At 39.8% G+C, this 59,601-nt stretch overlaps 2 protein-coding genes across 3 annotated transcripts; one reads left to right on the plus strand and one right to left on the minus strand.

Annotated features, from left to right (window-relative positions):
- Positions 1 to 2,637: 2,637 nt before the first annotated feature.
- On the minus strand, positions 2,638 to 43,005 carry LOC128146382 (septin-2). Of its 2 annotated transcripts, none has more exons than XM_052797680.1 (13): positions 42,916 to 43,005; positions 37,342 to 37,393; positions 36,127 to 36,226; positions 34,516 to 34,602; positions 33,770 to 33,893; positions 28,814 to 28,948; positions 28,235 to 28,352; positions 22,003 to 22,104; positions 21,032 to 21,177; positions 19,909 to 19,992; positions 18,850 to 18,907; positions 11,597 to 11,690; positions 2,638 to 3,436 (listed from the first exon to the last, which is right to left on the minus strand). In XM_052797680.1, exons 2-12 carry the CDS (start codon positions 37,366 to 37,368, stop codon positions 11,622 to 11,624), a joined length of 1,050 nt encoding a protein of 349 aa, XP_052653640.1. In that variant the 5' UTR covers positions 37,369 to 37,393; positions 42,916 to 43,005; the 3' UTR covers positions 2,638 to 3,436; positions 11,597 to 11,621. The 2 variants fall into 2 exon arrangements, with proteins under 2 accessions (XP_052653640.1, XP_052653639.1); XM_052797679.1 differs by having other exon boundaries at positions 2,638 to 3,439.
- A 9,924-nt stretch (positions 43,006 to 52,929) lies between these two features.
- Positions 52,930 to 56,826, plus strand: CLDN5 (claudin 5). The gene has a single exon (XM_052797452.1). It carries the CDS (start codon positions 53,038 to 53,040, stop codon positions 53,686 to 53,688), a length of 651 nt encoding a protein of 216 aa, XP_052653412.1. The 5' UTR covers positions 52,930 to 53,037; the 3' UTR covers positions 53,689 to 56,826.
- The last annotated feature ends 2,775 nt before the right edge of the window (positions 56,827 to 59,601 follow it).

Genomic DNA, 59,601 nt, shown 5'->3' on the forward strand with positions numbered 1-59,601 from the left:
GGGCACGCAAGGGCCCTGCAACCACCCAGCACCGCGCCTCTCTACAGCTCGCTCGGGGCTGGAAGGCTGGAGTAGGAAGCGATCCTTACTCTCGAACAGAAACACAACACCCAGAAGAAGGAATACGTCATATAAAAAAAACCAAAAAAACAAAAAAAAAAAAACCCAAGACAAAACCAAAAAAAACCCCACCACACAACACACACAAATGGAATAAATAGGAAATGTGGTTCCAGATTTAGCATCTCAAAATACAGTGGGAAGGGCTGAATCATACTGCAACCGTACTGTGCGAAGAAGGAATGTGTGCTCTGTTTCCATTAAAACGTTTGAAAGAGGTGATATGGGAAAGTCATTTTAGGTAAAAGCTGTCAGTATAACTTTTTCAGAAAAGGCAGGAAAGAACTCAAGTGAATTTTAAACGCTCCACAAGCAGCAGCAGCACGTGATTTAAGAACAGCTCATAGGAACCTCAACTCAACAGTAAAGGAGCAAGAAGAGTGGGATGTGAAGCCTCAGGACACCCAGATCCTTTCCACAACTTCCACATTTCAAGGACAGGTAAATAATCAGACTTGAAACTCTTCTGAATACAGGACAAGACAGGCTTGGCATGGTGATGTCTGCACAAGTGCAAGGACACTCCCCTCCCTCGGAACAAAACTGACACTGATGCCACAGTGTCACACTAACTTCTCAAACGCCTGTAGTCATCACAGTGTTTATCTTGCCATTTCTTCCACCTTCTCATACAAAGAAGGAGACACTTCCAAGACCAGAGACTGGCAATCCTAGGCACATACATTTTAAAACCCCATTAGCTCATGCCCAGTTCACTTTTAGCCATTGATTCAAAGCATCAGGAAAAAAAAAAAAAAGTCAGGTAATTGTCAGCATATTTGCTTGCTTTTAAATGCTAGAGAGCCACAGACCATTACAGACTCTACACCACAATTAAAGGCACCAACAAGCCAATCAGCCTTTCATGAGTTGTTTTATAGTCTGCCAGTGTTTTAAATCTAATGAAGACTGAAAGGACGGCAATCAGCCACTCCTGGAAAATGTCAGCCTGGAGAAGGCCAGGGTGGAATTCAGAGAAAGGGACTTGTCTTCCATGGCCCTGGCACTGCCGACACCGACAGGAGCGGAAACGCAAGGTCTGAAATTAGGCTCTAGCCAGGGTCCTCTATCCAGAGATCTTCACAGTAGCAAAGACTTGGCTTAAAAACTATACCTTCACTTGTTAAGCTGTGAAGTATTTTAACAAAACCAAGCTCAAATGTAACTGAAGATTAACATCAGACAACATCAAAGAAATGGTAAAAGGCATAAAAATTAAGCCTACATTGAAAGGAAAAGCACTCACGTATGGTATCAGCAGTACTGCAAGCCCTTCTTGGACAATTATTAAAATAGATCTCAGGTTTTGAGCCAAAATGCTCCAGCTGGAATTCACAAGCCCAAAGAAGGCAGAGACTATCAATCAATAATCAATATCCGCTAGTAAAAAATCCGTTCACTGAGGCTTCCCACACAAGAATTGTGACAGTAACTTTAGGTGCCTGGCTCTGAAAAGAGGGGAGAAAAAAAAGCTCTGTTTTTAATAAAATTAAAGACTAGGTGCTTCTGAAAGCCTACTTCCCCATTGTCCTAATTTGCTTTGAAAGATGAACCTTTCATGTTACCTTTGTTCAGAGAGCTAATCCAGTATGTAACTAATCTAACTAAAGTCTTGGTTTCTCAGGAGGGGCGTGGCTGTCCTGACTTTCACAAGCACAAATGGACAGCACATAATTTTAAGAAGGCTGCAAAATATGATGCAAAATTCTGGAAGAAAAAACAAGAAAGGTGTACAAAATGGCACACAATTAATGAGAAAGTGTTGGCCGTTAAGTCTCTCGCCTTGGCCCTCTTGACAGACATGCTTACAATTCAAATCTTCACAAAACCTGAAGAGACTTTGTATGAACACAAATCTGTCACTCCATTTCTTCTTTCAACTTCATTATAGCAGCCACTGAGATAACAATGTAATGTCCATTTTATGCAGTTCAACTCCAAACACAAACCAAATATGCATCCCTGTGATGCAAATCATTTGTTAATCCTATCCTGATTAAACACTCATTGCTAGACAGCAAAATTAGGGCTAATCATTACATGAAAGACACCCCACTGTAGTACAAAAGACAAAGTGTCTCAATCCCATACTTACAAAATAATTTATGCTTATGCATATACAATACATGCAAGACTAAAAAAGCATGCAGAAGAGAGCTATACACTCAGTAATGACATAAAGGAAACAGCAACATTTATGAATTTATAAACTAAGGTGTGCGATCAGATTTTCCAAGGTATTTACCAACCTAAAAGATGTCAGTAGGTGCCTAATGAACTTTGGAGAAAAAAAAAGTGGATGCAAAGTCTTGCTACCTAACTTCCAGTTAAAACATTTTTAAAGTTGTTTTGAAATGAAATCAAAGCAGTTGTAGACAAATTCTAGAAAACGCCTTCATTCCCCAGGGTAAACATCATGATTCCTTTGAATATGCACTGTGCATGACGCCATTACAATATTTCATAGATTAGCTTGAAAAAGCCAAAATCCAAAAAACAACAAAAACCACCCCAAAATTCAACATTTTCCACATTCATACAATTTATTACAAAACTTCAATGAAAATTAGTGTTATGGTATATAAAAAATTCCATACATGCCATCGCTCAGCTGACAGATAAAAATGCCTGTGACAGAAATTCTTGCAATCAATACTTGAGACCTGAAGACAAATCTTCAGAGGCATCCACAGAAGTTGTTGGCATGTGTAGTGTTTATGGTACGTTAAGGCACGATGATTTAGAAAAGTCAGCTTCTTTGCATCACTGGTGAGTCATCAGTGTTTTGTACCTTTTCTCATACATCACACAAACATAAATCACCAGAGAAGAAGCTTCAAAAGTAACCAAAGCACAGAGAGAGTTATGAAAAACTGATATGATACACAATGACTTAAAATGGCAAGTGAAAGCTATGATACTGTGCAAATACACATACATTTACCATAAACAGGTGACAAAGTCTTTTAGGATTAATCACAAAACTGTTCAGAATAACCTAGCAGATACACGATTAACTCCTTAAACCCATCACAATGACTAGTCCAAGCAGTGTACTCTATCAGTTTTTGTATAAAGAGGTATAGGAAGGATAATAAAACCACATTTATAAGTATGAAGACAGTGTTACCAAAAGAATAAAAAAAGATACAATATAACTTGATTAACATTGAATATATAAAACAAGCCGTTTCACAACATGATCTTCAGACTTTGTTTTAACAGGGGTCTTGATCTGCGGCATCCAGCTTTTGCATTTGAATGTTACCATTCGGTCAAAGAAAACAGAGCACCCATCCACTTAGAGAACTGTATGCTGCTGTGAACAAAAGTGGAAAACAAAGAGCATTAGAAAGGACAAACTTTCAGGGCGTTTGGAGCAGTCTGAGCCCCTCTGAGCAAAGCAGGGTAATTGAAAAAACAGGGCATTTCAGTTACTGCATCACACTGACCTGCATTAGGACTAGATCAGCTGAGTCAGATGCAGTTTGGCCGCAAATATTTATCACAAATGTCTAATAAGAGCACGTAAATGAGAATTTATTTTTAGTTACATACTTTCTTAAGCACCCACACGCCCCTCCATCTGCAAGAATACAAGAACTGTGTTACAGCTCATCTCAACAGTAACGCATACAATACGCCAACCTCCACCTGTTATGTGAAGCATTACTTCTGCTGAGGAAAAGGAAAACCACTTATCTAAAATGGTGCTAAAAGTAAGCAGCAAGTTTGATGTCATGCACACTTACAACACTGCTTAGGTAAAACAGGAAAGTAAATAGATTTTTCCAAGCATTCATACAGCAGTATTCATACAGCTGAAAGAAGGGATACCAGTCTGTAATTTCAAAAATAACTACCAGTTTTGGATGTCTATAGCTACTTGCCAATTGAAATGGCTGCTACAAAGAAAGCAGAATTCCAGCTTTCCCTGAAAATTGGGCCCTGCTTAAGAAGCTGTGTCAGATTTGGAACTCAGGAGACACCTCAAATTCTCCAGTTCCAAAAATACTCATACCCAACAAGAAAAAATAGCTTTATCTCAACATTCATCTGGATGGAAAAAAGAAATATCCTACAAAACATTGTTGTGTCAACTCACTTGTAAAGTACAGTGCAACACTCATCCAGACTACAGTTGCTGACTCCACTTAGGATAAGGAGCAAGGAAAGCTGACAACAGGGTCCTCTGCTCTTTGTCATTCTCACAGTGGGAATTCTGTTCAATGCGCAATTACTTAACATTTTAAGGAGGCCATCATTTCCCATAACAACCAGAACAAGCAAGCCAGCATTAAGGCTTTAAAGCCAGAGTCCATACGTTGCTAACCAAAGCCAATATTCAAATTCAAAATTACCCTGTTGTGCTACACGGCTACTTCAAGTATGAAAGAGGAACTAAATTTCTGCTGTTGCCTGCCTAACTCTAATCTGTTACAGAAGATACCTCAAGAGGAAACCATAACTGATGTTTCAGACTCACAAAAAGACTGGAATTTCCAATAAACATGAAGGCTCAGGTTATAAGCACAGCTGTGCAGTGATGTTACCAGCATTAGCAACACGATATCCACATTTTATACGCTCGTAGAACATACTTAGGCAAAGTATGTTTGTGCATTTTCAGTGTGGATTCATTTCACTGCTCCTTCTTCCTAATCTCCTTATGAGACAATATTTTATGATACTGTTCTTTACAAATTTGATCTCCAGTTTTATTAGACGAACCTTACAGTCCCCCATATTCCTTTCACCAATACAGAGCTTTAATAAATGCCTCCATTTGCAATGTGAATTCATACCATCATTTAAGAAAGACGATATATTTCTCCAGTATGCCATTAAAACAAAACTTCCTCAGTAAGTAGCATAACTAGCATTACATATGCCTGCACCCTGACACACATGGTCAGACAGCTCAGAATCCTGTATTTGTAAAGGTTTTGAATGCCTTGGGAAGGAATGGATTTGCCTCCCCCTCAGCTGCTTCCAAGAACACCGCTACAATGCAGGGCAACTTGACATCTCACCATGTACACTTCTGAATTCCCAGTGAGAGAAATTTGCTTTATAAGCAGTTACATTTTCTCACAGACCTAAATTCTTTTTCTTCAAATAGCATTCATTTTATGTTGTAGCTACAGCTCTTTGAGTGTCCAATCATTAGCAAGAACTTTGAAAAATGGTGTCTTTCCAAAAGGAGTATCGAATTACACCAATATCCCATTGTTAGCTAGTTTTGACTCATTTTGTCACTCACACCCCTAAAATTTGGGGCTTGTGATATTTCAGTCATCCTCTGTTGACTTTGCTGCTTCAAGTTTGTTCCCTTTCCTTTTGCTACTCTGTAGCAACACCTTATACTTCCCCATAGCAAACGTCATCAGCCAAGTATATACAAAGTTACAAACTGGCCTTTGAACTGCTTTCCAATGTTTATCAGTTAATTTAATATGCTAACACAGTTAATATCCACTGAGTCACATACACATACCAGGCTCCAAGCTCCAGAACTATAAAAAATGTTCCTCTGAAAACGTTTATTTAGCAAAAGGTGGCCTGAAGCATTTACAGGTCCCCTGTGATGCCGTGTCAGGCTTTGGCACGGACCTGGTAGGTCTACGTACTCCACTCCTCAGGCCCACTAATGCCCAAGAAATTCTGGCAGCAAGCACCTCCCCTCACCCCCTGCATCCCACGCATCCAACAGCTGTCACTGAGACACAGGAAGAGGTGGAATATGTCAATTGTAACATTCCCTGGTAATCAAGCCTCTCGAAGGCAGAATGCAAGGTGCCACTGCACATACAAGAATTGAGAATGCCACTGTAGCCACTGCACTGTGAACTCCATCTTTCCCAAGGCATCAACACATCAGTGAAAAGCAAATAAATGTATTTCCACTCACCCCTGACATTTCCCCACAAAACAGGACTTCTGCAGTGACCCATTAGGAATTTTATATTCTATTTTATATTCTCTGGGATCACTTGGCAAAAATTGAACCAATTTGCATTAATCCATTTATTGATAAAATTTATCGAGATGCAGTTTGGGCAATTATGGTGAAGGTATCAGAAAAACTTGCTATTGGGTGTTTCGATCTTCTTCATTTTATGTTTTGCAAACATTGTGTCATTCCTTCAAAAGCTTTTAAGTCTGCAAAGTAAAGAGTGTTTTGGTTTTGGGGGGGTGGGGGGGCCATTTTGCTCTCTCTTCTATAAGCACAGCAGTTCTGGAAACTGGTCTTAATGGGAATGGGCTTTTCAAAATGCATAAATCCTACAGTGTTACAATGATACACCACTATTTCTAGGGGAAAGTTTTCCTTATAGAAATAGGTCCTGACAGACTCCTGGAAGTTTTGCATACAGAAAACGCAGACGGAGAGAAATCTAAGCCAGATTCTTTAAGAGCCAGAAGACAGACAATATTTAGGTACAGGAGGTTTTACAGACCTGACTAATACTTCAGACTTACATATCATATTAATGATACATATTTTTTTCTGTACAATGCTTTGAAGACTACAATTTTAACAAAGTACTACCTTTTTCCTATTGGGAAGAGTTGCACAACTTTTTTTTTTTTGTCAAAGGCCACAGACAGAGATGCTGTGGAACAGCCAAGGTCACAATCCAAGTACAACATGGTCTTTTATTATGTTCTACGTGCAATCCAGGAACATGACTGTTTCACCAACTTAAAGCAGTATGGACTAACAGGGAAATGTAAGATATTATTTTTAGATGAACACACTCAAATGAAAGCGTTATTGTTCTATACATCAAGGATTAAAGCCATAACATGACTCAGACCTGAAGTCTGCCTAGCTCTTTACATGTTATACACAAGGGCAGATGGGCACCAGCTACAAGGTGGCTCTTGAGGACCCTGCTAAGGTCTTTCTATACAAGTCAACTTCAAGGTCCTATGGAGCCACACAAGTTCAGCACTTCAGTTGTACAGTAGCAGAGGAAAAATGACAATTTCTATCAGAAGTCTACTTTCTAGGGGAAACGAAAATTTGTGCTAGCCCATCAAGGCAGGGTTTGCTGAACAAGTCCACGGTTAGAAGAGCTGAAAAGAGTTGGAGAACGATGGCACTCTTCTAGTCTAGTTTCTAGCCAGAGAAACATCCACTAGCAGAGCCAGGCAGTTGTTCCAAACACTACAAATTTGCCCAAGCTTCACATTCTCTAGGCTCTCAATTTCAGCTGCCAAAAACTACAACATGATCTTTACTTCCTCAAATGACATTTCTCATCAGATCAATTCAGCATTCAGCAGCATCGTTTTAGAAGGCTGGTTGCTATGACAATGCTTTGTGTTGTTCTGTTAAATTATGTCAGTTCATTGGTAGAAAGAACTAGCTGTTTGGTGCCTTTAGTACTGTTCTTATCAAGAATCAGAACAGTGTTAGTGAGCTCAGGAGGTTTTAAAATACTTGTGGAAATCATGAGCTATACTAGAAGAATTTTCAACATCCTACAGATATTTTAAGTGCAAGATGCTTGGTTTTTTTTCTGAACACATTTCCCTAACCATAACTACATTTCCAGCTGGCTATATTTGTTTTCCACAGCCTGGCTTCTGTTACTGGTTTGTCCCAGTATGATCTTGAAGCTGAGTAGAAGACAAGACAATCCAGATTTGTAAGAATAAAAAGAGGAAAACAGATTGCAGAGAGATACACTTTCAGAAACAGAGAAGGAAAAGGGAAGAAACACCCTTCAATAACCATTTCATTTGAAAAAATCATTCCAGCTTTTCGTAATAATTGCTCATCTGAGATGGACAAGTTCAGAGACTAGTAAATATGCTGTTGGAATTACTGCAGGCTTATTTCAAAAGCATTTTGTATTGGAGTATCCAAATAAAACTAAATCTGTTTTAGTGTTTGGTAACTTATTCCACCCCGCCATCTCCTTCCTGTCCAATCCGTCATTTGAACTGTCAAATATAAGAAACAATAAGCTCCTACACTTTACAGCAGTGTCTTGCATTTTAGAAATCCGAAAAATCAAGCTTGTCTTGAAAGTCTTTACCATGCTTCACATGGACTTGTAAGATTAGTATAACGAAAGTTAGGGTAAAAAAAATTGTTCCTGCTTATTCCAAGAGTATTCTGCTGTCTAGCGGTGCCCTCACTGCCTGCTACAAACACCTCCACATGCACCATTTGTACACAGAAGCTATGAAATGTTTAGAGGAAATGGACAAAAGTGTAGGTCAACACACCTTTGTTAGGGATGCTCTGAAAAGCTCTTATCAGCACCATCCTGTAGAGTAAGTCTGTACTCGCAGGCTTTTGTCAAAAACTGCGGTTGGCACACTGGTCACTACTGTTTCCAAAATCATCCTCCTTTCCTACCTCTAATCCAGTCTCCACCAGCGCTGCTATTCATTCTCCTTCAGGCTTCTACTTCTCCACAGCAAGAAATCTGTCCATCCTCTTTGGAAACTTTGAGCATATTCCCTGCATATAATCTTTGCCTTTGTCACTCCCCTTATGCTTCTCTTACTCCAGTCTTGAAAGTAAAGGAAACTGCTTGAAGTAAATTCTCCCTTTGCTCTTTCCATAAAACCTTTAAAGATGACCCTATTCAAAAGGGATCAAGGAAACCAGACCTTCCAGTCATCCCATCTGTGTAGCACTTTATGATAATACAGACTCGTCAAGTCTTTTTGGCAAGGATTTGAGTTTAGCACTTCTTAATCATTTTGCAATGCCAGACTCTTTCCAGAAAACCGCACAGCATTCAGCAATCTTCTCCCCACCCCGAAATACATCTGAAACCAGAAGTGCGTATTTCACATATTTGGATATTACCACATTTCATTATCCTACTGTTTAGTCTCCAGCTCGTATCTATGAAGGTATTTACACCATACTTCTCTTTTCCCAAAATATCTGAAAACATCTTTATACCCGTGCTTTATGAAGGGAAAAATATTTTTAAGGGACTTTTGAAGAAAATTAATGAATACATATTTATCAAAAATACAGAGTGAAAACATTCATTTTTACATAAGTTATCTATAAAGTTACATATTTTTCTCAGCACAAGGATAAGTAAGGGTGCAAAAAAGCAATTGGAGGAGAGACTACTTTCAGTAGCAGAGCTGATAATTCAAAGTTCTTGTAAAAGTAGAACCTGAGAGATGTTCAAGATAAGCTGTGATAGAACAAGAAGATTGATCTCAAGTATATTTAAATTTGTTGACAGTTTGGTTTTGTTAACCACTGTGTTAATTACAAGTTTCCTGGTTTCTCTGGAAATAGTGAGTTCAGTAAAATACGGCAAATAAATCTGATGGGAATGATGCAGGTTAAAATCATCATTCCTCCTAAACTGCAAAATCAGTTAACAAGCATGAAAGAAACTTCCCTAAGGCTAAGTTCTAGGTGAGGATTCACTTCAACATGTTGACAGGATCACACAGCAACACTCTGGTTTAGCAGGACTGCAGTTGCAGTTCTGACTGTGCATATTAGCCAACAAATTATGGTAAAAGCCTATCAATCAATATCCCAAGGGTAACAAAAAAGAAGTTCAAAATTCTTTCCTGAAAGCAATCTGACAAACGACATGATTTCCACAGCAGCTGCAGAAACGTAGTTTAGCAGATTCCAGAGAAACAGCAGGACCTCCACATATGACGATCTCGTTCAAATCTTTCTCAAATTTGTTCACATTCAATATTTCAGACCAACTAACTTTCTTAAGATTTAGTTCAAACTAAATCACAACAAGATCATGTGGATGCTTAGTTAAGTCTGCAAAGCTCTCCTGCTTAACACATTTAGTAGTCCAAGATGTATTCCAAATTAGCAATATAAAGCATCTACAAGATAACATTTCACTTGGATGCACGTGAGCATGCTCAGAACTCTGTTTACTTATGTATCCATGGCTGCAAATTCAGCCTGGGACAAACCTTGCTCCAATTTGTTTTTATAAAGATCATATCCAGTATTGCCAGAAGCTGTGAAACACAGGGAATTCTGGTGCCATTACTGGCTAACCATTAGTGGGAATACTGCAATCTATTAGCCCTCAGATACTGATTTCACAGCAAATCCAGTGTCTAGGAACTGAAGAAAGAGCTCTGAATATATTTGTATCATTTGCCATCCTATGCTCTACAAGCAACAACTATGGACAAGCCTGTTAGATTTAGGGTGGGTTTTTTTCTTACCGACTATCAGTTTAAAGGATGCCATGTGATTAAATGTGATTTCTAAGCCGCAGAAAGAATTGAGCTCCTTTGCAAAAAATATAATAATAATTTACACTACAAAAGGTTTCCTGCATCAAACAGCCATTTTCACAAGCGGTCAGAGTTTGGCCATATGATAACAAAGTCACCATGAAAACTTGGGACCTTCAGTTCAGTCTAAAATATTTAACAAGCTGCATAATTACCAGCTACTGTCTGGGGAAGCAAGAGCTTTATCTCAGACACTGCTATCGCATACACTGCACGGTCAGCCACAAAATTATCCTCAGTGTTTAGATTTCCAACTCTGGGAAAATGTATCTTAGTATGGAAGTTGGAAGACATGATGTGAAGACTCCTCTATCTGCAAGACTTGGAATTGTGACAGTAAGAAACCTGAGTTTGAATTACTTTTTTCCCCTTAACTACTTCACTCAAAGATCACAGTGCGCATACCAGCAAAATCATCAACATCTGCTTAAATAGGAATCCAGTGAATAAATTTATTCCTTAGGAGATTTTTTTTTTTTTTTAATATAAACAGGAAGACTGAAGGTTCAAATAAAGGCAACAAAAAATCTCATTATTTTAGGCTTGGAATGTTGGCAGCTGCCACAAGGTCATAAGGGATAATACAATCCATTTTATTCAAGCTTTACATTCCAGAAGACCAGCAATCACAACTAGAGTATTAAACTGAAGTATTAAGCAACAAGGCTCCTCATATCCTTCTATTTTTTATTCTTGCATTTAAAAGAAGAATTATGCCAGAAGAGCTGCATTCAGAAGAAAGCATGAATATTTGCTACAATAATTTTTTTTTTTTTCCACTCATTCAGATCCCACCTAATATATCATATATGCATCAAGGGAGTTCTGTATTGAGTACATGTAACCAGTTTGTCTAAAATTTTGTTTGGTTCTTTGAAAAAATTGCTATAAATTCAGTAGCCTACATACCCCAAAACACCTTAACTTTTGTTTATGTATAATCAAATTAATTTTCTGAGCAGCTTTTGCTAACAGAAACAAAGCCACATGATCCAAAAATAAGGCACTGAAGATAAGCATTTACAGGTCTTAAAAACAGCTGGAAAGGTAACATCTGCATAGGTCTTTATTTCTAGTCTACCCAGAACATCACTCAATTTTTTCTATAAGTACTGTAAAAGCAAGTCCAAAGTGCAAAACTGACAATAATAATTGTGAAAATCTTATAAGAGGAGCGAACTAGTAAGAAAAGTCATACCTGATACATCCAGATGTTAAGCATCTTAATCATCTCCAGGCTTCATCCTCATTTGGGCCTGCATCTGTGCAATCATCTCCTGCATGCGGCGCAGCTGTAAGAAAAACACCCACATGTTTAAAATAATTTCATGAGGAATCCAAAATCCAGGAAACTTTAAATCTTTTTCTTCCATGGTAGAACGCAGATCCAATTTGCCTCTTTATAAACTGGAAACGTTAGATTAATTCACATGATTGAATACTTTGTTTTTCCCATCACAGATTCTTTAATGCGTTACATCTAACTTTCACAAAAAATTTGTAAGAATACTTACAGTGAAAATTAAGCAATAAAATCCAAATCTTTTGAAGCTTGCAGACCTGTGAATTTAATCTACAATAAAGAAAACATGGCCTTTATGTGTGGACAGAGATACACTGCTTGAGTGAGCTGAAGCAGCTTTGTTCTGATACAAGTGCTCAAAGCATAAAATCATGTATGAATACTCATCTTGTGGCTAGCCAGATACTGTTGCTAAAAATTTGCAGAGTTAACAGCTCAAGGTGTAGACAAAATTTAAAAACTACTTCAAAAGCAAAACAGAAAGATGTTTACAAAATTTGGAAACACAGACTAAACATATTAAGCACCAATATTTTTACATCTAAACAATGACCTTTCCTGGAAATAACTGTTTTCTTAAAGGCATTTTCTTATGACACTTCTAAGTTAATTTCCATCTCATAAAATGCTACTTATATATAATGCTTCCCCCCCAACCCCCCCCATTAATTTAAATAAATGTTCCTAAGAAAGAATAAGAAACACTAATACAGATTTTCAAAATGTATATGCAAATACCTCTAATTTGATTTACAAATGACTAAGTATTTCCTTCCAAATGCAGGTGGGGAAGTTCCACATACACAATTACAAGTGCCCTATCTTACAAACTGGAAAAGAAATAGGCTGCAATTTCCATACACATTGTATAAAATATGAGTCTGTCTCAAACTGGAGATCATGTAATAATGTAATAATGTGAGGCTTGTATAGCAAATTTTCATTATTCTAAGAATAACTGCATAGCTTTTAATATATCCAGCTTTTTTCCCCCTTTAGGAAAAAAGTAGTTAGAGAACTGCTTTCATTTGTTTTCCAGAGGTGTGTGCACGCATGAAAGAAACTCTTCAACTCAAAAACTGCTGTGTTTAAACAAGTATACTGTATGTTCGTCCAGTCAACCACATCAGCTATTGTGATACCAGTTACTCTATCAGATTCAATACAAAAAAATCTGTGATAAATGCTTGACTACATGTATGTGGTGTCGAGCTGGATTTTGGGGGTTTTTTTTGGTTTTTTTGGGGGGCTTTCTTGGGTTGGTTTTGGGGGGGGGTTGTTTTTTTTAAAGCTGAAAGAAGCATCACAGAACAGGGAAAAATTAACTGCAGATGCCTATATCACTTTTTCTTGCCTGGCCTCAGATACTGATTCGGGAAAGTGTAAGAAACTGAAGTGCAGAGCTTGCAGCATAGCCAGAGATAACAGAGCTTGCCTAAAACTAGCTGGCTTATATACTGATACTTATCCTCTTGCTGCAGCAGCACAGGGTTCAGTAAAGGCTAATTCAGGTTCCTGTGACTGCAGCATAAATACATTCTAACAAAAGGCAATTCACACAGGAATGGAGCGAGATACAGCTAAGTCTGTAATGATTATTATATAGCCATCTACATCTTTCTGCAAAACACTTAAAACAAAAGCTTCTGATCAAAAAGATGGCATAATGCTGCATGAAGGAGGAAAAAAAAAAAAAAGCAGAAAGTCTCAGAAATGAGAGTTGCATTGATTCCATGGTCCAAGAAAAGAGAAAAGTTTCAAAGATCAACTTGTAAAAATGTAAGACACCTGGTCTTTTGAACTGCCTCTCTGCCAATTTACTATCAGAATAGAACTAGCTTTTTGGAAGCTCGCCTACTTGAGCTTTCCCAAGAGCACTCCAAGCTGAGCCATGAAACATTCCCAAAATAGAAACCATTCAGTAATCACAGGGGAAGATACTGCTGCACATGTATTATGGTGATTGCTCAAACACAGCATTCTGCTAATAGCCAACATCACATTTTAAGACTTAAATACAATGTTGAGTCTCACATTTTCTTAACCTTAATTGGTAAAATGTGCCCACACCATGAAAGAAATCAGATGCTGCATATGACTCAAATGTAAGGTAGGACAAAAGCACTAGGAGACCTACTCTGCTCTAACATTAGGACTGTAAGAAGATTTTCCTTTTCTATTTTCATGTGGTGTTTTTGAGATCTGCTGGTGGAGTGTAAGTCTCATCCATTAGCTAAATAATGGCAAGTTTCTGAAGCTATTTTAGCATAATTCAGTAGAAAAACTCAGGCACAAAGCCTGCTAAAGAAACTAGGCACATTGTTGTCTCCTATGGCCATTAGTAGGTAAGTCATCACTGAAGTTTCCTTTTCATAAGGAAAGTTGGTAAAAAAAAAAATAAATAAACAGGTACTCAAGCACACCTATCTTTCTCACTGCATCCTCAGCTGCATTGGCATTTTGTTTTGGTTTTTGTTGAGCATTTGATATGCAAGCAATCCAGAGTGGTTGCTTTCTGCTGTAAAACTGTGGCTTCTCAAGAGCTCTAAGCAAACTCACAACTATCAGTTTTGTAACAGTATTCTTAGCAGACAAACTATGACTAATGATAGATACCACACACTAAAACGTGGCTGCATAACTACAGGGCTAAAGTTAGATGTAATAAGTGAACCTGGGGAGAATGCGCACAAATATCTCCGAGAGAAAGTAATTTGTGCAGTAAGAATCCTGTCAGCTCAAGTGTAAAATTAAAATTAAAACCAAAAAAAGAATCAAGCTGTATTGTACTCAAAGTGGTAACCATGTCAGTCTCTTCCACAATTACTCTTCAAGTAGAGGACAAGTCATAAGAACCATTCCTACACATTACCATACAAGCTAAAAACAACTTGTGTGTCTTCACCTTATTAGACCTACTGGATAGACATAAACAGTCTTTCCTCTTAATAAAGGTGATTGTAAAAGATCACACAAAAGACTGAAACTGATGTCATATCAACATCTGTGTTCCCTTCGCTGTTGGGGATTGCAAGCATCAAGGGCATACCATGACTTTGATCTTGCTCAGCAGTAAACCCTCTCACTTGTAAGAGCAGCATTAATATGTTCTGCAGCGAACTTGCATTCATCCCCTAAAGAAAGGATACTGCAACATGATAGCACAGGGTCAATGCACATGGTGAAAAGGAAGCTAGGAAACAATGTTTGGAGATCTGTTAAAACAAACAATTCCTGTGAATTCCCAGATAACAAAAATCAAAAGAGTAAACTTAACCTTGGTATAAACTCAACTTAGTTTACTTATCATGTCAGGACTAAAATTTACTTCAAACTGTCATGTAACTACTGGGTAGTGACTACACATAACTACTGTAGCAACACAGAAAGGAAACAAATGTTGAAATGAGATTTAAGGTTACAGAGTTAGAAGTGAACCATACAGCTTCCTAATGGCTTCCACATCATTAACAGAAACCACAGATACACAGCTTTGCTTTACCTACAAGATTTCATCTATAGTATGTTTTGCCCAGAATACCAACAAGTACTACTCCTGTCTGAACAAGGTGAGCGGCTTGGCTTTTCAGTGACAACCCTACAGATATCACAGGAAAATAAATGTTAAAAAATGAACAATATCTACTTCCCACTAACACGCTTCCCCTCCCCACACCAAGTATGATTATTTCTGTCCATGCCTTTACCTAAGAAAGTTCATAAGGGAAGAGGTTGCAAGAATAGGGCAAGATGGAAAGCTGTAGACAGTGGATTTTCTAGTATACCAGGACATTCCCATGACAGTTGCTGTTGGTTAAAGATACTCCCAATACCAAAGAGTACAACTAATCTTGTTAACCTAAGACAAGAAAAATACTCCTGACAAAGGTACTATATTGGAAAAGGGGCTACCAACTAGATAAATGACTTTCATAGGACACATTGACATTATAAATAGCAGAAGTCACTATGGCCACAGCCATCGCACTACATGGGCAGCAAGCATTGTTCCTTCAAAGAACAACTCAAAAGGACAAAAAAAAAGTTGTCCTTCATTCCAGCTCCCAAGGGATTCCCATTGCTAATTGCTTACTAAGGGTTTTCTTCTCATGATGTTCTCCCAGGACTGAGACTACATCACTTCACAGAGGAAGGCTGAAGCATTCTGCATAAAGCATGCCTCCTTCCCCCTGCACTAGGCAATAGCATTCCACAATACAAATTAAACCTTAGAGCTGTTTTCATTTCCCCTCAGGGCTGCAGGCCTTCATCAGCAGTCATGCTGTCTCTCCACATAGAATTTTTCACCTTATCTTTCAAGAAAACACTTACACAAATACCTGCAATACCAGGCAGTTACCTGCACACGTAAGAGTTCATCATATCCTCACCTCAGTACTCACAGGGCTGCTGATACACCCCAGCCTGGCAGCCCCACCACCGCAGGCTGTTCCCCCACTGACTCACACACTAAACCAGGGTTCTTCATGTCATCTGATAAAGGATTAAACACATTCAGAAAGTTGAAGGACAGAGAGAAAACAATTTCAATGTTACAATTAATTCTACTATATTCAGGCTGCTGCTGACCAACTCCACTGAAGACAGTGGAGCAAAGGGATTTGCCCAAAGCCTCAGGGTAGCTCAGTGGAAAAATCAGAGGAAGTTCATTCCTCGCCATTTCTTGTAATCATGGCCTTAACATTTTTCTGGAAGTATTGCCTTTCAAAACTTCGAAAGGTTTTTTTTATGAGACATTTTTGGAGTAGGAAGATTACGGCACAACACTACAAACTTTTAAGTTTGTGCCCACAACGTCAAAATAAGGTGAACTGCAGCATATTTACAGTAAGGAACATGGATGTCTTTATTCTTATTTTCACTTCCCAGCTCAGAAAAACAGGTCATCACTTGCAAATGAGCAAAAAGCACAACCAGACTGAGCAATAAATCCAAAATGACAGATTAGCAATTCCAAATTGCTGAACTGGGGAACACATCCTTTGACATAATAAAAGATCATTTAGCAAAAGTGATGCCTTGATAAAGATGATCCTGGCACTAGCCCAAGCATTCATTCCTTCCAAGGTTATATAAACCTCACAAAACTGTAAATAGAACTTCAAGCACCGTTACTGATGGGAATGCAAAACAGGAGGGGAAATGGTATTTGTTTTCTCTGCAAAGGCTGTGGAATGCAAGCCCATTTCCTCTGTGCCTCTTTCCTCCGCAGACTTTTCCCAGTCTGAACCTTAGGGATGATATGGAGATGAAGGGATTTCATACCGGCTTATCTACAGAAGATTCAGCAAAGCCTCTTGATCTCTTTGGGACAACAGAACGCAGAAGTTAAAAATTTATTTGTTTTTTCAAGTTCTAACCTAATCCTCTGCAACTTCAGCAGCAGTTATTCAGAGATGATTACTCCCAGAGGAAACTTTCAGAGACTGTCCTCCAAGAAATTCAAGACTTCATCCCTTTAGCCATATTATATAAAAAATAATACATTACATACATATATAGATATAAAAATAATATAAATACATTCACACAAGAGCGGTCAGAATAGACTAGTATATAATAACTTCCCTGCTGTATCAACAGTTTCTAGGGGAAACATTTATAGGAGAATTTTTTCAAATGTAAGCCTTAAGACAAATAGTTCTACACGAATACCCAAGTTTCTATTTAACTACTAGGCATGTACAATTTATATAGTTCAAATAACAGGAGAAACAGTTATGACCCAAGTTCTCAACATCTACTGCATGAATCTTGGAAGCATTAAGAAAAAAAGGAAAACACACAAAACATTTCCAAATGATAATCTTGACATTTTCAAAGCATCTAGTATTCCTAGCTATCGGCTGATGGTCTACTGTTGTTTTGCAAACACATCAGTAAATGGGAGGCAGTTAATCTGGGTACAGAATACTTGCAGAAGTTCCACTCTAAGTGCATGGCCATCAAGCATGCTCATGTTGCTGAAATGAAGTTACACAGTGATAAAGATGCAGCTCATTTAATCTCCAGTAACTCATATTATTAGCTACTAGTTATGGTGATAATCAGCTGCTTCTGCGTTTCCTTTTAGGAAAATTTTTTGCTATTTATGTCAATATGCCAGGGTTAGCCAATAGCTAACCAGGGTTAGCTATTTTTAAATATGGATGCTATAAAGGAAAAAGGAAATGCACAGAGTGAAGTAACTATATTCCAAAAATTTCCACGTATGGGAGTCAATCTTTCACCTCAGAAACACACAAAACTGTTTGTAGTTTTTTATTTCTTACTCCAAATCACTGCATGTATGCATTGATCTTAAATCCTGCCTTCCTCCATTTATGGACTTAGATCCAAGCTGAATTGGATAAAAGAAGGATAAACAGAAAAAACACTATCTTTCAGTTGGCAGCAGGTCTTAAGTTTTCACAGTGCAAGCAGTCATAAGCATTGGCAGTGTAACACCTGAATTTAAATAGTAGGCTAAAAATCTCTGATTCTTTAAAACTTTAGCATAAAAATGTTAAGTTGAAAGGCCTAGTAATAACTTGAAACTAGAGTAAGAAATCAGAGGTTGAAAACATCAAATCCAGAAGTTGACTGGTACAACAGAAACACTATGAATCTTGCTGCAAGTCAAAGATTAAGATGCAAAAGCATGCACATTAATTATATCACGGGATTTTTAACACTCAACCACCTTTTTCTACTCCATAGCCACAAGGCATAAGAAGAAATTTACTGGTAACATGCTTATAGTAAGCCATGCACATCTGAAATTACATTAGACTATCAGTCTACCCCAACATACTAAGTTTAAAAGCAGCACATGTAGCTGACAAACATAAATTGATTTCAATACGTAAAAAAAAAAATAGCAACTATCCTTACGGAAAGTTAGCATACAAACTGGAAGTGATAAATACCCTGCCTACAACCAGGAGTCCACATGCTACCTACCGTCCACAGTACACAAGTGACTATAAACAAAACACTTTGTATGGCCATCTTGTATGTTCAGATTAGGTCTGTCATTTTTCGTTACTCCAATCTTACACTCTGTAGGCAGTAGTTGACATAGAATACTGAAATTGGAACATAGTGTGTTATATTAAAGAACAACAGTTTTAGAAGCTCCCTCTTACCTCAGCCTCTTTCTGCTGGAGGATTCTATCTTTGTCTACCACTTCTTCTTCAACAGGCCTATTAAACAAAAGAACACATTGATGGTGTAAGATACAGAAGTAAAAATCTCCAAGAACAGATTCAAGGCTCCTATTTCAGCTAATATAACAACAACAAAAAAAGTCTACATGCTTCCGCACAGGGGAAATTAGGACATTCTTAAACCCATGCTTCCCTTTTGTAAAATGCCATCTTTACCTCATAGACTCCTGTTATTCACTCTCCATTTCTTAAAATTCGATTTCTTTGCTGCTATGGGGATTTTTTTTACCATTTACTCTAATCAAGAGATTCCCTCCACTATCTATACACAGTACAAAAATCAACCATTAAAAAGCTGTGTAGGCTATTTTTTTTCTTCTTTAAGATCCAAATGCTTGGCTGAATACTTACAGAACAAGTAAAGTGGGGACAAGAATAAGTTGCCATCAAAAAAGATGCAGCACAGACAGATGCAGATTTTTTTGCATTAAGTTGCCAAGGACAGAAGCCTTACCAAGAAAAAAAACAACCCAAAACCCAAAAAAACCCCTAAAACCCACACACATTACCAAAAAAAGATTGTTTGGTCTAAACTTCTCTCTCTAGCCCTATATGAAGGGGCAAGACAACAGCTACCATGGCAGTGCTGCAATAACTGGAGAAGCAACATCCTACCCAATCAGATAGGCTGGGGCCTATTTAAATGTGCCCACTAGAGTTTATTTTTAACAAGTAGTCATCATTAAATAAAAACCTATCTTGCTTGCAGCCCACTACTTCTTTATGCACATTAAAAGCATAGAGAAAAGGGAATGGATACAAAAACAAGAACAGCTGTTTGTAAGCATGGCACTTTGCTACATATTACTCCTCTTCAAGAAGAGCATTTCATACAAATTTCAGTAACTCCATAGATTGAAATCTCATGAGAAATAATTAGTTACAGATGGGATTAGTTAAGAGGACAAGCAAGTCGAACCTCACAGTGGAAGGAGAGGCTCACAAGGAGCAGAGCCCAAAGGCGCACACATACTTACTTGCCAGTTCGTTTTAGCCTCTCTGAACGGAAGTTCTCGTAGTGCAAATCTTGGGTTACCTCCTGCAGATCCTGCATGTGTGTTCTAGAACATGTAAAGGGCTATTGAACACTTTCTCCTTCTTGTCAAAGGGAAGAAAAACACCCTTTTATCTTCTATTTTTGTTGTATATAATGGATGCATTTACGGGAAAAATAATCCTTACAGACCAAGCTTGCCATAAACCTAGCCAGAACACTGCTTTCATTTTTATTGGTCTTTAATTCATACTTAAGTGCCCTCCCACCAATATTCTTCAAAGACCCAAAGTATGCTGTCCTCCTCTTGTTCACTAATTACTTTATAGGGGTTGTTTATACCAGTCTTTGCAGTATTAAGAACCTTGCAAAGACAGTTATTCAGAAAGATACTTTAATTCCTAAAGCATTTTATGACTCTTAAGTGCTATTAAGTATAGTTTGTAACTGAGAATTAGGTGGAGCTCCTTGGCTCACATAACAGCTGATGTTGCTTAACAATTTCCAACTGTCAAAAAAAAAAAAAAAAAGAAAAAAATGCTTGCTACCAATGACCAGCAGAGGGCAATCCCTGCCCAGTAGAGAGTGAAATCAGAAATGCACAACAGAATTCAATTTCCAACAATAGTGAGACATCATTAAAAAAACCACTTCATCTACACAGGCAGAATACCCGTATCAGCCAAAATCATAAGAGGCAGGGTATCATATTTAACATAGGATTTCCTATACTGCCAAGAAAACTGAGCTTTGCCTTTAGAATTGTCTTCACAGTTCAATCAATCACTTTGAGTAGTATTTTAAAAGCCTCTCTGCCCCACCCACTGCACTACAACAAAACTTCAATTTACATGTAAAGCCATCAAATCAGTTCACATAAGGCATAAAAACTGTCACATATATCTGGCAATGTAAAATATAGAAAATACTTTCTGAAGTCAGAGATCAGAGGATTACAGCAGCAAAACAAGCTGCAGGGGGGCTAAATAGTCACTCTACACTGCCATCAGAGCTAGTTTTGAATTAAGGAGTTCATGTTTTTATAACTCTAGTCATTGTAACAGTTACGTCACCACGGGAGATGGGATAATTTTACCATTACTTACACCAGCATTGTGCGCAGTTTAAGGAAATCATTGTGCTCTGGATTTTCAACTTCAACAACTCCCCAGGGATACAGACGGCCTCTGATTTTTTTCCCTTTCACCTCAATAAGTTGATTGGATCCAATAACAGCAAAGGGAATGCTAGCCTAGTTGAGATAGAGCAAAACAAGTTACTGTTTTGATTTTGGACTAGTTACACTTTTTCTGTTTTGTGTTTTTTTTTTCTTTTTAAAAGAAAGCACAAAGACTTTTAAGTAACAGACAGAAGAGAGGGAAAAGAAATGCTGACAAATGCACCCTGCTAAAATCCTTCCACATCAGAAAACCAATAAATCCTATTCTAGGCAATGCAACCTCTCATTAACAACACCTGTAGTTTTGTTAGGATCATTTTGTCTTAACAGAGGCACAAAAGGAAATGACACTTTGCTTTAGGAACACTTGACTGTTGCTGAAGTATAGTTTGGGCATAATGTGTCATCTGACATAACATCATGCATGGAGAACAGCCAACAGAAACATACTTCAGATACAGATTAAAGTAGCTACTGAGAGAATTTCAGATACATTCTTCAAGCACCTTTGCAAGTTACACAGCACAAAGAGGAAATGACTTCGGTAAAACCTTTATTATCTCCTCTAACAAGAGGAAAGTTGTTAATTAGTATAGTAACCATAACACACATTCCCTCTCTTTGCTTGCATGTTAAAAGGTCTGAGTCAGAAAACAGACTGCAAATCACAGTTCTTGGTGAAGAGTTGCTTACATTTAAAAAGAAAAAAGAAAGTCATGACACTACATTTGGAATTCTGATGAAGCAGAGACTGGAATAAAAAGGATTATAATTCAGAGTCAACATCCAAAGAAAACTTGAATTTTCAACACTTTATAAAGGAATAAAGTACCTTTAAGCATACTGTAGGCTTGAAGAAATACTGCAGCAAAATAATAAATTAGGAGCAAAACTTGCCTTTAAAACTCTGGTTTGTTCTTTAAACTCCTCATCTTCATCAGAATCTGCATCAGGGAGCTGATAAATCCTAATGCCATGTTCAGAAATCTCATCCAGAACCTGAAGTTTACAAAAAAGGAAGAATAATAAATTCTTATTTCATTGAAGAGGTATTAAGTTGAAAATATATACAATTGATTTACTAGACTGTCACATCTAGAAAACTCAGAATGTTTTTCTGCTTTAAGTAGTTTAACAGTGTTTAGAAAAAAATCATTAGCAGAAATTGCTATTACTTACGCTGTGAGTTTATGTACTACCAAATTAGTTTATGTCCTAGAAGACTGTCTTACATGACATTAATTCCATTCTACCTATGAAGAAAAAAACCCAGCATTTTTCATTTTTTCTTCATTCAACAGAGACTTGAACCTCAAGTCTTTAAATATCCTGGAAAGAACAGTACAAGGTATACAAGCACTCAGCAAGCAACCTACATGTTTTGAGATGTAAGAAAGGAATACTAAGTGGGAAATCAATCAGATCCTTAAAATGAAGAAAGAAAGCCTATGCTAGACCTGGTTGGATTTTTAAGATTTTGTTTTACTATTGCAAAAAAACTATCTTAAAAACATTGCTGAGATTTGCTAACTACAGAGGTTCTCTTTTGAAGAGCTTACTAACAGGCATTTTAAAAAGCCAAAACATTTACTGAGATTACCTCTGAATTAAACTGTTTGTAATCTATGATACAAACTGAAAAATCAGAAATGGCTAAACATGAACAGCAACTCACCTGTCTGTCCACTCAAAGAGAAACAGACTCACTAACTAAATGCATTTTGTGACATTCCTAATGTATGATTCTTTGCATATGACCTTAACTAGCATATTTTTGTGCAGTGATACAGAAAGAGAGATTTAAAATAAGCATATCAAGATGCAACCAAGACCTTCAGACAACAATCTGTAGCTGTACTTGGGGAATAAACATCAGAATTCGAACACTACTTGCTAGAATGTTAGCTGCATAACTAATAAAATATTTGTAATACAATGTACTCTTGCACAGCACTTTTTGAAGACTAACAAATATACACCTGACTCAGTGTCCAAAGTGCCAAATAACACAGGCTTAAAGATTTTTAAAAAGACACAAAAGATAAATGCATTTTTAGGAAACATATCAAGTAAATCATTAAAAAAAAAACCCAGAAGATTTACATGGAGGATAATACAGACGCAGACAAAACTAAAGTGAAGTTAATATGAAAAAATAAGTAAAAGCAATGAATTTGGAGAAGGGATTCATTAGTTACAGCATCAAAACCATGCAGCCAAAACGTATTTTCATGTATTTGATGCGTACAAAAATTTAAAAGACAGTGCCTATTGTCTCTTGAATCAGAAAGACAAAAGCTTATTATCCACTTAAACTGGAGAAAGTTATTCAAAATCCACTAAGAGAAAAACCATCCATAAACAATTTTCTTTATTGTCACTAATGTCCAAGATTAACATAAAAAATAGACTATCTGTATTCCTGTATACATCCTTTTCCTAATGAAACCACTGCAGGGGTAAGCAGCTAGCATAATTCCAGGCCTCTGGCAGTTTCAAAAGGTGGTACAAGTCAATCCTTTCTTCAAAACTGAAGAGAATGCTTCTACTGCCATACTATTAAAAATATTTAAGTCAGAAAACCCATCAAATGCACTATTTTCTTTCACTGAAGAAAGTGTGGTGGTATGAGGAGAGCATGAAGAATGCTGAGATTCCACAATAACTCTCTTCAAAGGGATCTTGGATGTCTCAGCAGAAAAAGGTTAACTGTGCAAGCTTCCTAGATTAGCATTCCCTAATGAATTGCAACTGTAACCCCACAACCGGCACCTGCACCAAGCAGCAGCATTATTACTGCAGTAATGAACTCTTACAGTAGACAGTTTGGGCAAAATAAAGGCTGGGGGGGTGTCGAGGTAATCATAAAAACATTCAGAAAATCCTATGTATGGACCTGTGCTGTCATTACTACATATATAACTGGACATTAACTTGATAACACAATTACAGCCAGACTTCAAATAGATGAGAGGTCTCAATAAGCCTTCTCATAGTATTGTTGGGTTCCTCGATCCTCTGTCATGATGGCAACCAATAGCTAAGGTATAAATAAAACTTGTCCAACCACAGCTTGATTATTAAACTGCTGTTTAAAATAAAACAATCCTTCCGACCATTAGAAGAGGAATGACCATGTATGAACCACAGCTATTCCCATGACAATGTTTTCCTGCCAGGTATATAAACATCCCCCACACTCATACACATGCACACACTGAATAAAATATTATGAGCCTCCACCTACACAGAGAGCAATATTTTTAAAAGAAAAAAGAAATTTGGGAATAAGTGTTGCCAATAAGCAATTAATTAACAGTTGGATACACACAATTACATTTAAATCAATGCATGTTGTTACTGTTTTGCAAAATGGAAGTTAACTAAATTGTCACCAAATGATAATAAAAGATGCACAGCTGGGATAGGTGGGGCAGCACTGCAGTGCAATGCCTTTAAGTAGCTGCATAAAACAAGAAAGCACATTTAACCTGGCTGAGATCTTAAAGATAAAATGCAAGTGAAACAATAACGGGAAAGCCAACAACAAGGGGTGCTAGAATAATATATTACAGCTGTTAAACCTAGTGCTTTCCTGAAAGGAAAAAGAATTGCAATAAAAACAAACTGTATTTTATGGTCCTAACAATGAAACAGCATTTTGCTTCTTCAAATCCGAATTTTATTGGCCTCAGAGGATTCTGTGTTCCTAAAGATTAGCCTTCCCATGGGAAATAAAAAAAAAAAGTCAAAATATTAGTTCCCCTCTCATGAAGTCATTCTTTTGAGCAGGTTTCCTTAGCAGCCTTGCATGGCACAGCTTGTGAAACTGCCTTGCATTTCTTCCCACTTAAGAGTTTTAAAAAATAACTCTGAATTCCAGAAAGACCAAACAGGAATTACTCCAAGCTGGGTTTCCTTTGCAAGCACCACAAACTGATCTTGCTGCTTAGTCCAAAGCGGCAAAACAAAAACATATTACTTTAGATTGATGGCCAAATGGCAGAAACATCTAAAAAAAAAAAAAAAAAAAAAAAAGAAAAAGACTTCAAGCTGCGTCAGCAAAGCAGGATTTTGATTCCTATTCTTGATTAGAGATTCTGTTAGCCAAGATGCTTTGAGTTAGAACAATATACAGTAGCTAGACTTTCAAAGCTTTGGAACCACATTATACATTTGACTTAGTATAAACTCAGTTTGTAGAGTGACCTTTGCCAGCAGTACAAAAATAATGAAGACTTGTTTACCTGTTTCCTAACCACTCCCTCAGACTACGGCATAAGTGTCATTCATCTTGTTATATTTAGCCAATGCATAAATGCGGTGTCCATGTATGTAAGTCAAGACTGTTTTAAAGACTAGTTAGTTAAAAGTAACTTTGCTCAAACTAGAAAGAACTAGAGATGGATTGGCACTGAATATGGTGAAGAGAGTTTGCCTTTAAATTAATCTGTTTATCACAGGATGTGTAAACTGGGATTCATCTCCATCTTCCACAATAAATGTGCATCATAAACCCTCAATCTAATATCACTTACAGAATTGTACTGAAAAACAAGCAATTCTAAATTCACACTGGGAAACATTTTTGCTTGTGCTACTGCCATGTTTCAGCTAAAATCCAGTTTTAACAATACACAGAAGCAAATGTCAAACAGCATTTGTGCTATACTGTACTTGACCCTAAGAGACACCACCAAGCAGCAGATAAAAACAGCAGAGAAGAAAGAGTCCCAAAACAACTACAGCAAATATTGAAATCTGGTAAGAGTACATTCCTCTTCATTTCACCTAAGAACTGCTTTTGTGAAAGATGACTGTAGCTAGAACCTATTTTATATCAGTTTATTTTATGTTTTTGAACTGACAAAGCAGAACATTCAGATTCCCACCGAATTATATTGTCAAATAATTAACACTCCATTTAAATGCCTGCTTCAAATCTTTCAACATCATTCTGCTACCAAATGCTGAACTGAAAAATAAGTACCTATGAAAACTGAGCCTGAAGGACACTGCTGAAAGATCAAATACAGTTTCTTTATAAAAAGTAGCAGTTCCACAAACAATATTACTATCAGATAAAAATCTTTCACCCAATTAGTACGGACACAGAAAAAGAGAAGCGATAAAACCAGCATAAGCAGCCACATCTCTCCTTGTTATTTCCCTATGAGTTCTTTCAATTTGCTCACAGTACCTGTTATCTCCTCATAGCATTTGTGGAGGAACAAAATAAAAGCTCAAGAGCCTGGACACAATTTCTCCCAGCACGATCTAGAGGTCCTTTTTAACTCAATGAATGACTTTTTTTTTTTTTTTTCCTTCCTCCTTTCACCTAGTTCACCATAAAGCTGGACACTTTTGTATAAACACCTCTCCCCCCTTCAGTGAACATTTACCTACATTGTGTACAAGGTTCCTACAATCACAACTGTCCTCACTTTACACTTCTTCAGATACAGAGGATTTATTCCATTTCTTGGGCAAGTTTTCTTACATCACTGAGCTTTATACAAACAAAACAGCAACGCCAGCAGTACCTTACCTTGCCAAATTGTAGTTGCTTACAGGCCTACAAAAACCACAGTCACCTTTGATTGTGGCACTGGTCCACCTCAAAAAAACCCCAAACAAATCTTCTGAATTTAGGTTGAGTTCAGGTAATGTACTATTTTGTAAGCATGATTTTAACTATACTATTTCCCCAGTTAAATAAAGCTGTACTCCCTCTTCAAGAAAACAGAAAAATACCCACACAGAAAAGCCATTGGAATAAAGATCCAATAGCCGTGCTAAAGGACTACTGGAAGCCAGAGGATCACAATCAAAAAATCTGTCATGCCCTCCATGAAAATCAAAAAGTGGTAGTATAAAATGATATTAAGATATAAAAGATTAAGATATAATCTTACCATGAAAAAAGTTTGCATACTCTGGTGCAAAGTATAGACTGCATTTTAGAAGTACTAATTATCTCTATACTCCTCAAGGCATAAGTTATTAAACTTGTAAAAATTCACAGGCTTTGTAGGGTTCAAATCTGTTAGACTTTACAACTGAATGTACTGGTTTTGAGTCAATAGAACCTGAAAAAAGCTTCTGATCTCAGTAAATTTTCCTGAACCACCTCTCAGCATAATACAATCTCACAACCTACCTATTCCTTTCTTTAACAAGGAAGGTGCATGAAGTCATTCTGAATCAAGAGAATAAACCAGGAAAGACTGAATATTTGCATTCATTGGCCAGATTATTCTATGATATTAAATGAAATTAAATTTAAGGTGAAAGGCTTGTACAACCACAAATATGTACTTTATTCCTGTAGAATTCACTACAATGCCATATTTGGCAGTGGCTGGCCTGTCTTGGAAAGGTTTGGCAAAAAAAATTCGAGACTGCAAGTAAACCTTCCAATGCAAAAAGATTTACTTTAGTACCACTCTCTGGAAAGCCCTTTTCCAATGCAATGCTGACTATGTCCTGGTAGTTCACATGAACACATAACCTAGTAGGAAAAAAACATATACAAGATGACATACATGTTTCTGTAACAACGGAGCTACAAAAAGCATCATGCTAATATATTAGCCTAACTGTCCTGCCTCTATATTAGTGTTTTAGTTTGTATCATGGGGGCACTTATTAAGCAAGTTTCCAATCACCCCAACTTAACAGCATTTTGCTACAAACCATGCAGCACAGTTAGAGTAGGCAAACCAAGTTTCTTTTCAATGAAACTAAAGACACACTCTCAGACCATATCTAATGCACTGCCACCACTAATGGGCATTCAGTCCACCGGACTAAATGAGAGCTAGTCTGAAACTTCTACACACTACATGCATTTCAGGATGATTTGAGCCCTCATTACAATCATTTTGCTCAAAACGTGCTCTGTTGGGGTGCACTGCTTGCTAAGATACATGAGCCAAGAATGGCCAGATTCTTAGCAAGCATAACTGGTAAAGCACATCAGACTTCAGTGAAGATTTCCCACCTCACACTTCCTGAAGATTAGGTCCTTGGCCAATATCATTCAGCCCTCTTCAGTTTGAATTTACTTTATATTTGGCTTTAACACTGTATGGGTTGCATTGAACTCATGATCAAGTGTTAGACCTACTCTTCTCTTCAGCCTTTCTCTCTCCTTCAGCGTCAGTGTATCAGCCTTGGCAATCACAGGGACAATGTTGACTTTTCCATGAAGAGCCTTCATGAATTCTACATCTAATGGTTTCAGCCTGCCAACAAGCAGAAAAAAATGGAAAAAAAAGGGGGGGGGTTGTTTGTTTACTTTTTTTAACAGACCAAATGTATTAAAAATTATTTATTTCAAGTATCTACATAAATAGTGTTTCCAGAATAAATTAAGTCAGAGCACTTGCTTATCAGCATGGTTGTGTAAAGATTGAAGCATAATTAAAATTGTCACTATAAGATAAATTGGGTATTACAAGCTCTTATGTTTCTGGGTGATAAACAACATAATACTGACTGCTTCAAAACAATATTAAATGCCAAAAAGGGGACAAAGCAGAGGAGAGCATTAATCCCCAAAGACCATTTTAATTGCATTGGCTAACTGACAGTGGGGGAAGTAACTCAGTTAACATTAAAGTTAAGTTTCCAGTTCAAGTAATGAACAGACTTATGAACAAGATATAACGCCCTAAAATACAAGAGCTCAAGAGCTTTTTCTTACCCATGCCCAAAGGGAGAGATGAAGTAAAAACAGCAATGGACTCTGTTGTCTATAATGTGGCGCCTGTTTAGACCGCTCTCATCATGAAGGTATCTTTCAAACTGGTTGTCAATGTACTGGATAATTGTTTTGAAGCTGTGGTATGAGGTGGGGGAAGAAAGAGAGGCATCTTAGATTGGCTTTAAAATAATAAAAAAAAGAATTATGAAAAGATAAGAACAGGAGGAGAATCACACTTCTAAGAACGTTTCTGTTACAAAAATTCAACTTCCTAGCACTGTATCTACTACTGAGGAAAAGTATTTTGATAATGCAAAAAGATATTTTCATAGCAACCACCAAGTATCTATTTATGCCTAGAGCTACTTTCAAGTGTTACTCTGGCCACTGGATAATAAGGTCAAGTGCAAGCTCAGAAAAAAAAAGCACTCAGTGCTGAGACAACAGACAGGAACAGAAGATTGAGGATTTTTCTGCTTTTTTTCTGGGGGTAGGGGGTGAGGATTTGTTTTTAAACCAGCTGACAAATGACATATCCCAGATATCCTCTTGATTTACAACCCTGACCCTAGAGCTAGGTTTCTATAGTTACCTATGAAAATTCTGGTAGTCTAGTCTGTTTGAATTAACTACAAATACATTTGCAAGTCATGCACTACAGCATCACGATTTTTTAAGCTATTTTGGTTACATTACAGAATCCTTTTCTGTTGGCAAAGAAACATAATTCCTACTTAGTTCAAGGCAATTTAAAATATGTGCTACAAAGAAGTGAAGGAACACAAAATTTATTCACATAGATTAATGAGATACAAAGAGCAGTGACTAGAGAGAGAAAAGAAAACACAATGCGTTACTAAGAAGATTGTTTTAAGATATTCCAGAGCATGTAGACACCTGCAAACAACATTAATGTAAAAGGACACTTTATATTAAGTACTGCAGGGGAAGGGAAATGAACACACTGATGAAGATAAGATTAGGCAGATGACTGTGTCATGAACATATCTTAAACTACTTGGGGAAAAACTGAACAGAAAGCTTAACCTGAAAAATAGTATTTCTGTTGCTGAGAAAGTGCAAACTTGACTAGAGAAATTTAAGGAGGAAACAGACAAAAGAACATGAAAAAAAAGAATTAGTAATCTGGAAAACGAACACATAGACTGATGGCAAATACTGTGACAGGCAGTGAAATTTAACCCTGGGCTGCGTGGCTGTAATGAAGATCATGAAAGAAAGTAACCAGAATGATGGAAGAGATCCTGGAGGGAATTTGATTTTCCAAAGTTGAGTGAGCTTTTGAATCTAGGAGGAATAAATCCATAGTAGAATGTATATACACACATTTATACATTTGCAAGATTTGCACTGTTATAAGCCATACTACAGAAGACAACACAGCAAAACACGGAATTTATTCAGTTTTGACCTTAGTGCTGCTCAAGTCTTTAAGGACCTTAAGCATCTTAATACCTAAATATGTTGAAAAAGGACAACATGGTTTATGTTCCTGTTGATCTTAGATACTCTCCTCTTAGCTGGTGAAAGGTAACAAAACTGAAGACGTACAAATATTAGGGCAGAAACCAAGCACAAACAATGGGAAAACAACTATCGCACACTTCCCTGGCAATGTAATTAGTTTACGTGCAGTTCTCTAGCTCTAACAGCTATAATTTTCCCTATAAATATGGCGTTAGTGTCCTGTACCTCCTGACTTCCGGGAAACACCTGGCTCATACCACTGTGCTATCATTACGCTGGAGATAGCACATCCTGTATCGTAACAGCAAACAACACAACGGTTGCCTTTAAACCCATTGGGGGAAAATGAATGATATTACCAAGCTGCCAAAAACCACAAAATACAACTTAACATAAACCAGTAAAAAAAGAAAGTTAGCAGCAGCCAGAAAGTAGTTATCAAAGAACGACCTGTGACACTGCAACCAAGATGAAATGAGGTATACGATCAGCAACATCTAACAAGTTAATCTGTAGACTGTTTTTGTCAACCATCCTTTTGATGCCAGATTTGATCCCAAATCTGTGCATGAAGCAATTTTTTTTTTTCATCCCCTCCTTAGATCCTTTCTCTTCTGTCTGATGAAAGATGTTACTTTAAGGACATGCTTTTCTCATGATCCCAATGTCCTTATGCATGGAAGAGCCATTCTGTGCTTCAAACCTCCCACCACAAAGAATTTTGCTGTTCTCCAAACACATGCCTAAGCTGATGCCAAGAGCAATCCTAGGTGTAGTTTGATTCTAGAATACAGAACTCCAGCTAGCACTAAAGCTTCACACAGAATCTAAACAATTATCACTATGGTTAACTGCAGTTATCATCTACCTCTTCTTACAGGCTATTTTAAGTACAACAGCATTTGGAAAACAAAAAATAATCAACTTCATAGATTTAGTACAACACATTCTCTAATAACTCATTTACCAGTCCAACATTGTTATTCTTCCAAGCCGGGAGACCCGCTGGCCAAACTCCTGACAACATATAATCCTTACTAGCACTTCTTCTGTGATAGAAAATACATAAAATTGACCCCCAGCTCCCATCCTTGAAAGTCAAACTCTAAAATTAAGCCCCTTCGTCAACACAAAGACAGACATCAAAAGCCATTAGGAAGCCTGCTCAGGATGAAGATACTTGAAACAGGACCAGTGATTGCTGCTTCCTAGAGACATCGTGTCAGTTTGATTTACCTCTGTTCAAAACTAACCTTAGTAAAATTCATCACTCTGGAAAACAGTTAGTCTGCACAAATTGCAGCTTTCCCCCCAAAAAGCGCTTTATAAAACTTGGATCGAGAGCAGCACCATCTACTTGTTAACCATAATTGCAGTAAATGGTCCTGAACACAAACATAAATTCAAGAACACAAACTTGCTGCTTCCTCTGAAGTAACAAGGAAGGAAGGTAGTTGAAGTGCGTTAGTCTTGACTACAGTCTTAAACGAAGAGTCTATCCATCGAAGTCCCTACGACATCCTGTAAAGACTAACAGACTTCGTCAAAATGACACTCCTCATGGCTCAAAGTCTTTCATGTGACATAAGAAAATGAGACTAGAGACAGACAATTAAAATTAACTGCATCTTTTTATTTTGTAGTATGTAAGTACTATTTGTTCCCATACTGTATTTTGATGATTAATATTTGTCACAGAAAATGAAGTATAAACCAGTAAATTGTTCTACTGGTCTGAATCATCATGGAATGACTCTATTTAGCAAGCCTCTAAAAAGAAAGGGGAAAAATCTGAACACGTAGGTCTCTAAGAAACATCTTAACAGAATAAACAAAGGGCATTAGAACACAATCAACAGGAAGAGCTCTACGTAACACAATACATGGGCTGCAGAGCTCTTAGCTCCAGCGGAAGGAAGCTCTAGTCAACAGCGCACAAAATAAGCATGACCATGCTGCAGTCCAGAAAGATGCCTTAGTGTTATTCTAAAAGTTCAATTATCTTTAACTTAATAAAGTAGGAGGAAAATAAAAATCCCACTACAGCTTCACTTTCAAACTCTCATTTAGTATATTATGTAACTTCACTGCCTTTACTTTTGCTGTTTCTACAGTACACCATAGAAAGAAAAGAAAAACCACATCTGATAATGTTCTTCAGAATGTGCCAGATAACACAGCATTCTGTCAAGAAAAAAAATTACAAAACATTCTATTAGCATTACAGATGTTTATTTTATCAGCTATTTGCCTCCTTCCTGATCTTCAACTTACAGTGAAGAACTCAAATCAACCAGTATTAGCTTTATGCTCCCTTTCTCTGCACAGGGACTCTTTGTTTGCCTTAGGACTGCTACCACCACCACAAAAAAGTGTCAATAAAAAATTAATGGCTAAGCAAAATAAATATTATTAGCACTTCTTAAAAGACAACCAAATGGAAATTCAAAGTTTAGCTTCTAGTTGCACTGGAATAATTCAGGCATCCTAGTAAGCACATTAATATATCTCATCTTTATTTGAAAAAGGTTATCACAAGATCAGTTTTCCACAGTTAAAGTGCATGAGGACAATGATTTGGAAATTACATTTATGAACAAACTTATTAATTCTAATTTTGTTACAAACTGCCCAGTTCCTTCATAGCTATTTTACCATTTTCTTTCTCATAATCTTTATGCTAAAGCAATTACGTTTGTTGTCCAGTATATTTGCAGACAATTATTTCAGCCATTAAAGATTATCAGTGATATTTAGGTCAGAGAGAGCTAAGTAGTAACTGATGATAAAAAAATGCAGTTATATCCAAATTGCTAGTAGTACATATAAAGGAGAGGGAATGAAAAGTACAGTCTTAAAATATGGAAACTGGATGGGGCAGAGACACAGAAAGTAAAAGACAAACAAAAAAATTCCCTCCACCAGAATTCTGCCCTATGAGAGCAGCTATGGAGACAAAAAGCTGACTACAGTTGTCACAGAGAACCTTACTGGAGGAAAAGCCATTAATTTTGAGGGAGAATCACAGACAGCCTAGAGAACACTAGCCAAACCTTTTGAAAACATAAAAAGGTGGTTAGAAAATTGAAACAGGAAGTTGTACAAAGTAATACAGTTTCACTAGAGATGTGTATTTTAGGCAACAAAAATTATAAGAGAAATTTGATTTGAAAACTCACACAAACGAAATGATCATGCCACTGATGATATGAAGATGAGCACCCAGAATAGAATGCTGAAGTACTTAGAAATTGTGTTTAACTGCAAGGACTCAGAAAAGACCCTCTACCATGAATTCAAGATAACGTTCAATTAATGTTAAGAATAAAAAAACCTGTTGCTTCCTCTTAGTACATCAAAGTTATCTGAAGATCACCAGCTGAATCACTTAAGTTCAGAGAGAGACACTAGAGTAGTGTTTGCGTAAGATACAAACTCTGTCAAGCAAAGCAGTATTTACACACATACCAGTCCTGGCTGTTAATGGCATCTCCATATCCTGGTGTGTCAACTACCGTTAAACGCAGTTTCACCCCTCGCTCCTCTATCTCAACTGTAGAAGCTTCGATTTGAACTGTTCTCTCTATTTTCTCTAAAATAAAAAAACATTTTGATTGTTGTTATGCCTATCAGTTGCTGCAGAAACCCCTGCAGGAGAGATCAACAGAAGAGAAAATGCAAGCGGAAGTATATTGTAACCTACATGACATAAAATACTTTAAAGAAAAAGCCAAGCTAGCTAGGCAAAATTTACCACCACATTTTTGTAAATAAACAAGAAGCAATGAACTAAAAAAAGGGGATTTACTCATGACAATATGCAAAAATAAAATTATAATACTCAGAAGCATGCTAGATTCTTTGTCAAAAGGTGTTTACACCTCTAACCACTATTTAAGGCATGACAGGCAAAAAAACATAAAAGGAAGTGGGGATTAGAGCAAGCCCACATTTAGGTATATTGACACCTAAAAGGTTTGTTTTGGTTTTTTTTTTAACAACAATTGATGAAGAAACAACAAAAGCTGAGTTTCTGAAAGGAAATATAAATGAGAAAATGACAGCCCAAAAAAATATAATTTGGAGGGTTAAAATACATCTAGACAGCATGAAGAAAGGGTCTCGTGTGAAGTTATCAGAATGAAGCAACGTTAACTGAAAGAACATGAAATTTCATAGGGTATGTGCTGGAGGAACTGCAAAACCACATTTACCTGCAGCTCCAGGAATATAACGTTCTGGATAAAGATCAGTCAGGAACAGACTGTTAATTAAAGTGGATTTTCCCAAGCCAGACTCACCTACAAACAAAATAATTCAGGTTATTAAGCATGTACAACTTTTACTCCAGGCTTTTTAAAACACCTCGTCTTTCCCCAAGCCCACATTATGGAGGAAAAATAATTTGTTCATCAGGATCACACCTTACTTTTTGAGATAAAAACATCAAAGGTTCAGCTAAGCACTTTAAAAACACAGGAAAAACAAGCCTCTAGTGTTTTTATAAATGTTACATGAAAATGCTAAGTTTACTGTAACAGATTTCATAATAAAAGCTGAAAGGTCATATAGCACTGACTATAGATCTAGAGATAGTTAGGTTACTTCAGGGAAATAAAAGCTTTTTTTTTTTTTTTCATTTAAACTTACAAAATCAGGAGCTGTAACTCTCCTGTTGAAAACTTCTGACAGCTTTAAGGTTTTCCTAAGCTAGAAATTGAACGTGGAACACTGTTAGGAGGAAGAATGAATAAAGCAATCCCAAACAGTTGAGCTTTGCACCCTTATAGTTAGGATACATATGTCCTATGAAACATGAAACAGAAAATCATGAGAAAATTATTCAAAATTCACCTAAGAAGTTGCATAGTTCTAGAACTTCAGATCATATGAATTTTGTCCTACATCAAAATAATAAAGTTAACCTATAAATGCAATCACTAAATCTGAATTTCAAAAAGTCACTTTTTTCCTAACCCAATGAATCAAAGGAGTCAGCATTTAGAACAACTAGCCATGTTATTTTAGATGCTACTAACCTAATCCTAGAGATGGTGAAGGTATCTGTATTTATCATCACAAACTACATCAAATAAAAAACTCTACACTTATCACAAATTACCTATTTATTTTACAGACATTGCTGAATGCTCTGTCACCAAATAATCCCAAATAGTACTACAGAGCACAGAGAATAAGAAGGAAGCATTATGCATCTCTTCTTATTTTCATTTTTCAATAACATGCAATTTCAAGGTTAACTACTACAAAAAGGTGATAGTACTGTGGACTCTGCTTGCACTTGTATAACATTAAACTGATTCAATGCAAGTATAATTCAACATGTCACTTACAACAGCTTTGTGCCTGAAGGCCTTCCCATCAAAAACTCCTGCAGGTGCTCATTCACAGAACAGGCAAATTAAAAGTTTAGTTATAATACCAGAGTGAGTCAGTATAGAACAGCGGAAAACAGAAGAATAGCATCACCATTTCAACAGCAAGATATTCACCATGTGCATTCATGCCTTCAGTTGTGGAAATGGGAGTCAAAGAAAGATTAAGCAACTATCCCTACCATCTGACAATGAGTCAGGAATACAAGAATGTCCTGTTGGCTCAAAATCATCATCTTTAATCACTACAAATACTCCCTCCTACCAAACATGACAAAATAGTAAGATATTTAATTAGAGAGCGTACAGAGGTTCAAAGCTTCTTCTTCTGTGTAACAGGCAATTGCTAAGTAGGAAGACATATATGTCTATGTGAAAGACATTGTTGTTGTTGTTTAACAGTCAAAAATACTTAAACAAGTCACTTACCAACTACCATCAGTGTGAATTCAAAGCCCTTCTTCACAGATTTCCTGTGAACCTGGTTGGGCAGATTAGCGAATCCCACATAGCCTGCCGAGTCAGAAAACTGACAAGAAAACAAAAGTTGAGTATAAATGAGATCCCCTTCCCCCTAAAAAGTTGAAACAGAGTTCAGTTGATTCTATACAATAAAGTGCAGAGGTATATAAAGCACATGGAAAAATAGAGAATTAATCAATTTTTTGCTGCTATAGCAAGGCAGACCTTGAAACAGGTCCATTTACCAAGCAGTCTGAAATCTGCTAGGTACCTTGAGCTACACATAAACAAAAGTCTCCCCTTGGATTAAAAAAAAAAAAAAAAAAAATCTGCAAGCTTGCAAGAACACACTATTATTAACCTTAAACTGTAAGCATAGCTAAAAATACCTAAGATTTTAAGCTAGGGGTCAAAAATATCTGTTCAAATTTGGTATCTGCTTCTATAAAAATCAATAATGCATACACTTACATGCAGAAAAACAAGAACATTGTATAGTAATGCAGCGATTACCAAGATACAATCACATAGAGATCTATCATCTACTCGTTAAGCTGTTCACCTATCTTCACAATGTCTAAGTTCTAACACAAAAGCAGGAAAAAGAAATGTGCCTGAAAAACTTATCAAAGAGATCTGGGCTATAAAAAGGGCAGTCTGCTTCAACATCTGTTATCAATTGACTGAAAACCTAATAGGAGTCTAAACAAGAGCTGCAGCCACTTGATTTAGGGACCTATGAGCTAGCTGGAACCAAATGTTTGCTGCACAGATGAGTTCGTGATGAGAACAGTTTTTATACAATACCATACTTCCAGTGGGGCAGGGGGCGATACAGGGGAAATCACTTAAAAGGCAATTAGTTATTTGCTAACAATCCCTTTAAAACTCACCCAGATGGGCAAAAACATTAGAAATGAAGGTTTGTCAAATGACATTTCCTTAGGTGAAGGCACCATTCTAAATGTGTAAGCAAACACTGAATGGCTGGCAAACATCCGAAAGCCTATTACTAAAATCACACGCAAGCTCTGTTTCTACTGAACAGTTCCTTTTAAGAAACACATCTGAAGCAATAAGGTATCATTTATTCACTATTTTACCACTTCAGTAAAACCACAAGTATTTTAAGAAGATGAATAGGTTCTAAACAAAATTTTGGCTATGCAGCCATCTCTTTACCTTTACTTTTTCACCCGACTGAGACATGTTTCGTCACTCCAAGCTTCAGACACTGGAAAATAAAATCCATAGTGCATGTTAGCTGACTTGAAGATTACATTCATTTTAATTTCAGACTGGTCAATTGCATATAATAATCACATTTTATTCTAGTAGAATGAAATGTCATATACTCAAAGATTACCAGAATAAACAAGCCATAATCAAAATGGCTGCTTCTGTGAAGCTATTCACAGGAAAGAAATTACACAGAATTATCAAACCAGCATACCTCATTTAAATACTTAAAAGTTTTAAAACAGAAAGATTCCTTTAAAACTCAAAATACTGAAATCAGTATCTTTAAACATCTATCATCTATCCTGTCTTTAAAGAAGGAAAAGTATCAACTGAAAGCTAATGCTAGGTATGCATGGTACTCCTGACGTAATTTTTCTTTTAAGTTCCCTGATTCTGTAATTAGCTAACAAAACCTGAAATTCATATTCTCGGTTCCAAATCCCCTACACAGAATAGATAAGGAGGTCCTTTTTCCTCCCATTTTTACCCTTTCCACTTATGAATTAGATGTTTCTTAAAGACGGTTTACAAATAGGCGAATGTAATCTAACTGTTGTCCAAAAAATTATATTTGACAATTATGATCACATACAAAAATTCTCCTGAGAACAGGACAGCTATAGGATTTCCAGGTAAAGGTTACAACATTATTTTCAGTCACTTCAAAGCACTATCGCTGAATCTGAACACTACGCCAAACATCGCAGAACCTTGGCACTTGGCTAACCCACGCTGGACATGAAAATTCACCCTGATCTGAAGGCCTATCAAAAAGATTTGTTCTTTAGTTTCAGACACTCAGAACAGCTGGGTTTTGGCAAGCCCTTATCTTTTTACTCAAGGATGTTAGTTGTGCTATAGATTAGTTATCACAGCAACAGCGAGGCCCTTTTATTTAGAACAGCCGCAGAGCTGCCAGGAAACACAGAAGTGGCAGGAGCACTTCACAGCTTAGTTTGTTGACAATGCAGCTCTTGGCCTGGGAAAGCAGGGAAGTGACCTATGCAGGCACCTGTGTGTTCAGATAGAAATGCTTTCCTGTTGGGTAGCAGGAGTCATTCTAGCAGGATACAGTCCAGTTTCTGACACTGGCAGTTTGACAGTCAAATCCTAGCAGAAATATACAAAGCTTTGGACTAAAGGAAAAGTCAAAGTTAGCATAATTGCAACTTGGAGTGTTAAAGAAAACATGTCTTCAGCTCACATGGCATTTCATTTGCCCTGAAGCAGGCATTTCAAATCCTGGCAGCTGTGCAGACACCAGCCACCCTGTGAGCAAGGAAAGGTTTTGGTTTTTTTTCTCCTCCAACTACTTTTCCCCCATACGCAGTTCATTTGCTTGCTAATGAAAGCCTAATACAGCCATTGCCTGGAAAATAGGGAGGTCCTGATCCTAATCATCTTCTGACAGCCTCTAATTGGGTATTCCTTAAAACAGCCTGGGAAACATCCCTTAAGAATGGTTTTGAAAAAAACAGGACTTATTTGTCTTTGACCAATATGCAAGGGTTCATTCCAGCTTCCAGCCAACCAGTGTTACGGATCCTTAAAGACAGCCACAGCCTCATTGACAGATGTAACTCATTGCTCTGTCCACATCTTGTTTCTACATTTGGAAACCTCTGTTGTCACCTTGTCTACAAAATCAGTAACATAATTCAAGAGTTTAGAAAAGTTCATACATAGTCACTGAGTGCTAATGTAGATAGACCTTCTGGCCCATTTCTCACAGTAATGCCAGATGAGAAGCCACCCAGAGCAGCTGCCTATAGTTAAAGGTGAGAAGGGGGAAAAATTCAGATTTAAATATGTATGGCAAATTCTCCAATTACTTCTGCTTTAAACTGACAGTATAGTCACATCCATTGTAGCATTACCCAAACTACTGATTAAAAAGCAGAAGAGTCAAAAGTGTTGTCAACTGATTATGACACATCTGGCTTCAAAATTAGTCTGTCATCTCATAAAAAGCTAAATTTGTAATAAATCATTCCACAAATATAACTTACAAAGCCTGTTTCCAACCGGGCAAACCACATTCACCTTGTGTCTTACTCTGACCAAAAAGCTGCTGTAGCCAAAGCTGCAGGACAGCTGCTCTGATCACATCATGGACTGCAGCGCATGCTTAAATGTCTGTGTACAAGCATCCAGTTAGTTATTCCCCACTGTATTTTCTTAGAATAGAAATATTCTAACGAAAAGTTCGCCAGAAAAAAAAAAAAAAAAAAAAAGATAAAACTGCTGTTCCACAACACCTAAATAAGGCACTGAGGTTCAAATGAAGCCTCAGATATTCAGCCTCAACACATTTTGCAATTCATAATACTGCCCTCGTGAGGCTTCCTAGAAAATTATTCAACCAACCAACTTTCCCCCAATGACCATGAGCCGTCTTTCCTGAAGCTTTACCATATCATTACAAATCAAAACCTTAGAATTAGCAAAATAGCATATGTTACACCTTCTTACAGCATCAAATAACTGCAGCACTTAAAACATTGCTGACAAGTTATCACTTGTCAATGGACCAGACTACACTATGCATCAAGGACTGCTGAAATCCTGATGTCTGACTGCACACAACTGATTCAAACATTAAAACAATATGAAGTTCAGTGTCTGACAACACTCTGGATAGTCCCACGTCTGGAAATTGTAACGTTTCATTTTTCATCAATTTTCCATAATAAAATTTAAAAAAACCAACAACTAAGGCAAAACAGAGCAAGCCATGGTTGTTCTGTTTTCTTTAGATTTTCAAAGGACTATCTGAATCGTTATGATAAGCAAAGCAGCACATGCAAAATATTTCAAAGAGAAAGGAATAGACAGGATACAATTGTATTAACTTGCAAAAAGCAGCAAAACTTTATTTGCAAACAACTGTTGGCCCGATTTAGCAGGTCTAGCAGAAAAAAGGGACACTATGCTACAGTATAGGGGTGTCCAAGTCTGTTTTTGAACAGTGGATAACGTAACAAAGTTTCATTTTGGATCCCAACAAATTCCTATCTTAAACAATGTGCTTTCCAGCAATCAAAGGGAGCAGATTACCACTAAATTCAGTTACAGTTGCCTCCACTACAAATACAGAGGCCTGGAACGTGCCATCCTACCGTCTTCTGGTAAGAGCAGTATTCCAGTGAGAGAGAAAGAGAGGGGAAGGAAAATGGGTCATTTCCTTTGTTCCTGTCAGGATGCAAGAAGTAAACTGTTAGGAACAGGCAGACTGGGAGCTTCTTAATAGGAACTAGCACAAAGAAAACGCTATGAAAAACGTACAAAGAGTGTTTCCATATAAGGATATTAAACAACATTTTAAAGTAATCGCTTTAAAGTGACCTTAACAACCACCTCTACAAGCAGAACAGCCCTCTTGATTTATCAAATGAGGTCTCTTTCTTTCCATCTGAGATTATATAACTCTGATACTTTTTAAAAAGTATTTAATAACCTAATAAGGAACCACAGAAAGCAGTAAAGACTTAAGTAGGTTTCCAAGTGCTGGAAATGGTCTCAACAACATTAGCACTCTGAAGCCACATTTTCAGACTTAAAGCAGACAGAGAAACACCAAGAACATGTCAGTAAAATATCAGTAAAATTTGTGGTTTCTCACAAAAAGAGCTACAAAAACCTATAAAGAAATGTCAGAGACAAGTACTGAGGCACATAATTTTTTTTTTAAAATGTAACTTCTCCAAGTATCTTGCATACAGAGAAACAAGGAAGTTATGTGAAAATTAAAAATTTCCTCATTGTATTCCAAACTGGATATAGGCGTATTCAAATACAAAGCAGTTAACTTTTATTTTTGGAAGCTTACACTATCATAGTTGTATGAATCACCCAATTCTGTCAAACAACAGCAGGTCCAGCAGAGCCTGTTCTCTGTCTCATGCTTTGTTCATAGCACATCCTCACCTCCGCAGTTAGAAACCCCCTCCCAGAGGGTCCCAGGGAGAAGTGTCACTCCCTCTACATTAACAATCCCAGATGATTCCATTTTCCTCATTAGAAACAGATGTTACCAATTGAAGGAATCATCTTTTACACATTAACAATTGAATACATTTCTGCATTACTCTTATTCAGGAAAATGACTATATCACTTCCACCAAATACAGAATTTAACAGCAAATACAACAACCCAGCTATGGCACTTGCAGGTAGACCAAGCTAAGTGTATGCCATGACTTCATTTTGATAATGCATTTGAACCAGTGACACACCATATAGATTATTACTGGGAATGAACTGCTGTTCATGAAAACTTGTAACATTTCTGTGACTTAACAGCACACATATGCACAGCAAAGGGAGGCAAGCACTAAGCAAGTAAGAGCGAAAAACCACGTATGAAAACTGTTCTTAAAAGGAAAAGGTCTAGAAAAAACAATACATGAATCTAGAGCTCTAATCCTAAATATTTTATTTAAAGTTCCATTTCAATGTTAACATATTACTCTAGACAACTTCCTTTCTTACTGTTATTTCAATGACTACAGTCACATAAATGCACAAAGGAGGCAATGATACCATTCACATTAATGATCAGGTTTAGTGATTGTGTGCTTCCTACGCAAGCAGCTTTTGACGGTATCTTCCCAGAGTTACTGTGTCAGAGAAAAATACTGTAAAACAGACCTGTAAATGTGAAAAGCAGGGGCTTTTTTTTTTTTAATTAAAAAGCTAAAAATATTAGCCATGATAACTCATCAGGAAATAGGCAGCTCTGCCTCACACCCACAAAGCTTAACTATAATTGTGTACATACTGGCAATGCACAGCAAACAGTGATAAGTTAGTACTTTAAATCACTTCCAAATCAGGCTTAAGTCTCATGACACCACAGAGTCTCTAACCTGCGCGTGAACACTAATTTAAGACCTAAAAAAAAAAAAAAAAAAAAAATAGAGCACTTGCTCGGTCTGTTGCCAAACCAGGTATATGTCGTTCTGTGTAGCAGTGGGCTCTGCGTTTCTCCTGCAGCATCCCTGGTTCCCAGCAGTTGGCCAGGCTTGGTGTTACAATTTTTAAAACATCTAAGGAATGCCCCATGGAGACAGAACTTCCTCTTCCACACGCGCCCCCCATCTCCGGCTACATCATGCCGGGCAGACCCCAGCAGCACGGAGGTTTTGCCCACATCTCAAAAGTCACGCGTGCCTTGCGTTACACGCAAATAAAAGTGCGGGTAAAACGGCCCGCGACCCGACTGCGGGGTTTCCTGGGGTCTGCCCCCATACACTTCTCCCCTCCTCATACTTCAGCCTCAAAAACCTCGCCCCGGGCAGCGGAGGGAGGCCGGAGCCAGGCCGCTAGGCCCACACACGGAGCACACCCCGCCGCGGGCGAGTTCCGGGGACCGGGCCGGGACCGAGCCCGTACCGCTGCCCCGCTGGCAGCTGCGGGCCGGGCAGGGCCAGGCCGGGCCCGGCCGCGGAGCGCGGACACTGGCCGGGCGGAGGCGCCGGCCGCAGGTCGCGGCCCGGCACCCCCGGCGCTTACCTGAGCCTGCGGCCGCTTCCGCCGGTGCCCGGCTGCCAGGCCGCGATCCGCCACCTCCCCCCGCGGAGCCCTCCCGCATCCCACACGCCACCGCGGCCGAGCGCCTACATACCTTCCGCACGACTCTATGGTCTAAGGCCGCTTCCCAGGACAGCAACGAGGCGCGGCTCTTGGACGAGCGAGAGGAGGGATAGAGCGTCTCCCCCGCCCCACCCGCTTGCCTGAGTGGCAGCGGGGAGGGAGATGGCGCGGGCGGGGCGTCGCCATGGCGACCTCCCCCCAACCCCCGGAGGGCCGCCGTCCCGGTGGGGATGGCGGGACTCGGTGCGGGAGCCGTGACCGCAGGCGTGGGTCCGGCCCTCGGCCGTCGGGAGGGGGAGCGGCTCAGCGGCGGGTGCTTTTCTCCCGGGCCTTCCCGTCGCCGGTTACCCGAGGATGCCGGGTCCCAAGCAGCCGCTCCGCCGTTTCCTAAAACGCTTCCCACCGGCTGGCCCCTCGTTCCCCCGGGGGGGAGCGGTGCCAGCCCGCTGCGGCCTGCGGATGTCCCCGGGGGTTCTGCTGCCAGCAGTCGGAGCTGGTCTCCGCCGGCTTTGGCCCTGAGGGCCCTGCTCCAAAATATGGAGCATCTCCTGATCCTGCTGACTTCCCAAAACAGAAGACATGGAAGAAAGGCTCGTCTGACAGAGCCACCCCTCACGGAGGTCGCTGCACCCCAACCAAGCGACATGGTAGCCAGTGCTACAGTGGTAACGACTTTGAAACGATACAAGTCTGTATCTGTACCCCGACTTCACATCCTGCCAGCAGTACACTGGGGCATCCTTCTTGTACAAACAGTCTCCGTCTGGAGCTACACACATGAGTTAACCTTCAAGAATGAACACAGTCAGAGCCCATTCTGCTTAAAATATCCCCTTCTCAAATTGTTTGATTCCTATTTCCTACCCAAGTACCATTGACCTTTGAGATTGCCTCCACCTGCAGCATGTTTTAGGGGTACTCCTCACAGTGGAAAATCTTTTGGTACAGTAGCTGTGATAGCCAGGGAGAAATCTAGTTTAAACTTTGTGCTGTTTGACTGTAATGCAGTATGTAATATAAGCCCGTTTGGTTTTCAGCTGCTTGTCCACACATGAAGCAAATTTCCCTCCCAAAGTGCAAAAAACCCAATGTACTTGTTTTACCTACACTATTGCTATCTTCTCTTTCATGACAGCATTCCCTCTGGTTAAGTGAGAGCCTTTCTGCCTTGGAAGGATTCATCACTGAAGCGGTGAGTGGGATTTTTGCCAGCAAGTTCTCCGAGGTATCAGGGACTCCAGCAGACATAAACCTAGAGTGTAACTGATGCTTGCAGCCAGATCACAGAACCAGACCACTTTGTCATGGTGAAACAGTGTTACATAGCTCAAACACTCAATACAACACTGACAAGATTAAAACAGAGTATCAGCAGAAGTTCAGGGAAGGCTTTTTCCAACCCTCCAGCTGCAAGAACTAGGTTCAGGAAAGTTCCTAGTAATCCATCCGAACATTTTGCAGAGGGCAGTTTGTATGTGTGACCCAGCAGCAAATCTTTTGAATTACAATTTTGAATACCAAGAAGCACATTTCTGTTTTGTCTGTATTTCCATCCATTAAGCAAATGGTTGCAGCTCACAACAGGAAAATGTGGAAGTGAAACAAATGCTGCTGAAGGCAGACTGGCATTATTTGCTAATTCACATTGTGCTCGTATTATCAACCGAGCATTGATGTGATCTGAGTAAGAACAAGATAAAAGCCAATGAAAGCGCAACCAAGTTCCGTTTCCTAGGACAAAGTGTAATGTTATAACACAAAGTACTGTTATACACCACCTTTTTGGAGGAGTTAAAAGGTGGCATTTCAGTCTTCTTTAGAAATTAAGGTCTTATTTTAAATTATTCCATGGATATCCATATAGGTGTTTTGTACTATCACCAAAGGAACAACAGTGGCAGTTTTTCTTTCTTTCACTAAATTAGAACACTGTGATGCACACAATATTTTACACACATAAACTGCTATTACAAACAACTATTTAGCACTTGAAGAAATTGTAAGACATTAGCACGGATGATGCCAAACTACAGACTGGCATCAATGCAGAGTCTAGTGGAAGTCAGCGCTTTCCCACGATTGTCACTCCTTTCCTTTGGCAGGATTTAGTGCCGTGGGTGAAACATTCTCCAGAAATTTCAAATGCCTCATTATTGAGACATACCAATAATTTTCCCAAGTCATGGCTGACCAACTGTCACACAAAATGTTCAGGGAAGTCACAATCCTCCCAAAACAGTCCCATTATGCCAGAAAGTAATATAAGGAAGGGCACTTCGGGTAAGAGCAAAGGACAATTCTAGCCAGTGCCCTACCTCTGCAGTGCCCAGTAGCAGATGCTTAGAAAAAGATAAAAGTAGCACCGTGTCTGTGTATCTTCCCAGCTTCCGGCAATCTGGAGCTCAGCAGCTTCCTGAGCCAGAAGTTTTATCTTGATAGTTTTCTCTTCCATGAATTTTTCCTGTTGGTTTTTGAACCCATCTCAACTTTTGGCATTAAAGAGCATCCTGTGACAATGAGTTTTACAGTGCATTACGCACTTGATAAAAATGTACTTTTGTTACTTTTGAAACCTGTTATGAGACTTGTTATAAAACCGCAGTATGCAGGATCACCGAGCAGCAGAACTGGAACTATTTGGTGCATGCAACTGAGAAATGCTGCATTGCAGAAACCTACAGAGAATGCATGCCCACAAAAGATGTACTGCATATTTGTTATTTTTCACACTGGTATTAGCAGAGGTGCAAACAGGAGAAATCGTATTGAAGAACACTGTTCCTCCTAAATGGTTAAATAGTCTAGAAATGTTCATGCAGTGAACAGCAGTCTGACTGTGAATCACTCATTCCCATAATTATTATTTCTGAAAGAATTTTGTTTTATTCTTCCCTTGGAAGCTCAAGTGCCTTTTACAAAAGTTCCTGATATATCTAGGTTTACATTATCAAAAGTATAATTAGAGTCCTTCCTTGAATTCAAATCTTAACTTTGTGTGGAGTCACGTCTTAGCAAGTTAGAAATACCTCATCCATTCAGCAAAAGACATTATGTATCTTTTGTTCTGCTCCTTAACAGAGAAAATGGTATGATACTGATTATAATAAAATAAATATCACCATATAACTGAAAACTAAATTGAGTTTTGATACATAAACCAGCCCCATGTTCCTTGGCATTATTTCTATTAAATTAAAAAAAAAAAAAAAAAGAAGATATGCTGCTTAGACAAAATAAAACCGTTTCTTTTCAGTTATGAGATCCCTTTTAATTTGATTTTCTTTCAATCAAGTCTGTTGCTCACATAGCTAAATATTTTGAATTTGAGCCTAAAATTATGTGTGATTGCTGTAATGGCTGCGCTGTAAGAGCAATTCGTGGAGATACTGGCCAACTACTGTAAGACACTGAGCATCTTGAAGATCTCCCAGTCTTCCCTGGAGATAAAATTACTCAAGTCTTGATTAAACAACTTATTCTTAAGCATATGTATAAATCCTTTTCATTTCCATAAGATTTGTGTTTGATTCAGAATATTTGTGTATGCTGTGCTAAATTACAGTACATGGCTCCAGGACCAAACCTTTTAGAAATAAATATATATGAGCTACACACTGTGGGTGACATTCTCTTCTAAAGGATTGCCAGAGAAAAAGTACTTTGAACATAACTAGTGTGAATGTCGGATACCATCATTTAGATATTCCCTGGGCTAATTTTAGTATTTGGGTGTGGTGATAGACAGAAATTTAAGGGCGAACTTCCCGTTCTTTGTTCGTATTTGGTAAACTGGTGATTTGATCAAAATACTCTTCTGTGTAGTGCTTTATCTATGGAATCACTAATGGGGTGAACCATTCTATCATTTCAAATTTTCTGTGTTTTTGCAGACATGCTGCATTGGGAATCGGAAATGTCAGGTCCACTGAAAGCTGGTCTCACTGCTGAGCCTTTTTGAAGTGTGCAGCTCAGAGCTGGAGCTCTGGTAGTGTACGAACAGGAAACCAGTATCTGTGGATGCATCAGGATTTATTGACACAAGCTACCTTGCAAGCTATTTAGTAATCGATAAGAAAATCTGCAACAGATAAGTATTTTCCCTTGCTGAAAAAAAAAAAACCAACCACATTTTTTGTGATGCACTACAGGAACTGAAGATTATATTCGAATTATAGCAGTCTCAGAGGAATAGAAGTGTTTCTTTTGCATTTACAAGCACACACAAGCCCACCTTTTCAAGATGCTAATTATAGCAACAAAGCAGCAGCAAGAAGAACCTAAAAATTTTCTCTGGAATAAGCCACCCTTTCCTCTTACTGGAAATCAACTTCACTTTTACTAAGGGAACCAGGATTGACAAAACAGATGCATGCTATTCCCCTAAAGATGGGGTTTCTCTCAGATATATCTCGTTAAGAATAGGGACAGCTCTGCTGAGAATTAATCACTCTCATAATCGGGTGTCCCAAACCTCTCTCAAGTTCTCAGGAACATAAATTTCCTGGGGAACTAGATAAATGTAGTATGTTTCCTATCGCTAGCCCTGAACAATTTTCACTAACTTCATGGTCATGTCTTCACTAATTACTTTCAACATCTGCGAGGTGTATTTAAAACAATGGCATTTGTCCTTGCTGATGCTGTTCTTTAGAAAATGACATCTGATGTGATTTCCCAACAATTACATGGGAAAGAGATCTACCAGGACCCTGGTACACCACAATCTGTGGAAGGAGGCTAACTCTGAAAGAGGACAAAATTAAACTACAGCTCTCCTGATAGGAAACATGACATAGAATGGACCCTTAGGCATGAAACAATGTATATTTCCTATAGCTTTTCCCCCCCTGCCTGTGCCCATAGCATTAAAGAGAAGTATTTGAAGTGACACGGCCTAAGCATAAGTTCAGTGTGATCTCTTGGCGAGTGGGATGATCAGGCTGTTTAGATGCTCATCTACAGCTGGGACATTCTAAGCTTTGAGAAAGGGCCACAGTTCACCATAGCCGCTGCCCTGAAATGCCATGAACACAGGGTTATGGCTGTCCAGTGAGACCTCAGTATCCACTCAAAAGCCAAATTCAGAAAACAAGGTGCTGAAGAGTTAGGTGCACAGCAGCTCACCAGTGCAGCCCAGCTGGTCCTGACAGTGGTGACTGGAAAAGTTCCTGTCAGGGTGTGCTTTAGTAAGACATCGAGACACAAAGATCAGTTCCAACCAAGGGGAAGTTTCAAATGTTGATCCAGAGGTTTGTGTGTAGTGGAATTCAAGCAGGGAGGAACTCAGTTCTAATGATGGTTTAGCACAATTAATTTCTTCGTTGTGTGAGGAAAGCACTTGTAACACTGTCTCAGTATTCCCACCATGGGTAGCCCAGCCAGAACCCCCTGCTCCTGGCTCCCTGGCAGTGCCAGTGGGCAGTTCACAAAAAAAAAGCCCAGGCAGAGGGTGTGTGTCAAGTGCAAAGACTGATACAGGGCTATGCAATTTTGTTTGGAAAGGGATATACAGCAGAAAATATATGAAGTCTGGAAGCAGATTTGTAACCTCTTTCACTGTTTTTCCAACTACGTGTATCTGTTTCCTTCCTTTCTTTTACACGAGTCTTGTCGCATCACCACTGAGAGGGAAGAGTAGTGTGGGCATCCATTTCTCAATCCTGAAGGGCAGCAGCAACACTTGTACTAAAAAGGGTGTTGGATCCTACGTCACTAGCACCAGTCATAGAGCATTACTGGTCCCTCTTGCAAAATTCTGGTGTGGCTTTTAAATCACTGCTTCTCTTTGTTCAAAAGATGAACTAAGAGAGGAAGTGACAATTTCATGTTAAGCACTTCAGCTTGTTTTCAAAAGAAATGATCTTGAGATAAAACTGTGGTGAAATTGTGCACTTTCATTTTGTAATAACCTGCTCATTTGACAAGGAATCATTCCTACGTGCCAGTCTTCTCATGTGTCACACTGATCTGAAGACATGTTGGCTCTGCTGACATGCAGGAACTTCATGGAGGCCTATCTTACTGTGGAAGACGGTATGTGCACTCAAGCTCCAACTAAATCTCTTCTCTTGGGAAAACCAGTTGCATTTTAAAGGATGATTCAGAAAGGATTAATTTTCACTGAGAAAGCTCAAGCTTTCTAAATAAAGAACAGCCCCTGCCTAACACCTCTGTATTTGGAAATCTCCTTGCCTTTATTTCAGCACTAATTAGAAGACAAAATATGGCACAAAATCTGTCTCTAATAGGATTCCTGATTCTTCACCTTTGCTTCTGTCTGATCCAAAAGTTATGGTGAGCTGTCTTGAGATCACTGGGCTTTTAATTCATCTTTTGACTCGTACTCTGTCTTATTCACACAAACAATATTAGGTTTGTGCATAAGCTTGATGCCAAATGTCATTTTCTTCTCTGTCTTCCAGATGGTTAACATTTTAGGGATGAGAAGGAGCAGAAGCGCATAGGTAAGGGACACTCCACAAGTTATAAACCAAGCGTGCTCTGCAGACTACATTTCAGGTCCCAAAAGGCAAATCTATCTAAACATTGCTGGTGGGATGCTTCAGGGCTGAGCAAAGCCCTAGCAAGACCGGAGGGCTGGGCACAGCAGTTCTTCTGTGCCGTGGTACAGGGCTCATACACCACAACAAGCAATGCTGGTAAGAGCCTGGACCTCCCTTAGCAGCCCTCCCAGCAACTCTGTGCCTGGTATTTGTCCTGATTATGTCAGGAAAAGAGTGAAAACACAATCACCTCTAATCCCAAAGCCCCTCTTGCTATAGTATGGCTTCTGTGCAATTGTTCTCAGCTTGAATACCACTTCCGCCCATTTTCACAGGCTGCAAAGCCCCCCTATGTATCCCCCCTAGAATAATTTAATAAATACATAGCTGGAGCAGTAATAGATGTAACGACATTATCGGTCATTTGCTAATGAGTTACTTTGCTGCAAGAACACCACACCTTTGAATTTAAAGGAATCCAGACTTTACCAGCAAGTATTTAATTGATATGTAGCGATTTCTTTACTTAACATCCCAAGTAAAACATCATGCTGATTTTTGTTTCCTTTTAAGAAATTAGAAACTTTTCATTTCTGGGAGTTTAAATTACTTCCCGGTGTTGTGACATTAACACCATCAGAAGCCACAATGTGCTAAAGCTGGTGGGGTCCTCAGGCCCCCCAGCAGCTGTATCAGTCAAGTTACCAGTAAGTCAAGTAAGCAGACCAGTGAGCATCTTGCACCGATGGGCTCATTAAAGGTAGTTTGTGCAACAGACTCACTTTCAGGATCAGGGAGTAGAGTAATTAAAGATGGAGGTTGTTGCCAGTAGCCAGGATAAAAGCTAGTATCCGGGGTAAGGAAAAGAAACAAACAGACAAAGGTGAAATACCTGGAATGGAAATGCCTCTAAGCAGAAAGTTTCATCCACCCTGTTATTATTAAGCATGTATTTCCCCAGAGAAATAATTGCCTTGGATTAAATGATTTGTAGGAATCAGTTGCTCGGTAACAGGTAGCAAGGGAAGGTGGCGTGAGGGCTGCAGAGCTAAAACAAGCCATGTGCGGGTTTCCCTCCTCAGCCCAAAGACCCAGGCAGCTGCACAGGCCCCATGAGTGCCTCCCAGTCGGCACAGGAGCACACACAGGCCATTTATCGGAGGAAATTCAGAGTTCCGTGCTCCCGGGCAAGTGGCAAGGGTGGGGCTTTCCTGTGCTTATGGGCTAAGATAACTGGCATTTCTCCCCCCTTTTTTTAATTGTTCTTCTGTGCTGTTTTCTATATAATCATTATTATCATCATAAATACAGATGTTATGCAGTTTCAGCCTGTGTTCTGGGTTTCTTCCTGTTCACCTCTGAGATATCTCTGTCTCTGTGGCTGGTGCTTTTGCACATTCTCCTCTCCCTGACACCAGGGACTTTTCTGAGTGATTGCAAGCAGCCTCATTTTGACAGACTGCACAGCTCCAGTCACACATTCCTTCTGGACTTGCACACTGGAATTTACAGTTTCAAATAATTGAAGTAAACTGTATGTATTTCATATACAGCTGGAAGAGGAGATAACTCCTCTTAACTCCATTTACCAGGCAGCCTCTGTTAGGAAGACATTTTCCATGCTAGAAATGTTTACAGCTCCTCAGGCAGAGATTATCAATGGAAGGCTGCAGTCGCCATGTGTCAGCACGTCCACACCATGACGATTCACAAGCTGCTGATGTTCTTCTGTTTCTTTTTTGGGGTGTCTTGTGGCTATAGTTTGTCTTCTGGTTGGAAAAATAGAAGAAGTGAAAGGCCACATCCAGTGCGCTGTGACCTTGAGGCCATCCTCCTGTTACCAGCACTGGGGTCCTCTGCAGAAGAGTCATCAGTGCCACTGTCAGGATGTAAGCAGGGCATTGTTCAGCGTTAACCCATCAGTCATTTCCTCAGCTGTTGATGCATGTGATTCCTTTAACCTTTGCTTATCATTTCTTCTGCTGCTTCTGCTTCACACATGGACTTTTCCATTCATGCTGCATTCTTATCAGTCTTAATATTTCCATCACAAATCTCTGCATGCCGTAATACATGCTGTAAATTACAGTACAACAGAGAAAACTGCTTACATAGGGGCAGGAAATGTGTTATTTTAAACTCTGATCTCCTTTACACTAGAAGGATACTTTGGGCTAACTGAAACCAAATCTAGCCAAACCAGTTCAAAAGTCAGTGTGAACATAACTTTCAATTTTGTCTAAAACATTTAAACTTATTTAAGATAAACCAAAACAATCCCGGTTTAAATCAAAAGAAGGCTTTCTCAGGGCACCCAGTGGAAAGCCACTGGACCACAGCTCCTTGTGAGTGCTGAGGCAGTGAGGTCTGTTCTCTTTCTACTGCAGCTGTAACAGCAGCATTCATATCACAAACTCTCGCTGCCATCCGCTAGCCTGGGGGGGCTGTAAGCTGCTGTTGGCCTGCAAGGGTTGAACCAAGGTTTCTTTGCAAGAACAACCCAAAACGCCAGTGGTCCATGAAGAGACTGTAGTAATTACAATGTCTGCGTGGCCTGATGACGAAACCTCTTGCAAATACACTCTTTTTGATATGGGAACTTAACTCATGGACACACCATAAAGATTTGAAATGTACTTGAGCAGTTAAAACAGTAAAGCGAAGTTTGAAATCTTTGTGGCAACATATTTAAATAGTATGCCTTGCTCTTGGCTCCCGTATCAAAAGGAATGGAGTTTCATGCCTGGTGTAAGCTAAGAGCGAGTATTCTTCCTGGACCGAATTAATAATCTGGCTACTGGTACTGACAGATGATGTGCAGATCCTGTATTCAAAGCTCTTTCATTTTCAGGGTGATTCCTGAGGCGTTTGGTGGTGCTTGCTTACACTTTTGCCTGTCACAGTGTGCAAGAGAGAGAGATGCAGGTCAGTCAGTATGCTCGGTCTTCTGGGAGATGATCAATTAGGCTTGATAATCAGCACGTCCATACTGCTGGGTGCCTGCATTGTCAAGACCTCTCCGAAGGTCTGGCTGTGGACAATATCAGTAAGTCGGAAATACACAGATAACGGCGCTAGGAGGAAGAAGTCTGAGCGGCCGAAATCCGGGACGAGGTTCCTCCAGCCCCGCGCTTAACTGGGAGCGGGCAGCGTCCCTGCGGGCTCCTCCCGCGGCGGGGGGCCGGGGCGAGCAGAAGGACGTTTCCCCGGCTCCGGCGGGAGCCCCACGGCAGCCGCGAGCAGCGGGGGGGGGACCCCACGCCCCCGCGGCGCAGCCCCGGCCGCGGGCCTTGCTGCCGCCCGCCCGCCCACCGCTGGCCGTGCGAGCCCCCCCCTCCGCGGGGAAGGGAAGGGCAGGGCAGGGCCGGGCCGGGCGGGAGAGAGGGGGGGCGGTGGGAGGGCGCCCTGCGGCTCCTCATATAGCCCTGCCCGGGGCCGGCGGCGCTCAGAGCCGGATCGGCAGCTGCCCGGGGGCAAGTGGTGCAGAGCCGGCGCGCCGTCCTTTCTCCGGAGGCTTTGGTGGGACAGCGGCAGCAGCATGACTTCGGCGGCGCTGGAGATTTTGGGACTGGGGCTGGGCATCCTGGGCTGGGTGGGAGTGATCCTGGCCTGCGGGCTGCCCATGTGGCAGGTGTCGGCCTTCATCGACGTGAACATCGTGGTGGCGCAGACCATCTGGGAAGGGCTGTGGATGAACTGCGTGGTGCAGAGCACGGGGCAGATGCAGTGCAAGGTGTACGACTCCATCCTGGCGCTGCCGCCCGAGGTGCAGGCGGGCCGGGCGCTCACCGTCATCGTGGCGCTGCTGGGGCTGGTGGCCCTGATGGTGACCGTGGTGGGCGCGCAGTGCACCAACTGCATCCGGCCCGGCAAGATGAAGTCCCGCATCGTGATCGCCGGCGGGGCCATCTACATCCTCTGCGGGGTCCTGGTCCTCGTCCCGCTCTGCTGGTTCGCCAACATCGTCATCAGCGACTTCTACGACCCCACCGTGCCGCCGTCCCAGAAGCGGGAGATGGGGGCCGCGCTCTACATCGGCTGGGCGGCCACGGCCCTGCTGCTCTTCGGGGGCTGCCTCATCTGCTGCTGCTCCTGCTCCCAGCGCGACGAGACCTCCTTTCCCGTCAAGTACTCGGCGCCGCGGCGGCCCACCTCCAACGGCGAGTACGATAAGAAGAACTACGTCTGAGCGGGGCCGCCCCGCTCCCCCGGCCCTGCGGGGACACGGACAGACGGCTGCGAGCCGGCGCTGCCGCGCTCCGCCGGCCGGCACTCGGCACCGCGCCGGGAACGTCTGCGGTGAGCTCCGGCGCTCCCCTGCCTAGAGTCTCTTCTTAACGGGGACCCCCGTAAAGCGGCAGCCCTAGGCAGGGCAGCGCCCCGCCGCCCGCCAGCCCGGCTCCCCGGCGGGTCTGGCCGCTCCGCTGCGGGCAGCGCCGCGCTCGGCGCCGCCGGAGACCCGGTACTCACCGCCCGCGGTTCCGCGGCGAGCAAAAACCTCCGCGGCCGCACAGCGCAGCCGAACCAGCGTCTCCCCGGCCCGGGGCAGCGGCGGGGGGGGAGCGGGGGGGAGAACGGAGGAGCCCGGGCGAGCCGCGGCGGCGTCTGCCGGGACGCCCCGTCCGGGCTCCGCCGCCGCCGCCGCCGCCTGCCCGCCCGGTTCCCGGCCCTTCCCCGGTGTTACCCTGAGAGACTTGTGAGTACTTTCGCGCCCGCTCTTGCTGCTGGTGCCTCTCGGGGCACCGCCTGGCTGGTGGGACCGGGCCGTCGGGTGTGCACTGTCGCCGAGGAGAAGCTTCCCTTCTTTTCTCTCCTGAGAACGTGGATCTGGCTGTTCCCGCTGGGACTTTCACCGGTTAGGGGTTTTTTATTCTATTCGGGCAACTAAACTAGGGATTCTGTCTAAAGCATGATACTAACCTTGGTCCTTAATCCCACAGGCAAGTAACTGTTTGGAGAAGGGTATTTGATTGTCTTGATAAGCGCATTCGTCTGTGTGTCTGAGACCTCTGAAAGGTATTTCAGGTAGTTGCAGTTGTTCAGTGGAGTACAAACCAGATTACACTAGGTGGCCCCTTGAGGTTCTTCATCCCTTCTCCTTCATCAGCTTCTATTCTGTTTTTACTTGAATATGAACTCATTGCCAGAATTACTGGAGGACTAGATTCAAAGATTGCCATCTTTGTATGTCTGGCTCCAGCGGGGCCTCCTCTGCATCCTCTCATCTGCACTACAGGAGACTGGAAACACACAAATTGCCTCAGATGTTGATGGTTGGCGGTATGGATGGCTTTCATGGCCTTCTTGCCAAGCCCCGCTTGCTGCCAGTTTTGAATTGTGTGTTCAGTTGGATGTGCACTGGGTTGGCTCCTCACCATAATTTTGTTAACATGTGCTTTCCTTCATTTACCAAATTGGGCAAAGAAATCGCTAGAAGAGTTTTACCAAATATCTTGACTGAGACTTTATGCAGGCTAATCAGGAGATCTGCAGTCATGGCTCTCACAGCTCTCAGCTCCTCCATATTGCGCTGGTAACACTGCGCAGACTGGAAGGAAGATGCTCTGGGTAACATAACTCTCATTTTCTGAGCTTGACACCTGCTAAATAAACTTTGCCACAGCCTGGAATATTAGCATACACCTTTCCATTCTACACTGCAGAGACAAACTTTTTTAAAAGGAGGGGTTAAGGGGTGGTGCGATACTTTTCCACGAGAATTGCTTGTACTTTTAAATCAACACAGAATTCTGCTACAGACCGTGGCAGCATCTGTATTGCCATAAGATTTCTGCCAAGAGTTAGCGAGGAAATGTGCTGTTTATATTCCTCAAAGCACAGCGCTACAACCTCATGGGTGCCTCACAACCACATAGCAATACAGTGCACACCTAACCTGAGCATTAACTCTTACAACTTTCTGATAACGCCGAGACTTATGGACTAAGCACAACTGGGTTTGTGACAGATTTACATCGACTGTGTTCTTGCCTTGCTTAGCAAACTTAAAACCCCGGTGGTATCAATACGTACACAGACCTGAATAAGAGACTAAAGCCTTGCCTCTGCAAATTTTGATGTTGAATATTGAGCATGATTCACCCTTTTAAAGATAATTGCTTTTATTTTTAAACATATAAATTGCAGGGTCTGAGCCCATCAGAGAATACAAAAGCAGAGCAATATGTCTAGAACTAGTGTTGTTCTATAAAGAGGTGCAGTTCTTATACTGTCTGCATTTAAATAAAAGCTATAATATTGTTGTTATGATGTGATATGTAGTTTTGGTACAAGAATGAAATATTCCGTATTTCATCATTGCAACTTTTTTTTTAAACAGTGTAACCTTGTAAACTGTAAATGTATTTAAATGCATATATTTTGCAAGAAATCTACCAAAGTTGGCTTGTTATGTGGTTTGGTGCCTTTATTTGTTTCATGGTTACTTTCTTTTAGATGATAATGTCCAACTGTTTGTCACCCAGCCCATAGACACACTACACCCTCACTCAGCTCTCTTGTGTCTAGCAAACGAGTCAACAAATATTAGCCCAAATCCTGGACCTCGCTCTCTCTTGTCTCAAATTCAAGAACTAAAAAACAACCCCCACCAACAGACATGCCTGCATGTGTATCTGTACTGTAGAGCCTTCAGAAGTGCTGCGGGATTTGGGCTCTGACCAAAAGATGAAATCTTTCTGGGCAGTGCATCACTAGCATTTAAAATCAAATCAAAACGGGTGTCTTGGGGAGAGGGAGGGAAACGCACATCTGAGAAGGGAAATTTTTTAACAAGCCAAATTTCTTGATATGTAGCTTTGTGTCACAGCAGGGCTGGATCCTCTTATAACCAAAATCTGAAACAATTATACAACAAGACCTCTTGGAAGAAGCCAGCGCTAACTGTGTATGTACTAGTAAACACAGCATCATCCTACTGAAAAGATAACTCACTGCTGGTGTAACCAGGTTTTGCTGAGGTCAGTGGGGCAGCGCCCAACAATACTAGCAGGAAGTAGGGCCCATTTTAAAAAATATTTTCATATTTAATCTCATCCTTCGGTATACTTACTTGTTGCTGTGCTTTAAAAAAATAACCCGAGAGAATGCTGTTATTGACGTCACTGGCTTCAGGGTAAAAGTCTTACTTGGTTTTTGCTATGTTTTGTTTTCCAAGAGCAAAGACCTAGTCCTGAACTTTAAGACTTGGAAGTGCTCAGGATCAGGCCTGAACCTCATCCCAATGAAAAAAGAAATCTATAGCACTTGTTTACTATTTTTATTTTGTATTTATGATTTCACATAAAAATAAAAACATCTAAACCAATCCCTGAACAGGGTTACTGTTTTTTTGTGAAAGGCATGGGATTGTTTGGGCTCAGGAAGACAGGTTGTGTCATTGGTGCCCAAAGGGCAACCTTTACCTGGGCTACCTTTGGGGGGGAGAGCTGGGTCACCTCTGGGGAAGAAGGAAGGACTGCTCCTTTGCAGAGCAGTCAGCATCTCAGCTCTCCACTGAAGCCTCAGACAAAAGAGCAAGTACTGGTGGTTGGTCTTGTGATGTGAGTACATTAGGAAGTGGAGTGTGAGTCCCAACTATTTTGAGAACAGCTCTAAGCATGAAGCTTTTTAAGCTTTCAATTCCTACACGTTTAAACTAAAAGGAAAAAAAAACCACTGCACCTTGGATCAGTCCTGATCTGACCTGATACCCTAATCCTTTCTGCCACCCATTTTTTTTTAAAAGTGCGTTCAAGCTGGGCAAAAACATTTTCACAGATGTGTCAGAACAGAACCTGTGAAAAAAATGGCTGTTAAAGGAAACTATAGAGGCTAATGGGGAAATTTGCCTAAGTTGTATGACTGCCAGGAAAGTCTTTCAATATTTTGCAGTTTTTTGTTTTTTTTATTAAAGATTTTCAAGCTTTTCTAACAAACTGTTGCTTTAAAAATGAAGCAAAAACATCTTCAAAGACTTCATTTTGCAGCATTCTTGCCAGCTCGGTTGAGATTAACAAAAGCTCCTTGCCACCCTCCCATTGCTATGCACATGCTGAGCTGGAAAAAGGGTGTTTGCCGGCTTGGCCTTTGTCCTGCTAAACGAACCATTTCATAGTTATGAATTTGAAAGTAACCTGCAGTTCATACCCTGCAAATCTGGTTAAATCCTGTCTGTGCAAAGAAGGGAAATGCACCAGGCAGAGGGAAAAGGAAGCGCAATCAGTCACGTTTGCTGCAGGATGTTTAAGGAAATATTTCCTTTTCCTGTACAATGATGTTTGTTGGGCATCTGCTCTTTGGAACATACTGAAACGTTTTACTCTTGGAGTGAGAAACCACTATAACTCCAGATTTTTATTGATAAATCTATTCCCTGATCAAATATTATGCAGGGAATTTGCTCTTTTTCCTTGGCCATCTTTCAAACCACAAATGCAGGTTTTTCTTAAACCTACTTTCCTCAAACTGAGACTGCTCTATATACATCTGTAATGCTAAATGAGAATCCTGCCTGTCAGAAGCCATATGCCACATACAAATACCATATTCATGCATATATTCAGCAATAATTAATGCAGTATTCAGCATCAGATGATACCCACAATGCATGATTTTTTTGTTTTGTATACTAAAGAAGAAAACAATTAAGTACATGTGTTTGAGGATTTGCTTTTGTAAGTCTGCTTGGTAAGACACAGCAAATTATTTCTGCTATATTAGATTAATTGGGAGATAGCAGGTAAATTCTCATTTCAGGTCCAATATTGCATTTGTTTTACCTGTAGACTAATTGTGATAGGATAAATCATTCCAAAAGCAGAGCCTCAACAGGGCCTCATATTTATATTTTGGAAGTAACTGAGTTCTATCATTCTTATTTTGATCAGACCTTTGTGCGTGTGCATGTGTGTGCGTGCGTCTGTTCCAGACTGTTCCTTGCTGATTCTCTGCAAGAACTAGAAAACCCCTTCTTCTTCCTACCACAACCTTCGGTTACAAGAAAAGGACAATTTCAACCACTGCGTCATTGATAAAACCTCCCATAGCAACCGTGAAGGCTTTACAGTTGCTTGGATACACAAGCCTTGCTTCACCTTTTCTTTTTCTTAAACGCAGATTGAGACATTCTGCCATGAATCAATTTAACAGTATCCTTTGTCTGTGGCGTTTTGGGATTCTATTTACAACCCTCTTTCCAAAGCTCACCGTGTAGCTTTAAACCAAAATCTAGCAAGTAAAGGTAGTGAGTAGTAGGGCTTAATGTGGAAGCACATGTGTTATGTCGAAGGCATCTGCCCAGGGCTCATGCCTATCTTCTCATCATGCTCAATTCCAGCTGCACCCTGGCTACTCTTACGTTGCCCTGAGGTATATAGCTCTGCCTCACTGAAACTGTCACCTACTGTTTGGGTTGCTGATCACCCCAAGATATTCAGAACCCAGAGAGTGTGCCAAGCCTATCCTACAGTAATTGCAAAAGAATTGTCACAACTGATTGTACGTGTTATGGTCTTGATTACTTCAATGCACAGTCACAGACATCCTCTCTGCCTCTTATTCATACATGCATACACAGGGAGATTCACATAGTCCTTTACAAGTTTGTAAAATAAATGCAGTATTGCACATTCATATTTTGACAGACACTTGAACTGGGTAGATCCTATAGTCACTCTCACCAGTACCACTTAAATAAACTCAGGATAATGGGGGAGCATATTGCAAAAACTTTACCACTTAAAACGTGAAAATACTCAACCAGTGAGGGTCTGTTTTAAAAGCTATCTAGGAAAATGAATACATCAATGAACTTAGATGTTAAGTAGCCTGAATATAATTAACTGATGCATTTACTGAACTACTGGCTTTAGCTTTTTGTTTTGAGAGCAATGGGATCACACAGCATGGGGAACTGTACATACAGCACTGATATTCTTAAAGCAAAAGAAGAGTGAGCCTTAAAACTACTATCTAGCTGTTTTGGTTTCAGTCTACAAAAGGAAGAAAAACACACCTCACTCCATGACCAGCAGAGTTGTCAACAAGGAACATCAATCTCATGACTTTAATATAGGAGAGTAAATTAAGAGAAGACCTCCAA

The sequence above is a fragment of the Harpia harpyja genome, chromosome 9, assembly GCF_026419915.1.
Source record: "Harpia harpyja isolate bHarHar1 chromosome 9, bHarHar1 primary haplotype, whole genome shotgun sequence".
In the NCBI taxonomy this organism is placed as follows: domain Eukaryota; kingdom Metazoa; phylum Chordata; class Aves; order Accipitriformes; family Accipitridae; genus Harpia; species Harpia harpyja.

What these genes read in the sequence shown, in the direction of transcription:
- CLDN5 (XM_052797452.1), top strand. Translation starts at nt 53,038, where the DNA reads ATGACTTCGGCGGCGCTGGAGATTTTGGGACTGGGGCTGGGCATCCTG.
- LOC128146382 (XM_052797680.1), bottom strand. Translation starts at nt 37,368, where the DNA reads ATGTCTCAGTCGGGTGAAAAAGTAAAG. An exon ending in AGTCGGGTGAAAAAGTAAAG is followed by an intron (nt 36,227 to 37,341) that starts GTAAAGAGATGG and finishes TTTTCTTGTCAG; the next exon opens with TTTTCTGACTCGGCAGGCTA. An exon ending in GAGAAAGGCTGAAGAGAAGA is followed by an intron (nt 22,105 to 28,234) that starts GTAGGTCTAACA and finishes TGTAAACTTCAG; the next exon opens with GTTCTGGATGAGATTTCTGA.